General features: G+C 36.4%; 3 protein-coding genes across 4 annotated transcripts; 2 read left to right on the top strand and 1 right to left on the bottom strand.

The window, feature by feature from the left end:
* Positions 1-15708: 15708 nt before the first annotated feature.
* LOC149069476 (protein obstructor-E-like) lies at positions 15709-27800 on the bottom strand. Its single transcript, XM_089249908.1, has 5 exons — positions 27623-27800; positions 21603-21845; positions 19535-19720; positions 18118-18316; positions 15709-15883 (listed from the first exon to the last, which is right to left on the bottom strand). Exons 1-5 carry the CDS (start codon positions 27669-27671, stop codon positions 15868-15870), a joined length of 693 nt encoding a protein of 230 aa, XP_089106034.1. The 5' UTR covers positions 27672-27800; the 3' UTR covers positions 15709-15867.
* A 6044-nt stretch (positions 27801-33844) lies between these two features.
* LOC149069475 (heterogeneous nuclear ribonucleoprotein A1, A2/B1 homolog) lies at positions 33845-35095 on the top strand. The gene has a single exon (XM_089249389.1). The coding sequence runs from the start codon at positions 33988-33990 to the stop codon at positions 34873-34875; it is 888 nt and encodes a 295-aa protein (XP_089105515.1). The 5' UTR covers positions 33845-33987; the 3' UTR covers positions 34876-35095.
* Positions 35096-42026: 6931 nt separating this feature from the next.
* Positions 42027-64272, top strand: LOC149069474 (transmembrane protein 164-like). Of its 2 annotated transcripts, none has more exons than XM_089249336.1 (7): positions 42027-42358; positions 49245-49333; positions 49449-49793; positions 55016-55135; positions 56314-56398; positions 61969-62069; positions 63174-63767. In XM_089249336.1, exons 3-7 carry the CDS (start codon positions 49458-49460, stop codon positions 63462-63464), a joined length of 933 nt encoding a protein of 310 aa, XP_089105462.1. In that variant the 5' UTR covers positions 42027-42358; positions 49245-49333; positions 49449-49457; the 3' UTR covers positions 63465-63767. The 2 variants fall into 2 exon arrangements, with proteins under 2 accessions (XP_089105462.1, XP_089105461.1); XM_089249335.1 differs by having other exon boundaries at positions 42084-42641; positions 63174-64272.
* The last annotated feature ends 7817 nt before the right edge of the window (positions 64273-72089 follow it).

The raw sequence follows: 72089 nt of genomic DNA, 5'->3' as shown, positions 1-72089 counted from the left end.
TAAAAACAAGAGTCCATAAAACTTTTTCATGGTGATATTCGTGTTCAGCAGGTCAACACAATCCGGAATTGTATGTCGGTCATGTCGGACAGTTTCATTGTTGTCCATCGTAATTTCTTACGTTACTGAGAGAGAGCGATTCATTGACTTTCCTTCTGTTTCTCAAGCATTAACATACTTTCTAATGCATTTTCAGTCTCTCATCCCTTGAATTTGTTTTTTGCTCAGATATATAATTCGAAAATATGAGACTGAGAAGAAATTTTCGCAAAATCTGAACGCATCAAGGCGCTAAGAAGCAAAAATAAGCAAACAAAGGAAAATATTCATTAATTTTATTCTCACATTCTAAGGAATTCACACGCAAAAAAAGGAAGAAAAAAAAAAGAATCACAAAAACTTTCGATTCTGAATTAGTAGACGAAAAAGAAAATATGTGCCTCGGAGAAAACCAGAGAGTTTCATGTGTAGCCTTGTCATACTTGCCAGGACATGTTGCAAGTCTGATAATAATAATATTGGTATCCCGAGATAAGAGAGATTAGACGTACGATATGTTGGCAATATTTACACTGTTTCTGGTGACAAAATACTAATACGATAACAAAATATTTTCGATGTCCTTCTCTACCCTTGCAGTGAAGGTATTCGTAAATTTTTGAATAGAAAGGACCTGTCAACACAAGTGACCGGATAGTCCGCTCTTGAATGCGGCACTCAATATATTTTCTGAGGCTTAGTTAAATGTTGAATAAATATGATTATGGTAAATGCGATAAATCTGGTTAGTTGTGCATAATCCCCGATCATTTTAGTAAATTTGATCGCTAAGTTCATCACTTTTCCCGGTGATTATGCATAAAACATAAGTATCGTTGGTAAACATGATAAATCGTACTAAATTCATCTTTCTTTCTTGCAAACCGAGCACGAATCAGGTCTACCAACATCTATGGACGATTTACTACCTAATGAGTTGTGCCGGAAGTGTAACTGTGTGTGTGTACCTAACACAGTTTCTCAATGTGTATGTAGTGTTTGATTTTTCAGAGGTGTCATCTATATTTCAGAAGTGAAGTGAGTGATGTGTTATGATTCAATTACATTTGTAGGTCTGTTGCTCTCTGTGGTGAGACTTTTTTAAAAGGGAGATCGGTCAGCACCTCCTAGAGATAGAAGGCCTCCGCCCTCAGCTTGTGACGTCAGTAAGCAGTCCATTTTCCCTCAGAATATTCTGGGAAAAAAATTCCCTGCTCGAACCAGTATCATCGTTGTTAGGAAAAGAAATGATCGGGCTCAAAATTGGCGATTTCTATGCCTCACATCCAACCACTATGCGGTATTTGTGAGTCAATCAAGAAGGTTTTACGCCAAAATAAGAAGAAACGAAATAGGATGCTGTGTTTCAAAGTGTGGCAAACTTGCTGGGTAGTCTGAATGACGTTTATGGCAATCAGTGCAGAGGCCTTCTATGTCTAGGAGGTGCTGGATTGGCTCGCATTCGCGCCTTGAAGTTGGGAATCACAGAAAAGCAACTGCAGCCGACCACCACTGTGGCGGCGGTGGGGTTCGAACCCGGGACATCGCGACTCGAGTCCGTCACTACGACCACTCGACCACCCCAGCGGCACTAAATTCATCACGTTCATAATCCTCGTGCACATTCCTCTGCTGAATTTCGAACGAATCGGTACATGCCGGAATGTGCGTTCTCAATGTATGTGTGGCCCCTAACGTATTTATGTTGTCAGAGTTGTGCTTGCTTCGTGTTCTAGCCGTTGCTGCCATTTGACTTTCGTATTTTGAAGTAAAGATGCTAAATGCTTGAATTTTCATATTATACTAGTTCAGGTTTAGTACCTGATATACTGACATATATAACTTGATATGCTCCATACTTGTAGTACCATCATGTAGGTCTGCCTGTTCTATACGCAGAGATTTTTTCAAATTGGATGGGGCGCGGTAGCCCGGTCGATAAGATGCTCGCCTAAAGTACCAAAGGATGTTTAGAGGTATCGCGAGTTCGATACCCGGTTCGTCCTTGTCAGAAAACTTTCCTGACACAGGGGTACAACAAAAAAAAACGGCGACTTGACCGCAGCAAAAAATTGCTACCGCAGGGAGTCCCCCATCGAGGGGTTAGCGCACCAGCCTCTCGATGAGTATAAAAAAAAAACAAGCCTGCCGTTCGGAATCGGCAATAAATTGTAGGTCCCGGTCTAATTAGCCCTCGTGTGCAGAAAAATGACCGTGGTGCGACAAAAATGATCAAATGATAAAATTGGATGAGCATAACATAGTGCTACAGAAAATCTGTAGTAATTTAAAATGTGTTTCACAAAAAACCCAATTATCGTAATATAATTTATAAGATGAAAATAAAGGAATGTCCCGTATACAGGTAATGTTAATGGGCAATTCGGAGCATCTAACGAGTAAAAAGTTTTTGTTTTTTCTACGTTAAGTACCAGTAGAGCAACAGAAGCGTCTGAGTGACGCGGTGATAAGATGTTACCTCCACGATTTCCCTCAGGTGTACAGGTTCGAACTTGGAGAAGAACACAGATAACAAGTTATTTTCCCTAGCAAGCCTGGGGCAACTTCAGACAAATGGCGCCTTCATTTTCAACTTAACTCCGTAAGTTAAAAACTGCTGTATGACGATGTGACCGGAGTTGGTGTGTGATAAAGTAGTAGAACAACAGACAAACATTGCTTCGATGTGATGAGCTATTTCTAGGAATTTCTTGGGAAAACGTCATTGAAACAGAAGCAAAACCGATGATCAATATGCCGTCATAAGCGAAGTTGTTGCATTCTCTTCGACGTTATAAGCAATGTTTCTAACACAATTGTATGTAGTATGTCTCTATGGCAGGACATACATATCCTCTCTATCCAACAGCTAGCCCGTGAGGTGATTTTGCACGGCCACCAACTAGCTAAAACTACTGCGTATTAAATTGTCAGACTCTACCACGAAGCTGGGCTGGAAGAGATATCGGCAACCGGATAAGTCCGACGGCAGAGTCCTGGCGTTCATTCATTCATGTGTGTTAAATAGATTTTCTGATCATTATTTGAGCTATTGGTTTCAACAGTAAACTTCCTGATTAACAGATTAATCCCATTCGTTATTTCTAGTGACGATAGTATTGTGCTATGTTATCGACACAAACAACTTCGAACACACAAATTTCTCTTGTACATAACAAATTGTTATGTGCATATAATTTCTTCCCTCTCCCCCCCCCCCCCATTCCATTTCTGTTCCTCCATCTCGTTGGTCAAGTTGCCTGGTGGTGGCCTCTGCATTTATAGCTGAATGCATATTTGGTGCTCTGCTCAATGTGACGAACCTTCTTTTAAGTGGATACCAACTCACTATGGTACCTCGAAACTTCAGTCGACTAAGACGTGAAACCACAATATATGGGGCAAGCGGATTGTAGCACATGGTAGCGAATTTGAGGAAAGAGTAGTAAAAAAAATTAGACTAGAACTAGAAAAGAGAGGGCTGCAAAATTCGTGTAGTCCACAGGCGGCAAAACCGTAAATGCGCCTCTGCCCCCTCAAGGGAGTCGTGACCAACATTTTAAGAGCCACTACATCAAGATAATAGAGGTGAAGAAAGAAAACTTCTTTCAGATAGTCTTATATGTACAAAGTAATTGGTGATGCATTACATATGCACCTGGGGAAACAGTAGGTGTCTCCGAACGTTTGGGACAGAGCGGGGGCCATGGTTGGTCTGGAGGAGATATTCTTATATAGTCTTATATAGTCATATTAGGGCGGCAAAATATCATTCTTCTCAGGCGGCAGAATTTATTGTTCGGACCGGTTCTGTGTGTACCCACGAAAGGATTGGAACTTCTGCTGGGGGTGGTACGTTGCAAAAGACTGGTGCGCTGATGTATATGTTCCTTTATGCTGGTTCTCGAACCGTGAGAAGTTGCGGCCCCCACTGTTATATGGGAATCAGTCCGGACGAACAATAATTGTTGGTCCGGACTGATTCCGCCAATAATTATTATCGACGTTAAAGCCTAGGCGTTGTAACAACCGAGTTTTACTGTACTTTGTGTGTGGATGCATAATATTCCTTTAATATTCAAGACGCAAAGTGTATTAGTGAATTTTTTCTGCTAAAAAATCCGATATGTTTCGATTTGGATAATCTAACAACACTTGTTAGATTCGCTGAAATCACTCCAGACTACGAGACTTGTCAGACGTGCCAAGGAATAATAGATGTCGCATAACTTTGTCCTTTTTCCTGCAGTGAAATTAACGGTTGCATTTGAAAATTCTCGTTGAATTCACGTTCGTTGATTTCCAGACAGAGATATCGACTGGAAAAAAAAAATTCACAGAACTGTTTGAACGTGATGTAACTAGCTCATTCTCTGAAACATTATACCTTCAAAAAAGGGGGTCATTTACATTTTCTTTGAAAGCTTATTTTTTTTATTGGAAATCTGTTCGTCGAGAGACAACTTATATACATATTACCAGCACCGTTCTTTCGCTTTGTGCAATCTAGTATTTAGTTAACATTTCGCATAATAATGAATCCACCGTCGAGAGAGAGAGTTGGACTTAATAATCCTACGAAGAATGAAAAGAAAATTCGGGCAAAATATTTACTTTTGTGTCATACGTGATTGAATAAAGAGCAACCGGAAGCACGATTTCGCTGTCACGATGATGCGGAAGGGAAACATCATCGCATTTTTATGAACGATTGTGCCACGTTAGTACTTATGATGCACGAGACGTTATTTCGAGATGGATTAAATTGTAATGATGAGTTATTACTTGGATGTCAGTGATAGATTGTTTTTGCGTTCCCCATTCGAAATCACAATAAATTGCTCCTTGAAGTACGATTTATTGCTGATAAGCTTCAACAACCATTAATGTTAGTTGTAGAGGAAATTGAGAATGTAACGTATAGGATATTGCATCGAACCAAGTACCAGAAGCACAACGACATTTGTAAATTTTTGTGAAAATATGAAATAAAATCCATTTTACTTACTGGGTTTCTATTCGAATCACTCAATTTTTCACCATCTCAGGTAGAACGAGAAAAAAATGGTTAAATATTGATCATCCATCGAAAGAACAAACCCGATTTTTTTTATTCGTCCAAAGCCGCACACCATTGTTTATCGAACAAAATGCTATTGACCACATGTCCCGCTTTAATTGAAAATTGTCCTATTTTTAATGTAGCGTTATTTCACCGTTCTTAACAGATAACTTTTCCCACACTATGGCTCTTATTAATGAGCCATTATATTTTCTTTGGATTTATAAGGGTTGAATTTTTTCATTTATCTCAAATCTTTAACAAAGTAGAACCTTGTTAATGCCAAAATACCAATTCCAAAGTTCCCAGGGAACTCTGGAACTAGGAGTTCGAGGGGCGTCTAGTCTCTAAGCCCTGGACAAGTGGGATCCCGAATTCTTTATTTGTCTTTATTTGACTGCTGCCGAAAAAATTACAGGCCATCAAAAGCAACACTTGCCCCGAGTGATAAGTCCATTCTTGTTTCTAGTATTCCAAAATCGTAAAAATTTATGCATCGAAACAAAAACCTACGCTGCGCCTGGGTGCTCCGCACTCCTTGCACCCTCGCTCAAGCGCCCCCGAGTTCAAGAAGTCGATATAGGCAAAACGTATGCTAGGCGCTTTTCATAAGAACTTGGAGTAAAATCATGAAAATGCAGAAATATAGTTACAGCTAAAAAATAATTTATTCTTTTTCAAAATATCTACCCCTCGGATGTGCCCATCGTTCAATCCTCTTTTCAAAGTAAGCAGAGAAGGTTTTTTCTGGAAGTTGTCTAAATTGGTGACAAAACCTTTAATGGTTAAAATAATAATAATGCCCATTATAAAAAATGGAAAAAAAGGAGAAATTGTCACCTCCGCACATAAAATAATCCGTAATCTACCTTAAAATATCTGTCGTTGTTTACAAAAAACTAGGTTTCATTTCCGTCATTACATAGTATGTTTGCTATAAATAGCCCAGTTTAAGACGAGCCGAGGAAAAACTTCCTTATATTTTGGGTCACCCAACACATTTATGATCCTGAAATATTCGATTCGCAAGCATCATATTCTCATTAGTCACAGAAATTGATCTGAAGCTGCACCCAAAGGATTAGAGAAGCTGTTATCCTCCACGAAATGCCAAAAAAAAAAAATTATACGCACAAAAGTCTGGCCTTCATTTATTTATTGGAGGCAAAGTATTCCTGGATAAAGTTTTAAATGTATTATTATAGAAGAATCCACGCAGTTATTATGATGAATGAAAAAAATAGTTATGTATATATTAAAATAACGATAGGGGGATATACCTCTAAGAAACAAAACTTGTGGTCTGTTCCTTTTGTAATTTCTTCAATCTACCCCTACGATAAATCCCTCTCTAACGATATTTTTTATGGATGTTTCGAGACCACTACGACGATATTTTTTACACAGGGTGATTCAGAAAAGATTGGAAAAACTTTAAGAGGTGATGCATTATAATAGTGCACACCAATACAAACAATTGTCATGAACGAATGCATGGTGTAACATGAATCAAAAACGCTCTAGCGTGATTCGAAACGGACGACACTTATAAATGCATTTCATTGTGGTACTAACAACGCTAATTCAGAGTAGACGACAACAACAGCATAAATGCAGCCCTAGGCTGGGAAGAGACGTGCGCACATAATAAAAGAGGATAGAGAAAATGCTACTTCACCAAACCTGGCCATATCGCTATTTACTGCTATTAGTGAAATGGGTTGGAAGTGAAGGCGCTGTCTATCGGTGGTCGCCTGGAGTTCGTTAGGGAAAATATCTTATCTATATCCTCCCTTGGGTTCGAACCCGGGACCCTGACGACAACCTTCATGATGGTAGACGAGCATCTTACCACCATGCCACTCGGCCATGGTGAGAGAAAATGACCGGAGGGGTTCTAAAATGTAAGAATGTGATGATGATGATGATAATGTCCCACAGAAGAGGGAGAGGGGAAAATGGGGAGAAACGGACTAATCAGCAGATAGCAAAAATCGCCACATCGAGGTGAAAACAAACCGGAATGTTCGAATTTCCCCTCTCGCTGAGTGCCTCTTTCTCTTCCTTTCGAGTATGTGAGGTGCATAAAAAAACAATACAATTGTTTTTTCGTCGCTAGTCACTATTATGCCCTCCCGTACCTCGTGGTCGCCTCACTATGAGTTCGGCCTGAAGGTGGTGGAGCCTGATGATAATGCTACCTCTCGATATAACGATAACCGGAGCAGCAACTAAAGGAGGGGGGTAGGTGGGTCTGATGCTTCAGAGGTTGCCGAATTCATCCTTTAACTGCTCCTTCTGCATTACATAAGAGGCTAAGAAAGATAGAGAAGGTGAGGGAGGCTCAAAAAAATATGCGTACTTCCCATGGGTGGCAAAATATCTGGTTACAGCCCTGACAACACAACTACCCTACCCAGAACGATATTTTTTTCTTGGTCCGCAAAATAGCGTTTCATCGAGGTTTCACTGTAATAATAACGAGTAAAGTTTTAAGCTATTTTTTCTTGAATGAATGAATACACGAAAACAAAGTGTGCCAACAACAGAAGCATCACTCAGAATATATTTAAGATACTGCATATATGAAGAGCATGATGATCTCACAAAAACTCAGCCCGTCAAATAATTTCGTATAAGAAAATAATGCTTGTTTTAAATTTATCCCGTCAGAAGTTACTCCAGTTTACATTGAATTCTGATTTCCTACAAGCCGGATTCATCCCCCCCCCCCAACTGCGACTACCATTTGTTGGGACGGCTTGAAGAGGCATACATATTAGGAAGACAGCAATTCGACGATGTTGCAGGAGTTGAGGAGCACCTGCGCACCACCAGCTGCATACACATCGCTCTTCTTTCTTCCAGGAAGAGATAAAAATATAGAAATTCCATTGAGAGAAAAATGCATTAGAAAATATCTAGAGATTAAAAATTGTTTTATTCTTTGGAAAAATTGTTAGAAAAGGATTTATTTTTATATTATATTTATTTTAATTTGTTTACGTACTTCAAACTAAGTCTGCCTTTGCCAGTGTACATCAATTTATTTATTTTCATATTATTCATTAATTTATTAGATGTGAATCTAACATATGTTGTTCCTTATCATAAGAACACGCAAGGAATTACTTCGGTCATTGTTTGAGGACCGATAAACATTAAATGGAGGTTATATTAATATTTATCTCGAATTTCAACCCCTTCACTTTCAGGGGCGAAATATCTCGTCCAAACACAAATGGAAGAAATTGCTTCCAGCTGTCCTTGCTTCTTTTTTATCTTTTTTCCCATGATCGTGAAGCTTCATTGTAACCCTAAAAACGGAAGTTGTTCCCGCCCCCGTTCTATCTATACTCCTCTTTAGTGATTTTTCCTTCCACATTTAATGTATCTTTTTTTTCATAATATACATTACAAGAGAATTACTTTATCCTACTACTATTACAAGAGAGAGAGAGAGAGAGAGACAAAGAGGAATAATAGAGGAAGGTAAGGAAGATAGAGAAGGTGAGGGCGAAAGTTGAATCTACTCACTGTAATCTTTCTTTCCCTTCTATTTCTGACATACAAACAAGGAAACCAGTTTTATCGCCGATACTTCAAAAACAGATCATCCAAATTTGTTGTCAACAGCCTGAACATGAAGGTGTCAGGTCTTGGTTTACCAGATTCGAAAACTGAGTAAGGAGGACGTCTGCGTGCTATGTGCACTTAGTAACGTCACTTTTTCCAATTTTCACAACAGATAGCGCCACTATTCTGACACACATTACAGGCCACAACAATAATTTTTCCCAACTAAAACAAAACCACTTACAAAAGCAAAAACCGAAGAATTTGTAGGAATTTCGATGGCTAAATTGATCAATGGAGAAAAAACCCCACTAAAACACTCATATCAATGCAGAGATGCTTGCTATACAGTATGTTTCAATATGGAAAAAAAAATCCTAAGGAAAATAATGCCGGAGACCTGAAAAGGAGGACAAAAGGGCGAATTTTCTGAAACGTAGGAGGACGCTTGAAATGACATTAAAAGGAGTTCATCTGGTAATCCTAGTCAGGTCCCCTAATTGAAAATTCATTAATTTTACGCCCGCAGGAAAATGTAGTATAATGTTAACAGAGCAAATACTCTTAGAACTGGAATAGTAGTATAAAAGTTCAGCTATTGTTTTTGCGCCATCTATTGACGACAACTGCAGCTTAATTTGGCTAGATTTTCTAGACTTGATGACGTCGTTTTCCCAATTTTCGCAACAGATGGCGCCACTTTTATTCCAAGAAATCAAACCACTACCACAATACACAATTTTTTCCTAACTAAAACAGAACCGCTATATATGTTACGGGAATTCGATAAATCCGATAATTATGCATAATAACCGGCTATTACGCGTAGTTACCACAACCATTTTTGTAAGTTTAATAAATTTTGCTTTTCACATTTACCTGTGGTAATGTTGTATAATCCCCAGCTCATATTGGTAAAAATATGATAAATCGTCAATAAATTACTTAGATTGACTGGAAATTTCGCTCAAATTTCAGCCTAGGATGATGGAGTCGATCATTGATGTTGCTTATGTTTAAAAATGTGGTGTAAATACGCACTTATTCTGAAATTCTTCAATTTTACGCATTTATGTACATCAATACCATATGGCCTTCACAAGGATGGGGCTCCAGCTCTGGGGCCCGGGATGGTTCTCATCACTTTTTTTTTCACGCTATAAATTCACTGGAGACGGGCCCATGAAAGGCCCGAGCAAAAAAAAATAAAATAAAAAAAATAATAATCCGTCTTTCCTCGCTTTTACTGAATTGTTCCCACCGTCTGGTCAGTTTTATTACTTCACTTTTTTTCCCCATAGAAATCAGCATTGAGTGTTGGGTGCATCTTATTTTCTTTGTTCTTGATTGGAATAGACACCCCCCACCAGGGCCGTCTTAAGAGCGTCATGGGCCCCCGGACCAATAGATTTTTCTGAGGCCCTTACCTGGAAAAATCTCGAAAACTTCAACAAAATATCAATTTTGTGAGGCCCCTCTTCCCTTGAGGTGCCCGGGTGGGCCCGTGCGTGCAGACGGCCCTGACCCCCACTCCCACTTCAGTACACGGCATCTTCTGTTGGTGAGCAAACAATGGTATTCTCGAGAAGGTTTTTCTTCTTCCAGCTTCTTGAGCTGTTTTTCCGACTGTCGTTTTCATGTTATCCTGGGGCAAGCTAGGACATGGTAAGAATAACATCTGCACTGCTTGGAGGCAACTTGGATTCATCTGGGAATTTCGAGGGCGTTGGTCAAAGCGCGTAAAAATGTGTGAGGAAAAAACACGCAAACACTCATGCCAGTGAAGAGATATATGTTTCAGAGTGAAAATAAAAAAATTGCCCTGAAAAAAAAAAAAAATTCAGGAGGACAAAAGGGTGATTTTTAAAAAAAAACGTAACAGGACGCTTTAAATGTCACACACACACACCAATACCTTCTAAAGCATTGCTCTAGAAGGTGTTGCACACACATACACACAGAGAGAACGTCATTTTCCTTAATTTTCACAATAGATGGCACCACTATTCCCACCAATAAAACCGGCCACAACAATAATTTTTCCCAACTCTAAAAGAGAAATGCTAAAAAAATTCTGGGAATTTCCATAGCTATGTGAATGCGTGTGTGGAAAAAACCACAAAATCACTCATATCATTGAAGAATTATGTTTCAAAGTGGGAAAAAAAATTTTACCAGAAAAAAAAAATAATTTCGAAAACCTGAAAAGGAGCACAAAAGGATGAATTATCCGAATCATAGGAGGATGCTTGAAATGACATCAAAAAGGAGTACGGTTTGGGAACCCTACTTTTTCCTAACTCTAAAACAAAACTGCCAAAAAAAACAAAAAAAAACAGAAAGAGTAAAAACTCTGGGAATTTTTCGACGGCTATTGGTGAATGCGTTTGGGAAACAAAAAGCACAAAAACACTCCAATGAATGAAGAAATATATATTTCGTAGTGGGAAAAAAATTTCCCAGAAGAAAAAGACAAAAATTCTGGAAATCTGAAAAGGAGGGCAGAAGGGCGAATTTTTTCCGAAACGTAGGAGGACGCTTGAAATGACATCAAAAACTAAGACAGTTGTGTACCCTATTCATTTTTTTATGTTAGTCGGTGCTGCCATCTGTATATCAAGTTAACACCTCTTCAATCATGCATTTCGATTTTCTTAATTTAACATTTTTTTATAATGATAATGAAATTTAGAGATATTTATTTGCCTCATGCAGCCTACAAAGTGAAATTTCAGGAGAACAGATGTGCCCTGAACCTACTTCGATATTCTTTTTGTTATCGGTCCGATCTCAAAACATGATAAAAATAGTGTACATTGCCAGATGAGCGAAATGTAAGTGTTGCCATCTGCCGACAGTAACTGCAGGTAGTTGATCAGTAGTAGTTACGTTGCTTCTTGCGACAGAGCCTGGGTGTCTCGCGGTTTCTCCAGTTTCTCCAGTTGATACGTAGCTTCGGGGCAAAGCTGTATTAAAGAGTTTTGTATTTCTTAATCCAGATTTGGTCCGGATGGATGCCTCGGACACTGTACCAGGAGAAAGACGGCAAGTTTTTTATTCATTCAAAATTACTAGAAGGGGATACCAAAACAGGTACTCGCCGCGGGCAACAAAGTCGGTTTTTGTTTCTGGTTGCGGTCCTGCCCTTCTGGTAATGGTGACCAGGGCACAGGACGTGCCTGCACCCGAACTAGCAAATATCATAAACATCTTGTATTGTAAGATGATTATGTAAGAGAACATTACTGTGTGCACATTCCTTGCCATTATGAATAGAGCAGAGGGGAGGAGATAATCCTTCAACTCATTACAAGGGGCCGCCAAAATGCTTGATTGCCCCGGCTAACAAAGCATCTAGTTCCGGTGCCGAGGGAGAGTTGTCGGAAGATATGTACTATATAAAATTTCCAATGCTATTCTCAACTATGCCACGAACTCATCAAGTGCGGGAATGCCTGAAGGAATATACAATGTGCAAGTGCTCACATCTATCGTCATGGCCTCCACATCGTGGACAAGGGCCTCTAGGCTGGGATTTCTATCGGGCCCCAAGCTAGACATTTCGTGGGCTCTTCTATAGTGAATTTATTGTATAAAACAGCGAAAATATTCTATCTACCTTAACTCGAAAACGGTTCGAGAAACAACAGGGCAGGTAGGGTGCTTTATGTCGACTGACTGATTCATCATGGCCGAGCCAAAACCACTGAATCTCGAATAAATACGAAATTCGGTGATTAGTTTCATTTTATGATGTAAGGGTTCATCATAATCCTAAGAGGTTTTCGCAATTCAATCTCTGAGTGGGTCATAAGTGGGGAGGTGTTCAAAGGTTACATAGCAAAATCGTGCGGAGCCGAAACCGCTGAAACTGTAAATATGAAATTTGGTCAGTAATTTTATTTTTCCATGTGGTCTCACTAAAAAAAAGGAATTTTAAAATTCAACATCTAAGCATTGGCGGTTTCGTAGGGGAGGGGAGAGGGTAGTCAGGGTCAGTCAGTTACCCCCCCCCCCCCACCCATCTTCAGACGTGCGGTTAAATTGATTTTTTTTCTTTTTTTGCAATTCTGGGGAACAATAAATAAAAAGAGACAAGAGTGTATGCACACACACAAAATCAGTTTTGGTGAAGTATCAGATAGGTAAAACAGGCATAGTGAGATCATATCAAAAACTTGTTAAAAGCTTCCCCCCGGAATTACAAACTTCTGTCTGAAATGAAAACAAAATTACTCCCCTCGAGACAATCTCTGGAATTGCCCCTGCATCATAAGTGGGGTAGGGTCCAAAGGTTATGGAGCAATCATCGTGAATCCAAACCACTGATGCTATGAATACAAAATTTGTTAAGTATTATATTTCATAATATAGAGACTCACTAAGACTAACTTCTAAAAATTCAACTCCCAAGGTATCATGAGGGGTTCAAATATTGTATGGGGGAAATATATAAATGTGGAAGTATGTATGTATGTTTGTTCTTCATACCAATACACACCATTGTATCATTCAAAATTTTTTTTTTAGGATTCTTCGCGTGAAGAAATTTCACAATTACATCATTGAAGCTATGATTCTAACTGAATTTGTGCCAAAGAAGACGTTTTCACATTCCACGTATCCCAATTATCACTGACGAAATGCCATTCATTTTCAAGCGATTACAGTTCCCGATTCATTTAGCTTTTGTCATGGCAATCAACAAAGCGCGAGGCCAGTCGTTAGCAGTGGCAGGTATCAACCTACTTGAGCCCTGTTTTTCACACGGACACCTTTTCGTCGCCTTTTCGCGTGTTGGTAATCCCAAAAATTTGTTCATCTACACACCAGATGGAAAAACAAAAAATATTGTGTATCCACAAGCGATTGCCTGAAGTTTTTAATTAAAATTATTTTTTTTACTTCTTTTTTGCTTAAATTTTATTCTAACTTTTAACTTATTGAATTTTCTTTCAGATGAGCCAGGAAAGTACCGGCTAATTGAGCTGCATACATATATAAATTTTTTACGGTGCGGGCAACGTCGCCGGGTATCATCTAGTGCAAAATAAAAATTAAATGTACTTTTGAAACTTGTCATGGTCTAATGGATAACATGGAGATGCGTATTATCAGTTACTCAACATTTTTTGACTCTCGTGGAGCGTCGGGAAAAAAGATTTAAGCTATTAAATTCGCTATTAAGCTATTCGTTTAAATCTTCAAAGAAACAAAGCCCCACGTTAACCAATAATTTTTGCAACGACACTCGTAGACAAGTTTCTAGTGTTCGCGACTTCGGAACAGTTTGCGGTGCCTCTTGCAACGCTTTTTTTCATGCATACTGTTTTAGTGTCTTTACGACCATCTTAATTCCAGGTTGAAGAGCCCAGACTGCATTTTCCATTCGCATGCCTAGACACCCACTTTCGTTCCAATTCCTAGAAGCGCTGGACTTGCACTTCAGTACGCACTTATAGCACATCTTACAGTGGTTCGCTGCCGTGGCAAATTCCAGCAACTTAATGCGCTCTTTACTCCCATTTATTGACATTTCGCCCTTATAGTTCGCTTCGAAGTTCGTATCATCATCCATTTTAACTTCCCTTGGAACTTGTCGGCATGGTCAAATGTATATTATGGAGTGTGTTATCAGTTACTCAAAATATTTTTGATACGCATGGGATTCTCGAATAAAAAAAAATCGACATATTAATTGAAATTTTTGAAGAAACGAAGCCCCACGGTAACCTATTATTTGTACCAGCGAAACTTCCAGATTCAAGCAACGTTCAATTGCCTGTTGTTACTGAAAAAAATACCGATTTCTCCCTCTGTACGTTTCGTTCTAATTTAAAGAGCCTTACGTTTCAAGCCTGGGCGATCATTTTCGCTTGCTTGCGTTCCTGCAGACTTTCTTGCCAGGTTGAAGAGGCCACCAGTTTGTTCTGTTATCTAGTTCGCTGGCCTGAACGGCCACTTTCGCACTTATTCTTAAAAGTGCTGGGCTCGCACTTAAATAGGCATATTATTAGCCAGAGTCTAACAACGGCTACGGTTGTACGGCCGTAGTAGCCACAATTTCAAATCACTGAGCGCAACTTCATACGCTATCTTCATTGACATTCTGCCCCCATTACTAGTTTCGAAGTTCGCATTATCATCCATTTTAATTCTTTGTCTCTCCCCCACCATTTCTCCCCCTTCTCCTTAGTTGCCGAAAAACCAATTTTAGATCGATCTTTATTTTGATACGGATTCCGGTGCTTCACTTAATTTGATACCATTTTGTTTCCCATGCCCCGTTTGTGTTACAAGCATCCTTCGCTTTACTTGATCTCACTTTACGAAATTTCGCCTGACGCGAATATTTTTATCTTACAATTAGTTTTGAATTTACAACTAATTGATCGTGGCGTATTCATTACTTTTTATCAATATAAAAAAAGATTACATTTCTGTAAAATTCTTCAACACACACACAACACGGAAGAAATAAGACAGCAAAAGTATGTTGCGAGTACATATAATACATACTTTCATTTTTCGAAACCTCGACACAACTCGCGCCTAATTTATTACCGAGTGAATTGTGCTTGTATCTTGTATTGTGTTTGTGCAATTTTGTTTCAACGGAAATGAAAAACTTCTGAATGAGCAATTGTTCATTTGAATTTAGATATTTTAATTTTTATACAAAAATAATTTCGGTTTTTGATCGTCTTGGGGGAGGGGGGTAGTTCTCAAGCTCCCCCCCCCCCCGCTCCTCTCTGCGTACACCTCTGCACCTAGGGCAGAATTTCTGCCGGCTCTCAGGTCAGTAATTTAAGTGGGTCCTACGCATATTTTCTGCCAAATTTAAAGTGCGAAAAAATTAAGAAAATATAATGACGATTTGGAACCCCGTAGGCTAGAGCCTTGCTAGTCTTCCCTTGTATGGAACGTTCACACATTATAAAGTTACCGAAAAAACTACGTAAAATGAATATTTTTGCACAAACCATCCTGTTCGAAACTAGGCATCAACTTATTTATGAAACAAGAGTTTTAAGCAACCTTTTTTTTTATTAGAAAATAAACAAACATATACCATTTTACACATTTACACTCACAATATAACCCATTTTGACAATAAAGATTTTTTTTTGTTTCTTATATAAACAAGTTGTAAACTTTCACCATTTTGGTTGTAGAAAAATCTTCCTTTTTTAGTAGTACGGGTGGCTGTAGAGAGAAAAAACAAAAATTAACCATCACTGCGTAAGGATTTTTGTAGATTTGTTAATGAATAAAAAATTACAATGAATAATGAAGCAATTAGAATGATGTGAAGAGCGACGACTGATATTTCGAGGGAGGGAATCAAAGTTATAGAAGGTCATCTCACCTATAACCATTGGAAATACTACAAAAAAGGTTAAAGATGATGCATGCGTCGGTCTGCTACATCCAATGGCTGTAGATGCGATGACATTCTTCAGTGCCGTCACGAGCTTTCTGCTATAGATGGTGTTGGCACATTATGCACTTTCATTCTTTCTTTCAAACCAAGCATAACTCCTGTCTTTATCGCCATTTCTCTCCCATTAAAAAGTCTCGCCACAGAAAGCAATAGGTCTACAACGATACAAATATTCGAAAGGAACACTTCATTCATAGTTCGGAAAATAGATGGCAGATGACAGCACTATAAACAGGCGTTACGCAGAAACAAACTTTCCGTTACGTTCAAAACACGTGCATGCACTTTTCTAGCATGGCCCGTCTTTGACCACTATGGCGGGCCATGTTCTGGTAAGGAGGGGGAGGTCTATTGCCATGTACAACTAAAGTATCAGGTACACTGGTATTATACGAGTATTATAATCGTTTCATCCATTCAAGTTAATCTTCGCATATGTAGACGATTCTGATTTTTCCGGCACAGGAACAACAGGATGTCGAATTCACTCTTTGCTCTCTCTACTGCAAAACTACGGGGACAGGCATAAAAATAAATGTTTGCCCCGAGCGACAAAATACTGTTGAACTTTTTTCTAGTTGCGTCCCGCTCTAGTAATACAAAACTAATGTGACACATTATAAAAACGTGATCAAACCCTAAGTCACACCACAGAGAGCAGGTAGACTTCAAACACGATAATTGCATAACATGAAAAATTTAGGCATTTGCGATTTTCACTTCAAAATATGGAAAACAGGTGACATCACCAGTATAACATGAAACACGCATAACTCTGTCAACATAATATGTTAGGACCACTGATATACACTCTTAACACGTTCCGGCATATACCAATTTGTTAGAAATTGGAATGTACGGTTAAATAGTATGTGTAGTCAAATAAAGATCACACACATACAGTAGGAGCTTTTGTAGATATGTTTTTCTTCGTAATCAAATCTTCTGTCTTGAAAACTCGGAATGATGTTGAAAAAAATCGGTCAGATCGGTCATCAATCTTCGATGTCCACAGCAATGCAGTTAAATTAGAACAGAGTTTCTTAACTTTTTCCCCATCCAACACCCGCAGTGCATTTCGATTTACCATCCCGTACGCCCTTAGATAATTATTTGTCTATTTGTTAGAAAATTTACTTTGTAATTAATTACATTTATTATCCATTAACTAGTTATATAACTTAAAATTTAATTGTGCAAAATTCAAAAATCTTTTGAAGAAAAAATATCAATATCGAAGCAAAAAAAATTAAATTTCTATGACTTTTAGTGAGTAATTTGTTATTGATTTTTCATAATAATATTTTGAAATTGAGGTTTTTTCTTTGAAAAGATCTCTCCCGAATATCATCACTTACATTCAAGCGATCTCTGTTTTTTTTTCCATGAGTGAATGCAACTAAAACCCCATTTCGTAAAGGTGAGTGCTAGTGAATGGTAGAAGTGTTTTCCAAGCTGCCTTCGCTAGTTTTGGGAATGGTTCCAGCTGCACATACTAGAAATGTTCTAAATCAGAATTTTGAAATTTCTTTCTTATACGTGCTCTTACTAGCCTTCCAATAAAATCGTGTGTCTTTTATAAATCACCATCGTTCATAAAATTAAGATAAAAAATAAAATGATTCAGTATAATTAACAGAAGAAACTTTTGTAAAAACATCTGGAAACTGTATATAAGAGAGAGAGAGATGATCATTCTGTCCTCCAAATCCCTACAAACTGAAAATATTCGAACTTTACGAGACACATTTCTGCGAGTGAAAGCCAAAAAACAATTTGCCAAAATGTCAGTGTGATTCATATTTTTAAAGAATTGAAAAATGCGATTTTTCTCATCATTTCACAGCCTCCTGAATAATCAGTCAAGATGTTCCAATTTTGTTTGGATCTCGAACCCCCAAATATGTTTTCGATACCTCTGGTTAAGAACCACTGAATTAGAGAGACCAAAGTTTCGCATATAAGAGATAATATACTAAAAAACATGAATTATTACCAGTCGGGTACGTTGTCCAGGGAATCGCATGTGTAAGTATCCAAGTTGAATGCTGATCCGTGGCCACAGTTCAGAAGACGGGGCTTATCGTTAACGCATACGATAAGCTTGTTGCATTCCGGGTGAGGATATCTTGGATATGGGTAGAATCTCGACGACAAGCCAACTATTTTATCTGGGCATTTGAAACCCACGATTGCTATGGAATTAAATGTATTGTATTAGCTAATGAAAATTTATTTAGATGATACATATGCATGTGTAGCTACATACATAATAGCAGAAATTAAAGAATAAATAAGTAAATTTCTAAGAATCACACACACACTGGCTTAACCTCATTATCAAGAACATGTGAAAAATTCTGATACACTTTTTAGACATGCGCTATTTTTTTTTATTATTATTTGTTTATACTGCATCATTTTCTCATCGGTACTGTACGACGTTTATGTGTATCACCTCTTTCATAGTCGGTTTAGGAATTGATGTAAAAGTAATCATCTGTATAAGATGGTTATCATCTGTACAACATCTCTGTGCACAGAGACACAATATTTCTTCCCTTAGATTGCGTCTCTGTGGTATAACCGGTAAGTGTGCTTTCCCGATTTACAAAAGGTCCTGGTTTCGCTTCCCGGGGGAGACAGCAAACTTTTCTTTCCCAAGCTCACTTCGGCATAATATCCAGAAAATCTCTCGATTTGATGTTTCGTTGGCTATTGTTTGTTATACCATCTATTAGATATTGATTACGCTGAATACTATGGTATCTCACTATATTTGCTGTCCAAAATATTCTTTCGTCACTTTTTATGGTATGAGAAGAGAGCTAGAAAATCTACCATATCAGATTTTGCTTCAAAATGGGAAATTATGCATCTGAAATAATAACATAATAATCCTCATAAGTTGTGAAGGTAACCTAGGGAACTGCATAGGTTCGGAGAATTTTAAAACAATAATACAGAATTTTTAACAGCAGATTAAATGGGGGTATCTCAAGAAAAACCACAAAAGGAATACAAACTCAGTGGGAGAGGATACAAAAATGACCTAATTATTCCTATAGAATTTTACTGTGTTATGTGGAAAGAATTATGAATAATACATATAAGTAAGTTCTCTTATTATAAAAAGAACCAAAAGTTGTTTGACTAGTACTCGAAACCGATTTCTAGAAACATTTTGATCTGGAATAGTAGCGGAAAAAATAATTATTTATAGAACACCTCTACAACTAATAAAGTACAATCGAAAGCATAAAAAGCAACCTACATAATACATAAAGAATTTCATCAAGAAAAAAAAGAGGGTGACTTACACTCATAATTATACTCACAAAAATTTCTAATTCATTCAACTCGGAAATAAGAGATTGAAAAGTTTCTTTCATCCTGCATTTACGAATACGTACCTTCACTATCACATCCTGGAACTTCATCCGGCCAAACGCATGAGTGAGTGTCATCCAAGTAAGCGAGTCCCTCTTCACATGCTGTTAGATTAGCTTCACCCCAAGCACACTTGATGTAATGGGTACAGCTGTCAGATGGGAAAATTCCCCATTGGTATGGACATCCGGGAGAGCTGATCGGGGGTTCTACCAAGCAGAATAAGGGAATGAGAAAAGTTTAAAAAAAATAAGCTTTTACACCAGGGATGGACAAATTCTAGGCGCCAGGTCACCGTGGTGAGTAAAAAATTGGTATTGGTGCCTAAAATTTTCTTTGGGTAGTTACTAAATTGCAGGCCGAGAGCAGTACAAAATGTTTGCAGCAGTATATCTGCCAACATGAAAGAGGGTCACTGCGCCCTGAAAAAGTCAGACAAAGCATTATCTTCGACGTTTTTTTACGGGTAAAATTTTTTTGACACCAAAAAAATTGTTCTGACGCCTAGATTGTTTTGCGATCTGTCCAGCTCTGATTTACACATCTAAAACATAAAACTTTCAATATTGGTGAATAGTTGGTTTGTGATTAGTTTTCTGAATGGTGTATTAATATATTCAAATAGATAGCACTAAAATGATAAATTTTTACTGAAATTGATAACGTGATCGGCATCGGATCTCCATCTACAGGGGTTACTTCACTGAAAAAAGAGTTCAACGTTACCTAGCGGCTATTCCAATGGATATTTTCAAATACATAGTTGTGATTCTGCCCATCAGGAGACGTTATCGGTCAACTGATATATTTGAGTTACTGGTGCATCTGCTATTTTGGATATCGTTTGCTAAACATATTTGAATCCTTTTTAACTATAAGTACCCGAATTACTGTATGCCGAAATCCCCAATCTATCTGAAAGTGTCCGAAGCACATCATTTAGTGGGAGTGTATTCCCGTTTTTGCCATAACTGCACTCTAACTGTTGGGGACTACTACTACTTCACCAAACACCAACTATGGCCATATCACTCACTATATTGCAGTTTACTGCCATTAATGAGTTGGGTTGGAAACGAAGGCACCATCTATTGGTGTTCGCCTCAAGCTCGTTAGGAAAATATCTTATCTATATTCTGCCCTGGGACCGTGACGGCAATCTTCACAGTGGTAGACGAACATCTTACCACCACGCCACTCGGGCGTTAACTGTTGAGGACGCGGGACTGTTGAAAATGCGGATTGCAGATATGCAAAGGCGTATCAGACGCAATACTCAAATTTTCAAATCAAACTTTATAAGAATTTTGGTTTGATTCACCCACAATCACAGGTGATGGAAATTGGGAGTTTCACTCAAGATCAATACTACTATTGCCAGAGGCGGAATTAACGACGGGCTCACCGGGCGCGCCCGGTGCCCCGACTTCTAAAGGGCCCCGAAAATTCAAACTTTACATTATTTTCTAATTTAAGGGGGGGGCAGTATTCTCTTTTGCTTCGACCAACTTTTATCCGCCACTGACTATTACTGATGCTCGTGTAAGTGTAGTGAAACTGACGTAAAGTTTGTTTCTGTGTAATGCTTGTCATGTGTAGTGCTGCCATCTGACATCAATTTTTCTAACTACAAGTGAAGTGCAATGATTGAATGATTATCAAGATCAATACTTTCAGGCGTGATCATTGAGTGCTCTTGGGGGCTTCGTGGAGTACCGTGGTACTCGTGAGCAACAGGCCAATGCCTGGATTGATGAAACTTTTAGAACTGCCGTTGTTTTTACACGTATTACATTTCTCGCTTCAACCATGATGCGATTTCAGTTGAGCTACCCAAAAAGCAAATGACATTTTTTTTCTTTAAAAAATTACTCACGTAAAAGAGTTCGGTAGTATAAAATAATTTTCCTCACGAAATTTTTGCAAAGTCAATTTTTGATATTTTGTAGCGTTTTTGTAAAAATTAAATATACGTAATAAGAACTTTCCAGAAAATAAACGTAGTAGATGGGAGATAATCCAGGATATTTTAATTAAGGTTTTTTCCCCCTGTTTTCTCGCAACGAGGTAGTATATCTACATGTCACTCACCTACTTCTTTTCTGTCTCCGCAATCAACCTTCCAATAGTAGTTGCAGAATTCATATATCGGGTGCTTATCGTCGAACACAAGACCGTTCGGACATTTCTCGTGGCTGAAAGTACCGTTCGTGCACTTATAGAATTGGTCGCAAGCGGTCTCATGAGGGTAACCGAACACTCCGTACTCCGGGCAATCACTTGAAGGTAGCGCTAAAACCCGGTTGTCATCATCGTAATATGATTGTGGAGCACCTGCGTTAAAAATTGATGTATTTAGTCAGTAAATCTTAATAATGAGGCTGAAATGCAAAGAGATTATTTTGATGATGACGACGACGATGATGATGATACAACAACGTAACACATACAACAACGAGACTGGTTAAATTCAACATTGGCGAAATACAGTATATTTTTAGTCTTAAAAAGAATTTTTCTTTGTTAGGGTGTACATATAGGTTGATATAATCACTGAGAATTTTCTCTTTTTTTTGGTAAGAGATTGTTAATTTTCACAGACCCCTCTCTCCGCAGGGAGCAGGCAGACCTACAACGTCATACTGCACTTACATAAAAACAACTTGCAAGGGCTTAATAAGTCATGAATAAGCAGAAAATCACCGAATAGTGATCGCGTCTGAATTAGGTGCACTAATTTTTTCAATGTCTTCATATACATTATTCATAACCAAGTATGTTTGTAATTAACTAAATGCCCTTCTACGACCTGGTTCTTGAAATTCTTTGTGTCTATCTTGCTTAGATTTCAAGAAAACGCAAAACTTCCTGAATTTTCCACCAGGTGCCGTTCTAACCTTTCATATCATAGCGAGTACTCGTATTACTATACCACGCTACTTTCATGATTCTATCTACCATATTTCAGGAGTTGTTGAAGATTATGTGAAATTTCACAAATATTTGTCCTTTTTTTTCTCTCGGACATCCGAAAATGATTCTTAGAGGTAGAAAATGATTGAAAGAGGCTGCGCATGTCATTATATGCGAGATCTTCAAGTGGCCATAACTTTTGAATGGATGAAGATAGAGTGATGGAAAAAGCGTCTAGGTATACTGAATTTGACAAGCGCTACACGATAATAACAACCAAAATGCCACCTAGTGGAAAATTCTTGAGATTTTTTACCTTGTCTTGACAAATAAATGGGCTTTGAACAAAAAAATTACGGCTTAAATGTGCGAAATTCATTTTGATGAGATGATAATACATGAAACTCACTCATAATGTGTACACTGACGGTCAAAACTTTTAACATGTTGTATCATGTACTACTACTTTTAACCATCAATGCCTCGGAAAATTTTCTTCAAATGCTACGGAGTGATTTTATTTAGGTTCAAAATTACGAGTTATAGATTTAACCAATTTGCATTTTTTGACAGAGAATTGCATAAAATCTTTGATTTTCTCACAATTCTTTAAATAGTAATTTTAAAGGGGTGTGAGAGAGAGAGAGAGAGGGAGAGGGAGACTATATTGCAACTGAATTGAGCTGATAACTTTCATTATGTAACTTTAACTCTGAAATGCCCGTAGAATTTTATTACATGTGGACACACTCTCTAAACCTCTTCTCATACAAGAGCGAGATATCTCAGCCTAGAGTGGATGATAGAAATGCATTCGAGCTCTCTCTCTCTCTCTGTGCTTTGCCTCATCGAGACGCTTTATGTGAACAGAAATTGATTTATTTTTTATTTACCTCAGCACCTTTCCCCTTCCCCTTCGCTATGGTTGACATTCTATCCACTACGGTTAAAATATAGTATCACATATATAGGACGAGGGTGGCTGTGGGGAGGCAATGGAAGATCTGCTCTTCTCATCTTTTTTCTTGATTTCCTAAATGTTAAATAAAGATACGGGTGTTTCGGAATTTATCGCCGGTACTCCATCAATGTATATCGTTCTAATTTGTTGCGAAAAACCTGTATGTAAAGGGGGTGATATATTTACTAATTCAAGTGACTAATGCTATACAAGATATGCATAATGTTATCTATCCTTAATTCAATGGCACTGTAGTGTATCAAAATCGTTCAAGTTTTCAAATTAATGCTCAGCCGTGATGAAATTTTCTCCTAAAAAAAGTGCTCCGTGACTTAGAAAGTTTGGTAACAACTGTTTTAGGTAACACATAGAAAATAGAAAGAATAAATGTTAGTGACCTTGAGAACGAACTATTATTAAAAGTATGTTTTAGAAAATCGTTTATTTCTTTAGAAAACAGGTGTAAATACTAATGTATAACCATGAGCGCAAATACATTACTGAAGTAAGTAAAGGGGCATAATCAATTAAAATAAAATGAAGCCTGCGATGTTACTAGGAAATAAGATATTCCAAAAACATGAGGGGGAGGACCAGATTTCATTAGTCCATCATTGAACTTCAAACGCACCAAGGACATAGGTCTCTTTAGTTTTTTTTCCTTCCTCCTCTCACTATAATTTGTCTTCAATAAAAAAAAAAAAAAAATTTATCTCTCTCTCTCCTAGTTCAATTTTTTTTCATTTGCATGCACCTGTCACAAGACGCCCTCAATGGTCAAACAATGGAAACGGGAATAGATAGAAACACAAATAAATTGTTGGTGTAAATCAATTCAACTTCGTGGGGACTCCACCACGAAGTTTTCAGACACGACCTAAATCACCATGATGACCCACTTTTGAGACAAAAACTGCCGTATGAACTGAAAAAAAAAGTGTATAAATAAATAAATAAAAAACTACAGCATCAGGTTGTGTGACCGCGAGGCATTTCGTTGTTACTTCCATTACTCACGCAAACGTTACATCAATTAGTAGTAGTAAAGGAAGTGAGCGTCGAAAAGCAAAACTGTTTAAAATTTCGACCACGATTGGGATGATACTCGTTTGACGAGATTTCATTGCTTCCATTCAATTTTTTTCCTAATTGCTGAGAATCTGAAAAATACGCAGTATCTCAACCTTCTGCGAATTTAACCGCTCATAAGTTATAACCATCACTAATGCGACAATATCAATAATACTATACTTGTTTTCAATCTTGGCACCACTTGTAACATTGAGTGGCCACTTTATTATGACCACCTCGTCAATATTTCGTTGGGCCACCTTTTGCATTTAATGCAGTGCGGATTCTTCTTGGTATGGACTCTTCGAGATGTTGATAGGTCGTTTGTGAAATCTGAGACCCATACTTGATGAATAGCAATAGTGTGAAATTGAATGATTGTGGATTTGTAGGCCTAATTGGCTCTTTCAACTTTACCCCACAAATTCTGAATAGGGATCTGGGATTGTAAGGGGGCACCTAAAGGAAACAAAATCTCCTTCATGTTCCTCAAATCAATCCTGCACAATGCTAACACTATGACAGGACGCATTATCTTGAAAATAGCCATCGCCATTGGGATAATCCATCAGCATAACAGGATATACTTGGTTAGTAACGATGTTTCGATGCGTTGTATTATTCAGACGTTCAGACGTCATGAACACGAATTAAATGACCCAAAGCATGCTAGGAAAACATTCCTCAACCAGGACATTGGCCTCCACCAGCTTGAAGGGTTGTAGCAATGCACTTGGCATCCAAGCTTTCGTGGTGTTTCTGCCACTAATTCTCACTCATCCATCTGCATGGTATAACTGAAAGCGTGATTCATCGGACAACTCGTTTTCAATTATCCAATGTCCAATCCTTTCGCTCCTGATCGAATTCGATCGAATTCCTGAGGCGTTTTTTCTTGGTCTTCGTACTGGCTTTCGGCTTCCATATCTCCCGTGTACGGCGAACAGCGTGTTCAGAAATCCTTTGAGACGATCCCCGATTAAGATCTGCTGCAATATGTTGCATTATTTTTGTTTTCTTTGTCTTTCGTAAGTCTGGAAGTTCCGCCGAACATTCACCAGTCGGTGACGACCATGAGTCGCCCGTTGAGACTCAGTTATTTGTCTGACAGTCCAGTCTTTGGACACTTTAACCGCAGATGCTCTTGAACATTTCACAAATGCGGCGGTTTTGCTAATACTCGCTCCATGGTTCATACAATCATCCCTCGATCAAAGTACGTCAAATTTCCATATCACAAAAAATTCAGTTATACTGTACCACGGTCTCAAGAACTAAGCTTTCCTTTTTTTTCCTAGCTCTCCAGCGGCAACAGTGTGACGCTATAGATCATTTTCTTAAAACTGTCAGGTGGTAATAATAAAGTGGCCACTCAGTATACAAAGTATAAGAAAAATATAGTTTACACAACTAAAACATTTTTTTAAATGCAAATAGAACTCATTAGGGGTCATTCAAGTATTACGTTAGCATCGAGGGGGGGGGGGGAGAGGGTTTCGGATTTGCTGACTTTTGATGACAAGGGGGGGGGGGTTTGAAGGTTGCTTACGTCATCAACCACCCTTTTTGAAGATATGAAATATTCTAAGCTGCTGACGAAATTTTGCTGACAAGGGGGGGGGGGGGAGGTCAAAAATGGCTAAAAATCTGCTTACGTAATACTTGAATGGCCCCTTATCAAAACTTAAAATTTTCCACGCAACGAAACTGCAGTTTCAGTTCTTACTCATAAAGATTGTATGTTCAGAAAATGTGCTATACAATCTCGAAAATTGCCGAATTTCAGCTTATGGCACTTGACAGAAGTTCCGATGAAAATTTCATTTGTACAGCACACACTATGTATAGGTATTTAACATGATGTATCAGTATCGATGCCTGTGGTTGGGAATAATATCCCATGTTTTTCACATCAATAATTCTTATAAAAATGATAATGATGGTCAGGTTTTCGTTTTTCTCAATTGTAGGAGAATTATACCATCAGGAGATGTTGATGCCACACATTAGTGTTAGGAGAATAGTAGTCAATTTCATTTACCGATGACGGTCCTTTAACGATGGCTCGAGTAAAAACCAATCTTCAACCTTTATTTCACCTCTGTTCAGACCATTACCCATTACAGGAAAAAAGTTACTGAAGGTGTGTGACAAAAATAAATAAATAAATAATGCAAAGAAAATAATCTCACATAACGAAAGGTATAATATAAAATCCCAAAAAATAAAATGAATATGCAAACATAGAGAGATATAAAATTAATCAAACCAAATCTTGAAAATTTGCTCAAAGTAGATCATTGTACGCAGTTTGGGAAACTAGAACATTTATATGGAAATAAGCAAAAATCTCTCAAGTCCAAACTTTTTTTATCGCACTCGATTAGGATGGTTTTCACAAAATGTTGTCTGTTAGAAAGGGTTGAAAATAGTTATTCAAATAAATGTATTCAAATGACTCCCATGATAATACATTATCTCTGCCGATATATATATAGATATACTCGCATGAGAGATAATTTATATCCGATTCCCCCCTCTCAATTTATTATTTTATTTGTCTCTAAACACGTAAAATTTCAGCAGCTATAAAAAATGACACCAGAAAGAGAGAGAGAAATCAACTCTTTCTAGATAAAAAATTAGTTTGTGTATGTATATCCGTATTTTGTACTGAAATGGCACTTTCTAAAATACCAAAAAAAATTCAAAAAGGAAATTGGTATAATGAGTTTATTTACCATGTATATTCAAATATACATGCGACCACTGAGGGTTAAATTAAAGAGTAATAAATGATATTAATAATGTACGCTGATATATTCGGGAATTGCGTCATAATCCGCTGGAAATATACGCTATCTTAAGTCTGAGCGGAAATTTCGGAAGGAAAACTATATTTTTCCAATTACATATCACGATCAAGAAAAATATCTAAAAAATTAATACTTTTTATAATTTCTCTTAATTTCGATTCAAGTGTTTTTCACTTTGAAAACTGCAATTTAGCTAAACATACACGTGCCGGAAGAAAAAATTGAATACTAGAAATGGTAGTATTCAATTATTCGATCATATTAATTACTTCGATAGTGTTCGAGTTTGTCTCAGTGATTTCGAGATTTTTTATATGTATATAGCAGAGGCAGCAAAAAAATCTACTTACAAAAAGAGGCTGGCACCAAAGCTAACAGAAATCCACAAATAGCCAACATCGTATAGAGTTAGTTACAAATAAATAAGAAGATTCGGTAACTTTCCAAACGGTTTCGGTTTTTAGACTGCGATAGTTCGGTACTCAACACCGCAAGATGGCGCTGCTGTCGCTGCCGTAAATTGAAAGTAAAAAATGGCTAAAAAGGATTTACCTTTCCTTGCGGAACAACCTTGAACGCATGAGACCCACATTAAACCTGACTTTCTTCTTTTTTTCCTCATTATTTTATAAAATTGCTTTCGCTTTTTATTCAACTCTGGAGGGATTATGTGATCTCGTGCCATGCATAACCAATATATACCAGACTAGGAAGAATACTTTTCATTTTAATTTGAAATGTCATTACAAAGCTAAGAAAACATTGATGCACAACTAATATTTAATATAACGCATGATAAGTGAAGTGCCAAATAGCATTTGATGTTTTCATTATCATTCTCAAAATCTTAGTTTCTTTGAATATATTAATCACCTTTTTTTCTGTGTAAGACTGTGTGTGTGAAAGACAAATATGTGTTTTTTTTTAAATAAAACAAGCCATGATTTTTCTTGGTTTTCGTTGCTGTTTATTTAGATTGTTGAAGTACAGATTTTTTTTTTAAAAACGAATTGTTCCGATTACTATTCCCTGTAGTAAGTTGCATTCAAGAAGTGACATTGTACAGAGTATTATCTGAGTTGTCATATGGGAGCTCGTCGTCTAATCTTAGGCGTATTTACAGGAGGACTAAGTGGGCTATAGCCCTGAGTGTAAAGTTTGGACGGCGGCGAATTTGAGAAATAAGTGATCAAAAAAATTAGAGTGGAATGGGAAAATAGTGGTAAAATCATAGATCCACCTCTGTCTACAGAGTGATAGACTGGGTCAGGGAACACCCAACAATGATCTAAGCATGCATCTAGTGTGTAAGCATGCAGCAAAAACAGTGTGCAATCACGCAGCAAAAACAGTGTGCAAGCATGCAGCAAAAACAGTGTGCAAGCACGTGAGTCACCAGAGCAGTTGCATGTACTCAAGAATGTGAGAGACCAAAAGAGGGACCAGGTCGATGAACAAATAAAAGAGTGACCTAGAGAGTGTGCAAGCGCGTGAGAGACCAAAACAATGTGTACGCGAGTGAGTGACCAAAACATTGTACCTGCGAGTGAGTGACCAAAACAGTGTGCAAGGACGGGAGTGACCAATCAGTGAGCACACATGTGAGTGACCAAAAGATGGGTCAGGTAGTAGTGAATAATCAAAAAAGTGACCTAGAGAGAGAGAGAGACCAGTTCAGTGTTCGACAAAAAGCTACCTAGCATGTGCAAGAATGAGAATAACCAAAAGTATGTGAATGACCAAATGCGTCACTTTGAAACAGAGGTGTATCTACAGAAGGGGGGGGGGGTTATGAGCAGTTTATAGCCCAGGGTGGTAAGTTTGAAGGGGCGGAAAATTTGAAATGGTCAAGAAAAATTTGAAAAACGAGTGGTCAAGAAAATTTCTCTAAAATGGAAGAAAGCGACAAAACTTGTATTGCCCACAGGCAGCTGAACCCTAGATCCGCCTCTGCTTATAATTAGGAGAATAGAAAATGTTTTCAGATTGATGTCCTGAGTTGTAGATCGCAGTCTATTTGGCCTATATGAGAGTAAAATACGAACATGGTTGAAAAAAATAATTCTTTTTAAACAATTTTTACCCATGAAAAGCCAAAGAATAATATCACAAAACCACGCTAATTCACGCCATATAATTGTGTGATATTCAACGTAACTTAAGATGTGTAGTTACCATATCAGATTGTTAAGCGTGATAATGACAATTATTCAGACGCATTCGGGTATGAAAACTTAAATATCTCCCTCCATATTATATTGCTTCTATTCAACCTGCCATGAATATAAACCGTTTTTTACCCCCACCTGCCTGGTATAGAACAAAAACAAATATTAGTAAATTTGACAGTTTTTCCCCTTTTTCAGTATATTCAATGTGAATGACATTAACGATCGATCAATCTTCATAAACTTCGCCTAAAATGAAGTAAATTCGGGCCCCTCGAAAAATGATTTTTACTGGAAATGACAAATTTTAGTTTTCCAATGTATTGAAAACAAAAACAAAACAAAAATTACAGCATAGGTTTTTCTTATGAGTACCTTGCTCCCAGAATGGGACAACGCCCTCAGACTGCTTGAGGTCGATTTTTTTTCTTACTAATGCATTTTCATTTCCTTCTTTTTCTGTTGGCTCGTACCATTTGTGTGACCGCTCCACAAAGAGGTCATACCGAACAGTTCCAACCTTTCCTTTCTCTATCTTTCATTGCTTTTGTAATGTTACCTCCTCCTCTTGTTCTGTAGACTCAACACGTGCCCTAAATCGTCTGGCAAAGTCTGTCTTGACCCAGTAAATCACCTCCACCACCACCATGCATATCAAAATAACTGATGATTTAAAAATCAAGAACTGGGTTGATTGGGTCCCTCGGTTCCGATTTCGGAATGAGTCGCGTGTCTTTCCATGCGTTTTTTTTGAGTCGAATAACTCTAATTAGTAGGTAATCTCATCTAAACAGTGAAATTCGAGCGATTGATATAATGAGTGTTTACAAAATTTTCTACCTTGAATCTCAATCGTACTTCAACGAATAATTTTCACATCCACATCCTTAGTCTTTTTTGTTTGTGTTACACACAACTTTTATGAATGAGTAGTTTTTAAGATAATTTCCAGACCTCATCGGATATCTATACGCAGGTGCGTATCCAGGATGATATGTCGGAGGGGAACGATTTATTGTTTATTCCTAGCTTTGCTGTCCCGTAAAGAACGGGACAGATTCATCGTTTTATATTATCAGGTTCTTTGGAGGGGGTGACCCCCCCCCCCCCCCCCCCGCGGATTCGCACCTGCCTACACATTCTAGTTTTAAGGACTTGTTGCTCTCGAGATCAAATGAGTAACCAGTACAACCCAATAAACAGGGGTAAAGTAATTCAATCAAATTATTTATTCAACATTGACTTAGAAGCACGCTGTGCAAAAGGTACCTTTAGGAGAAAGTGCGGGGCCACTTCGTTGATTTGAAAACGGATCGCGGGCTACTTAATTAACGAGGATAATTTAAGTGATCTGTAAATGTGCCGCGGGCCGCTTGAGATATCTGAAACTGTAACGCAAGATCACTTTTAAAATCTGAATCTTTGCCGCAGTGATCTGCCTCATTGATCTGTAAATGCGCCGTGGGTCACCGAGGTTATCTAGTGAGGCAAGCCACTTAAGTGGCGTGAAACTTCACTGCGGGTCATAATTAGAGCTTATAATTATTGAAGACTTTCATTAATTTTGTAATTATTTGTTTCAATTAATTCTGAAAATTTCAATTAAATCTGGTTTTCAGTTATTCTAAAAATTTCTATTAAACCTGAATTTACATTTATTCTTGAAAATTTTAGTAAAATCTGAATTTTCATGTACTGTGAAATATTCTATTGAACCTAAATTTTAATTAACTCTGAAAATTTAAATTAAATTTGAATTTTTATTTATTCTACAAATTTCAAATAAATATAAATTTTCATTTGTTCTGAAATTGATTCTTGCAAATGTTTTCAAATTTTTCAATAAAATTCATTTTATTGCTAAAATGAGTTTTTTCATCACTGCTGAAATGAGTCCTTACTACCTCACTGAATTCTTACTGAAATGAGTTTTTGATTATTTATTTTTATTTTCATCTGAAATTATATTTCACAAATTCTCGAATTGATCATTATTGATTTTTATCATGTCCAGAACGCCACACCCTAGGCTGCCCATATTTCTTCGAGAAAAATACGGGACATGGTCAACTGTCATCAAATTACGGCAAAATTACTAATTATGACACAAAAACTTTCTAAAATACCACAAATAGCTGTTTTTGATCCCCAAGTTTGAAAAGATTTTCAGAATAAGCCCGTTTGTGGCAATTCGAGAATTTCGAATATTTTGTTTTTCATTAATTTGATTCAAAATTTTTCTAATCTTCCCCCAAATTTTTCCCCTCAAGAGAAGAAAAAAATTGCTACCAGACATTATAACTTATGACGACAATTATTCCCGTGATTGTGAGCTGTCGTTATGACGGACCTCTACTGTGTTTCCAAATAAATAGGCTGTGTTGAAAAAATATAAATCTGTCTAGTGCGTTAGTACTTAGTACTGTAGTAAGACACTCAAGGTGTTGCCAATACATGATATACAAAAAAAAACACAATCACAGTCGACGCTCGATATGACGACCCCCTTCGTCCCGTCGAGAACTGACGTTATATTGGGAAGGTCGTTACATCGAAAGTAAAACATATATGATATCGTTCTATGTAGGGTGACCATACGGCCCGTATTTCCCGGGACAGTCCCAGTATTTTCTGTATTTTTGGCCGTCCCGACTTTTTGGCAAAAGTGTCCTGGTTATTCTTGTATTTTACACGAAGTCTATTTAAATTTTTTTTTTTTATTGACGTCAAAGATTGAAATTATTTTTCAACTCATAAATTATATTGTGATAATTACAACTATAAATGAGAACATTAATCTCCCACATTTGTCTTGGAGAACGTTTTGTTTTTCGTGGAATTCATTTTCATCCATTGCAATTTGCAGTAATGCTTCATTTCCCGCCATTGTGATTTTTTGGTAATTTCAACAATATTTGGCAACTTTCCACCGATTTGGTGCCATTTTTGGCAATAATTGGCGATGTCCCGTATTTGGAATACCAATTTCCCGTTTTTCTTACGAGGAAATATGGTCACCCTAGTTCTATGAAAACATTTGGGACTCATTCTGTCGGTTGTTGTAATGGAATGGCCGCTATAACGGGAGGTCTCGTTCTAACGAGCGTCGACTGTTTATGCTTCTAAAAATAATGTCAACTCATTTGAAATGACGTTGGACAACTCCAACTAAACTCTTAGAAGAGAAATAGAGTATATACTGATAGAAAAGAATTTTTATTTTAGGTGAGACAAAACTGGGAAAAGGAAACACTTCCTTTTGCAATTTTGGGTCAACACAGTTTGGCCTCTCCCCAGTATTATTATATACTTAAATATTTCTCCTTAATGTAAAAATTGGGACATTTTGCACAAAGGTCCGGACGGCCAGAAAAACAGAAATAGCCGGACTGTCCCGGGAATAAAGGACGCATGGTCACCCCTTACCGCACTCTCTGAAACATTACACATGTGTGCGGACTATATTTTCTCAAGAAAAATACTTGAATATAGACTCCCAAATCAGGGGGAAAAATGGGAAATCGCCTTATTCTTCACTATAATGGGACGCAAAGTTGAAGGAAATGAAGTTCTAATGCAAATTGCAGCGGATGAAAATGTACTGATTCATGGAAAAAATACGAAAAAAAAAATAAGAAGAAAAATATTTTAAGGTAAAATTTAATCCCCTTGATTGGTTTTTAAACAGCTTTCTAAAAAAGACAGGGGAAAGTTTTCAATGTTTTTTTCAAATATCATGCAAAAAATGGGAAATGGGGAAAGGTAAAAAATTATCAAAAAAAGATTTTAACATATACAGTATATTATTCAATATCATCTTGGGATTTGTGTGGCCATCTGTAGGTTAAATAGTGACAAGTCTGTCTACTGTAGTAAGAGTTATTTATTATTTCTCTTAGATGTCACTACCTAACCACGTTTTTTTTTTCTTTCCATCATGACGTGACGCATGACTGATATGACCATACGTCCCATATTTTCTTCGATAGCATTATTTATTTCATAGTATTATTGTAGCTCTCAATTATAATGACAATACTCATTTTATCAAACATGCGAAAGCTGTTCCCTTTGTAACTATTTAATAATGAATTCTTTATTTTACAGGTGCATCAATGAAATGTCCCGTTTTTTGAATTATGGTCATTGTGCCTGTGATCTGCACTACACGGGACATTACCGTAGTTTTGACTGTCAATAAATAATTATAGATCACAAACAAGTATTCATCGCATATATTTTTCATATTCATAACTGCGGTCAGATGAAGCGATACTGAGGAAAAAATGCTACTTCCTTGAGAAAACGGGATGCATGGTCTACCTCATCTCCACGGTTGAACTCATGTGGCGCCATTTTTTGTATTTTATAGTTAGTTTAGTTTTTTCTCTTCGGCAACGACGCGATATCCAGTTGAATAGTTATTATTCACGAGCTGGCAACACTTTCTTTAACCGGGAACGCCGAACAAAGCGTGTGCAAGATTTTAGCCTAACGACCATTTTGTTAAATTGTGTTTCACTCCCTCAAAGTATCAACTAAATAAGATGTCGGACGACGGTAAAGTTGAACCCGAGCAGTTTCGCAAGCTTTTCATCGGCGGGCTGAACTATAAGACCACCGAGGAGTCGTTGAAGTCGCATTTCGAGCAATGGGGAGAGATAGTGGACTGCGTCGTGATGCGAGATCCACATACGAGAAGATCCAGAGGTTTCGGATTTGTCACTTTCAAGAGAGCCCACATGGTTGACGATGCCCAGGCTGCGAGACCACACAAAGTCGATGGACGCGAGGTCGAACCCAAGCGCGCCGTACCAAGGGAGGATTCCGGCAAACCCGAATCTCAGGTAACTGTCAAGAAATTGTTCGTCGGCCGCATCAAGGACGACTTCGAAGAAGACGACCTCCGTTCTTACTTCGAGACTTACGGTAATATCACTAATATCAATATCGTTGTCGATAAAGCCACCGGCAAACGGCGAGGCTTCGCCTTCGTCGAGTTCGACGACTACGATCCCGTCGACAAAGCCGTCCTTCGCAAACACATGATCAAAGGACAGAAGGTCGAGGTGAAGAAAGCCCTGTCCCGCGACGAGATGGATAAGTTCAAGATGAAGTCCGGCGGTGGACGCGGAGGCAGTGGCCGAGGCGGTGCCGACGCATGGCGTAATGGAAGTGGCTACGACAGTGGTTATGGCGGCGGCTACGGAGGAGGCTATGGTGGAAGCAGTGATGGATATGGCGGAGGCTATGGTGGCAGTGCCTGGGGTGACGGAGGCTATGGAGGAAGCGGTGGCTGGGGAGGTGACTATGGTTCTGGAGGATATGGTGGCGGTGGTGGCCCCATGAGGGCAAGTGGAGGCTATTCCCAAAGAAGTCAGCCATATGGTGGTGGTGGACGTTCAGGTGGCTATGGAGGAGGATATGGCCGTTGAGGAAAAAAAATGACTGGACAGGCATTTTTCATTTGTGACTGTAATTTCAACTCTTAAAACATTTTTTTTTTTATCAAACCAATCACCATTCTGTGTGTTTTACGTCATGATTATATTCTGCTTTCTTTTGTGGTGTTAATGTCATGCATTCCAGTCTGTGTAGAATGTATTATTAATGCCCCCATAACTTCATATTAATAAAATTATCAGTGGAACGATGTTTCTTTGCTAGCAGTTAGTCGTTGACCCCCTTCAATTTCAGAGCATTTTTCCCTATGTCCGATACTCAATTTTACAGGGTTAGTATTAAGTATGTGTAGCTAGCCAAAAAAACAGGATTCTGGGGTTAAATTTTGTGTAGAATATACAGCTGGGAATATACTGGTTGCGAGACGGCTTTGTTTAGGTTGATTTGTATGGTGCAACATTTCAATTTTTATGACTAACCAGTGCACATTGTGCCACACAAATCAATGTAAAGAGCAATGAGTAAGCTTGTCCAACTGGTATGCCGGTAGTTCTTAAGACATGCGTTGTAGGTGGTTTGGGGTGATCTTTTACTGGGAAGGGGAACTACGGGTATAAGAAGTTTGAGAGCAACTGTTGTATGTTGATGAAACGTAATTAAAATCATTATGGTGGGATATTCGTTGTAATCGTGATCAAAATGTTAGAATAGTGTAAAAAGTTTTTTTTTTAAAATTACATTTTCATTGTTGCGTTCATTTCTGAATGTTGGTAGATCCTTTGTCATCATTCGGCCCTTGAAGTCGAAAGAGCCACATATACATATTTGGCTGTTTTTCTTTATGAAAGTCATTTTCATATAACTCCTTCAAAATCTTTTAAATTGATTGCAGTGGATCCCATTTATAAAGTGAGTTAGTTTCTTGTTAATTTGTAATATATAGTGTAGCTTATTTGTCGCCATGGTTTTTAATTACAAGCGTTGCCAATGATAGTGTTCTGCACATTTTTAAATAGCGCAGCGCTCCAGCCCCATGTTTTTTTACTTTTCCGAGACTAGACTCGTGAAATCAAAATTTTGTCTCTTCACAGATTAATTTAAGTCACAGAAAAGTTTGGGTGCTAATCGGGGTTAAGCTATGGTTGTATTTTTCATAAAGTGTGAAAGAAAATCTTTGAATGAGAAAGAAGTAGCCACTTTGTAAAAATGTGTACAGGAGGTATGAAACGAGAAGACATCCAACCATTTAAATCATCAGCATTGCTGCATTTTGCTAAAGCTTTTCTCCCATTTTCGTTTTTTTGTTAACTGAATTTATCTAGCTTAAACTCTGGTTCTAATACCGATTTTATAGTTGTGGTGACCTAGAATTTTTTGCTTGTATTAACAAATGTTCCTATCGGTTTATTGAATAATCGTTATGATAGTTTTGAACTATATAAATTTTATTACTCGTCTCCCAAAACTACAATCTGAAGATTTGGTTTTCTAGGGTTAACACCATTGTAAGACCTCGGGTAAATCCATTTCTCAGAAATCTTTTAACCTGATTGAAAATGCCTATTCATATGCGCTATCTTGAAAATCTTAACCTGATTTCATTGTCACAAGGCCCGCATGGGGGGGGGGGTTGTGTGTGTTAAGATAACACTGTGGCTAGTATTTTTTGTACCATCCTTGAGGTATCACAATGCGGCTGTCGCATTGCATGCCCTCTTTATCCGGCTTTTGCGCCATCTACTGCCGCTATCTTTTTTTTTCTGACTTTATTCTTAATTTTATGGGGGTTTTTTTCCCAATTGGCAAATAAATTTTAGCACCAGCTCTTTTTGTTAATAGTTAAAATTTGCAGTTTTGAATGTGCTTAAGCTCCTGATCTAACAAATGAAGCTTCCTATTCATTAAATCTGGGTTTCAATAATATAGTGGACTTGAAATATGGTTCATATAAGGGCTTGACAAATTGTCAAAAGATCTTGGGGCTAGGCGCGAACATTTTTTTCCGTGGACAATGAATTTAGATGAATCCATCCCCCCATAGATATGCTAATTCCATAAATTTTATGTTGTCTTAAATTTCAATGTAACTACACATAGAGAATTATACATATATAGGTGCTGATACTAATTTATTTATTGGCATGGTGACCTGCAGCATGAGATTTGACATGCCTTGTCTCACAGCAAGAAAAGATAATTGTTGCTTAAAACATAATTTCTATTTGATTTTTGCATTTTAAAAAAAGTATTACAAAAGTGAAAAAGGATTTTGATCTGTATTTACCCGCATATAAGGACAAGGTTTTTTATTTAATTTTCACTAATTCAAAAACCTAGGTTGTCCTATATGCGCTAGCGAACGTATAAACAAAAAATCTGAGGAATTAAAAATGAACTAATAATTTTGACATATCATCCTGTGCATTTATGTTGTGCCCAAAAAAATCTTATTAAATCATATCTATGAATAAACAAAATATAAGTTAATTAAATCTGGTTTATTTTATTTTGATCATTAAAATCCCTCATCTTAATAAGCAAAGTAATTACATTTTATTTTTCTATAAAATTGTGTCTCCTAAGAAGTTTGGCTCAATGACTGCGATTCATCACATCTGTAAAATTTAGGTGTTATAATGAATAACATTTGAACCCGATTTTCCGTAAATTTCTAACTCTATTTTGGTGTTCGATTACAGTAGGGTTCTAAATAGCCTAAGGTGTTCAGATTATTTTAAATTTACAGGGAAACTTAAGCTCTGTTTTCTTTCAATGGTGAAATTTCTTTCATTTTGTCTCATTTTCATTACAAAGTATGAGTAATTTCAGTCTTGAAGGAGTCAGTAAGGACTGATAGGTTCTTGATCTTAATACTGGATTCTTTGATAGCCTTTCACATCAGGGTTTAAGCTACAGTCGTTTTTTTACAAAATGTGAAAGTAGCAGCAGCTACTTTTGCACAAATGCATACAAGAGGTACAAAACGAGAAGACATCCAACCATAAATCATTAGCATTGCAGCATTTTGCTAAAGCTTTTCGCGTTTTTGCTAAAAGAATTTTTTTTATCTAGCTTAAACCCTGTTTGACATGAGAATTTTTCACAGGTCTCTCTCTAGTAAATTTATAGTTTACGAGGGGGGGGGGGTCATATTTTAGGCTTTCAGACCTGTTTCGTTTATTAAGGTGTCTAGGCTTCGTAGGTCTTGACTGTTGTGTAATAAATTAAGGACAAAACTGGTGAAAGCAGGTATAGTCAAAGCTTGACAAGTCAAATGTGTAGTGATCAACAAAAATGAGTTATTGTTAGTTCAGTGTATCGGAAACTGATTTTAGAGAAGGGTAAAGTAAGATTTTGAAATCTTGACACTGCTATTTATGAATATGATACTAGTAAAACATGTCAAACTACTACTGGAGATGAAGGAATTCGAGAAGATTTGTTACTTAATTTAAAATCCTTATTAAATTGAATGAGAGCAGTTAAATAATTTGAATTGAACGTCAATAAACTGACATTCACTCAATGTATTATTGAAACAGACATACATGATACTTGTATAAATGAAACGAGTATTAACTAAAGTATATATAAGATCATTTTCTGTCAAAAGTAAATGATTTTTGATTTTTTTTTTTTTCTGTCCTTTCGTGAGACAAGTCGTTCACTTTTCGCAAGCAGACGAATCTGCTGAATGAATGAACGGCAGAACTTTGCCCTGGACTTATCCCATTGCCAAGGTCTTTTCCAGTCTAGCTTCGTGACAGAGTCCGGAATGTTATTTTCTGTCAAAAAGAAAAAAAACAAAATTTTTATATATTTTCTCCAGACAATTAGGCACTGTCCCGATTAACAAATTTTGCAAGGATTACAGACAAGAGGGAGTTAGAAAAAAGCTCAGGTTTCGTTTTTAAAACGGATGCATTTACATATATTGATATGGAAGCATATTTTAAAAGCAATTGGAGGGGGCCCCATACCATCTCATCTGCTATCTTACACTTTTCGTGTTATATACACAGGATACAAAAAAAAAATGAAATGATAATCTCATTGTGAAGTATAAAATATCCATCAGAGCGAGTCATCTCGCTTAAAACCTTATTGGTGAGCAAATAGGTTTGATACCTTGCGGACTAGAAGCCAGCATCAGTTTTATTAAATCATGTTGTTGAATTCTAATACTAAGTATTAAATTCCGTTGTCAAATGCCAAATTACATTGCTAATGTTACTTTTTGAATTTCTGTCATTCCCGAAAACTTTGAATTGAGGGAAATTTTAACACTAAAATATGGAAAAAGGGCTCAGCGAAAATTTCAACTTAAACTGATGTTTGAGGTATCAGAGTTCGACTTATTGCAAATTGACTGTACTTTTACTTGAAAAGATCTGTAACTTTTTGAATGATCTGATTTTTTTTTTTAATTATTAATCAGAGGCCATTTTGGTCCTGTGTACCTTGGATTGAAGTCTGTTAATCAACATTGTTTTTATAGGGTTTACTCACTAGGGTGATTCTTTGCATATTTTTTACTGAATTCTAAATAATGGTAAGGTGGCTCGGCAATCCTAGGCACCAGCTCATTAAGCGACTAAAAAATTATATTGGCATCTATATATATATATAACATTTTTGATGTGGTATTACTAAATTGGAGTCTGAGGATAACAGAAGGTTTGGAAAGTCCTGCATGAAAAAAACTGGGCAGTGGTTATTGAAAATACATATGCTTAGCTCGTAAGAAATCAGGCTGTAAGACCAAACATGTGTGGCATAGAGTCTAAAGAAAATTATTTCTTCTGTTCGTCAAGCCCAACAGTAAGGGGGGAAAAAGCAAAATGAAAAATGTTTTTTTCATAGCTTATATGAACGTTTGTGAGTTATGAATAATAAATAATTATAAATTTTGAAAAAAATTTAACATGCATGCCATTATTACCCTCAGTAATATTGATGAAAATGAGGTTTGCAAATGGAATGAGATGCCCTAAAGGAAGTTTCCATGTGAAAGATTCTGGTAAAGTTTTCATAAGGTATGGCTAATTGGGACTTCATTTTGCCACTACCCTGTACTTAGATGTCCAAAAGAGGCATTATCATCTGTACTCTCATTTTATGTGGAAAGTACACTAAATCTCATGTTTTACCAGTGCAAAATTGATAAATTACGTCAAACATTCAACGTATGGATTGTCAAAGCTTATATTGTATACAGTGGAGCACCCATAGTAAGAATTTTCTACATGAAGCTCAAGCTGAGCAGGTGGAAAATGGACCCATGATTATATAGGGCTCTGTTATTTACTGAGGGCAGTCTGAAACATAGGGTCACACTCATGTCCAATGCGGTCCAATCATCATTCACAAATATTTGCTTCCAATGTCTGTCTCCAATTTGCTACAATAAAGCACCAATGGCATAGGCTGGCAGCACACTAGTCTAGTCTGGACCAATGTTCCTTGGCAGATATTTGCTTCCAGAACACTCCAAGGATACTAATAAAGGACATCACACATATCCAACCTGACACAATACGTTCTAAGGTTGGTCAAAGTGTGTGGCCACTGCACCATTGGCAATGATTGTCAAAAAGAGTAACCACAGGACCTTCTAGCCCCAGCCAGAGGAGATACCTTCCTATCCAATCTCTGTGGCCACAGTGTTAAAAAAAAAAAAGTTACATGCTCCAGCATATAAGTAGCCTTGGAATTCTGGAAGCAAATAATCACCGAGGAACATTGACTAGTAACAGTGTCGTCTTAATGCATGGGCCCACGGGCACCTCAGGGAAATGAAAAGTTGAATTGTTCGAGGACTTTGCTAGGGTAGGGGGGGGGGCCCAGAAAAATTTATTTTCCTGAGGGTCCATGAGGCTCTTAAGATGGCCAGTAAATAACCAGTCTATGCTCTTGGTGTTTTATAGTAGCGGAGGAGGGGCAAACATTAGAAGCAAAAAATTGCAAATGTGACTATTATACCACACTAGATGTGTGTGCACCCCGCCCCCAAAAGCAGAACGTTTTGCATTGTACTGCAAGAAGCCCTCAGCTGACTGAAAATGTTCTGTGGTAAAAATTCCTTTGTAGTGTTTTCTATTGCAGAAGAGATTCCTTAAAATTATTCCTGAGATCGTTCTGAGGTATATATTGCAGTTTTCCGCATATTATGCTTTGGGGAGTGTGGCCCATCTGGCCATCGCAATGAGAAGAGGGACCTCAGAAAAATCACTGCCCAGGGGCCCATGATGCTCTGAAGATGACCCTGGTGTGGCCAAACAGATTGGAAGATCAAAAGGATAGTTGCTCCTTTGCATTGCCCCCACAAGGGGTGGGCTGAGAAGGCTCCAGTCCTGGGGCCCGGGACAATTTTCACAAATTTTTTTGCTTTTTCACGCTATAAATTCATCATAAAGGGGCCCCGTGAATGTCTGGTCGGGGGCCCACAAAAGATCCAAGCATAGGGGTCCTACTCCTTTGACTTGTGCTGGGAAGCTGTGATCATTCTTTTCAACCAGTCTTTTATAGTTTCCAACATTTGACTATCATTGTCAGTGGTGGAGCGGCCTCACTATTTGCCCATGACTAGCCTTGGAATAGGCTGGACAAGTGGATCAGTTAAACCTCGCCATAAATACTGGGAGGGGTGCGTATGATCATACCCCCCCCCCTTCCTTCCCAAGCTGGGCTGTGGAAAAAACAAAATTGTCAAAATTGTTCCGGGTTGCAGCCCCCCACCGCATCACCTTTCTCTGAAGGTCTTGAAGCAGGAACAGTTTAGAGCCGAAGGAGGGCAGAATCATCCGAAGAGTAACATGGGCCCACAGGCCAAGCAAACGTTTTCTGAAACCCCATCTGACTATAAATGCTTTCCTACAAATTTACTACTTATTCTCAAAAATTTCAGATCTCAGCACAAAAACTATTCTTTTTAATCTACTTCTCAAAATGCATACTACCGTGTTTTCTAACCTATACTCATTTAGTGCATTAAGAACACTTTAAAGTTTGAGCATTTAAAAGTACAGTATACATGCATAGGCCTATCATGTATATCACGTTAGTGTTTTTCGGACTTTCTGGCCGGCCAGTTCGCAAAGTGCCTGGAGATTCCTGGCCAAAGTTTGGTGATTTGTGGTTTTTTTTATTTTCAGTCCGGTAGGCGGCACACCTATCCCTTCTCAACTGTGAACGTGGTGAGATATGGGTACGCGTACAGCTCTCACACGAGTGATTATCTTTATATTGATTCGCGCATGAAACAAATGATATCGTGGGCAGTGTTTGTCTTTTGTGAATTAATATAGTGAGAGCCTGTGCCGCTCCTACGGGACATATAGCGCAGCACATCGGACTTTAGCCAGGCATCTCCAGCCACTTCTTGAACTGGCCGGCCAATGTACGAAAACACTAATTGTCAGACTTGCTAGGAATTGGCCGGCCTTCGGCTGTTACACTTTTCGGGAATTACTGGTAAACAAAGCTGTGTAAAGATAATCTCGAGCCGCTTTGCTGGTAAAGATGAGATTTTTTTACTGCTGTTACATGAAAAAAATTTTTGGTAAGTGGTAAGCAGTCCAAAATCACTCCTAACTTACGATTTTTGTCGTAAGTTACGACTGCCTCATTATCCGAACCCAGATAAAATGTACATATTGCCGATATAGAGGTACGCTTTTTGTACGAGTGATTGTAATTTCATTTTATGTGTTGAAAAAATTCTCGACTCGGTGTGAAGTCGGGGATTCAGTTGCTAAATGTTTTCATTGCTAAAGTGCACCGGGAAGAATTACTCGAGGTAGGCAGCATCATTAATTTCTACAGTACAATCAAATCCATCGACCACTGAATTGAGTGTTTTGTTTACAAACTCTCGGCTCGAAAATTTCCCCTTGTTTTGCATTGACATGACACACATTGAATCTTTGATGAGGAAATTGTTGCGTTTCTAAATTTTTTGACAGTTTAAAGTTGAACTGTTTGCACGAACATTTCAACGTGTCCAGGCCCCGTCATTTTAACTTTTTTTTAACATTTTAACTTTAACGCCGACATGAAAACATTCGGGGGGGCGGGGGCCGAACCTAGCCAGTTGTCCCGTATACACGGGACTTAAGCCATTATGGAGGAGGGCACATTGCATATTCCATAGTTTCCCTAACTTTGATTCATATCACCCGCATCAGAAATTTTTTTTTGTCCATCTTGAAAGCACCATAGGGTTCCACGGAAAACCCATAGCTTCTATTGCCCCTCTGGGCCATTCCATTTCCCCTTTGGGAAACACTGATATATTCATTAATTACTGTTGGGGGTATCAGCCTTCAGGTTCTGGTGCCTGTGTCATTCATGTTGTTAAAAGGTGCTCATTCAGTGTGTTTAAAGTTGTGATAAATTGGAATTGTTTCTTGTAATGTTTTATGTATGAATCACTGAATTTGAGTCCAAGGATAACACTAATACTGAATTGATGTTAACACATTGTAGACCAGTTTTTTAAGGAAAAATACCACACCCGCACTGGCTACCTCTATTAGTATAAAAACACAAGTTAACTCGCAACCGGTGAACAATGTGTTAAAGAAGGATCAGATAATTTTCCCCAGAAATTTTAACCCTAAAATACTAACTAAAATAAAAACTGTTATGAACTGCACGTCTTAGACACATGCCATTATAACCAATTAAGCTTCTTGAAATGTGTGTATTCATTATTAGGTTGGGGGAGGGGTTACTGAATATCTCTAGCACATTCATAAAAAACGTAACTTTTGATAACTCGCTCTTTTACAAGGCACTTTTAATCGTTTCGACTAGTTTTTCAGTGAAGTACAGCAAGGCTAGACATCCCCAGCACCAGGACACCATGGTGCCTAAAACTTCCTTTGTGTAGTTATTAAATTGCAGGCTGAGCGGCGCAAAATATTTTGAATTTTTTGCAGCATATCTGCCAACATGAAAGAGGGTCACTACACCCTGAAAAATCAAACGAAGCATTTTCTTCAAGTAAAAATTTTTTTGCGATTCGTCCAGCCCTGATGTACCATACAGGCAGAATGCATCTGGTCTTATTGGTGAAGTACACTGCTGCTGGTTGGTGAGCCGGTGCCTTTCCCTAGATTTGGGATTGCATTGATCATGCAATTAGTCCCATAGATCAATATAGATCATCACTATTTTTATATCATATTTTTAAGGATGAAAGTTTTAAAATCTACCTGTCCTCTGAAAGGGGTCAAGTTGTTCGGTAGTGGTTATACATGCACTTTATTCAAACAGAGCTTCGTCTTTGTCAATGAGCTGGTCCCATATATCTGGACGAAACATCGTCAAATCCCGATGTTTTGTGAAAAAATTTCCATTCCGGGAGTAAAAACAGCATGTCCGCCGAATTACGATTGCCAATTTAGAAACTTTGCAGAATAACGAGTAAGATAACCAATCCCGCAAAATAATGATTGTCAGATCGCCAATCTCGCCAAATAATGAGTGCTGAATCACCAACCATCGTGTTGATTCTTCCGACATTCTCTCCCATTTTGCAACAATTTCTTTCTGAGTATAAAAAAATTGAAAACGATATAGAAAATTGTTAGCCCATTTGAAGGGCTGCTGTTCCAGACAGCAAATAGTGCCCTCAGTAAGCAAAAATCATCTTAAATAGACTGGTGTGAAACATTTTATGACAGCTGCTCTTTCAAACAAGGTGTCAAAAGCCTGGAACACCAGAAACAAGAAACAAGCTGATGAAAAGATGTTTGATAACAAAAGACAGTGCAGTTGTTTTATTTTGAAAATGGGTGGGGGTTAACGAAAATATTCTTGTTAATTTCACTGCTCCAATTTATAAATATCTGCTCGGAATCCTATATTTTGCTGCTCCAAAACTGCTCCAAATCCTGAATTTTGCTGCTCCGAAATGGACTTTGTCACTTCCCACCCCTGTAGATGGTTGGTCACCCGGAGCAAGTGTGCATTTTGGCAAACCCTTGTAATGTTGAAGGAAAGGTTTGAGAATAAGATTTACGCCCCCTTGTAATGTTGAGTGAGAGGTTTGAGAATAAGATTTACGCCCCCCTTGTAATGTTGAGTGAGAGGTTTGAGAATAAGATTTACGCCCCCTTGTAATGTTGAGTGAGAGGTTTGAGAATAAGATTTGCACCCCCTCTGGTCCAGTGCCCCGAAGCAGAATGTTCCGAACAATTACTGTGTTACTGCAGAACAATTTGGAACAATTTTAAGAAAAAGTGCAAAAAACACTATTATCTGCATGGGGATTTTTACCGCACAACATCTCTAGTCAGTCGAGGGCTCGTCGCAGAACAGTGCTAAGCATTCTGCTTTGGGGGTCCAGTGCCTGGGGCATGAGACCCGCTTACTCTCCCAGTTACGGCCCCAGATGGAACAAGTTGTGATTGTCAAGAATTAATATCAAATTAAATGCTTAAGTGCAGGCACAATGCCCCATTGGATTTGCCATCTCTCAACATGGTTACATTTAAATGAATGTTCTTCACCATGAATTTTTAACAAACTTCTTTGCTGACTATTTCATTTATTAGCAGGTAAAGAAGTGTCCAAGAATTTTTTTGAATTTTTTGGTTGATATATTTTTTTTACAACTTTTTTCATTTTCATGCAAATGACCCGAGTACCACCTCAAAAGTTTAATGTGACATCCAGGGGCGGTCTTAGGGCAGTACGACTGCTGCAGTTGCACCAGGTGCGAAATGAGAAGGGGCGCCGAAACGTGTTAAATATACATTGCTAGAAAAATATCTTTAAGGTACTTATTTAAAAAAATAATAAAATATACATCAAAAATGACAGAGATGAGAAAAAAATTGGAGGTTTGTGTGTGTATATAATATTATGGTTATTTTTCGAAAAGAAAAGAATTGATTGGCAGTGCACCTATATATGTACAGTACATAGCAATTTTGGTCAGATAAAAATGTACGCTCTTTCTCTCTCTCTCGAGCTCTTTTCGTTTACCTCTGCAGGAGATTTTGGGGGAAGACACAATTTCTTTCCTCTTTTGTTGTGCAGTAAAAAATAAAAATAATGGAGGAATCACCCCCTTGATCACCCAATTTTTCTACTAATGAGAGCCAAAGTGTGTTCCTGTGTTGTGAGGAGTATTACAATTGGGTGTGCTCTAGAAGGGCGTCTAATCCGAAGTGAAAGGGCAAAAAAAATTAGGAAAAATAATTTGTGCCCACTGTAAGAGGGGCGTCAAGTCTGAGGCAGACAGCGAAAAAAAGTTAGGAGAAATGATTTCTGCCCCTTCTAGTAGGAGCACCAAATCTGGCGTAAAAGGGTAAAAGAAATTACAGAAAATGATTTCTGTTTGCTTTAGGAGGGGCGTCATATCCAAAGTAGAAATGCAAAATAATTAATAGGAAAACTTATTTGTGCCCTCTCTAGGAGGAGCGTTAAGTCCGAAGTAAAAGCACGAAAAAATTGGAAAATGATTTCTGCCCGCTCTAGAAGGAGCGCCAAGGTAAAAGGGCAAAAAAAACATTCGACATGATGTGTTATGACATAAAATATCGCTATTTTTTTGAACGCATCAAAACGAAGCGATTGAAACAAAAGTTTTTTTTCTAATTGGGGAGGTCAGGGGGGCCCAAAAATAGTTCCTGCTCAGGTAGAGATTTTGTCTCGACCCGTCCCTGAGTGCAATGTATGTGTGTGTGTCGAAAGTTGTAACAAACCGTACATACACAACTGAACATGTTGTTTTGAACAAGTTTCATGAATCTTGTTCCAGATATCCGGTGAGTAACAGTAAAGCCTCCTATGAGGCTCGGCTACTAGACAGTATCTCTGTCTAGGAGGCTTTGGTAAGGTGTGGCCACAACAGGACTTTAAAAAGACATCTTTTCCCTTTGAAGAAACTAAGGAACATATGTTGGAAATTCAATTAGATTTTTCTAAACAGCTTTGCAAAACCATATTCCACAATCATGACGCCCCTCCCCCAAAATTCTGTTTTTGAAACTAAGAAAAAAGTTAGAGGTGCAAAATATGTATTGCTTTATTCCATTGGTATCGTTTTCCCTAAGATATGCTTCACACCATTGTTTTACTCCTTGGTAAGGTACTAGGTGTAAGAGCGATGACATGTCTCACCAAATAGATCTATTAATTAAATAGTGTGCCAGTTTATTAAAACATGAAAATTTTCCACTATGTTAATAATGCATTATTTGGGAATATGAATCATAGTGTGAACTTGATCAAGCTGCCTGTAACTGTAAGGTAAGCTTATATATTAGGTGATACGATTTGAGGCATAGTTGAAAACATTTGGGAAACATATTTGAAAACATTTGGATTGGCGCCGTGAAACAAGAACAAAAAAGTTCTGGAACTAAAAGTTCTTAGGAAATGGAAAGATAACATCTGAAAGAGAGAAATGCGAGATTTTCCTGGAGTAGATTGTGTGTGTGTGTGTTTGTGAGTGGTCTTTTGTTGCCATTAAAAGATGTAGGAAGAATGGAAGTTAGATTAACTGAGCAAATTCGAAATAATAGAACCATCGATTGAACTCCTTTTTGAGAATAGTTCGCTCTGTACAAGTCTAATAAACACCAATCATCACTGCAAGTTTGATAAATTTCGCAGCATTTATCACTTTTACCGGTGATTATGCATAATCCTTTTAGACCCTGTATGCACAAACGTGCGGGCTGCTTCTTTTCACTTTAGATATTCTTTTTTAACATCAGGGATGTTCAGCTCAAACTTCAAGAATTTGCGTTATCGTTGAAATTAAAGCCAAAGTCCCTGAGGTTAAAAAAAATCTACAGAGTGAAAAAAACAACCCCTTCCCAGTACCATCTTAATGCATGGTGCCCACTCGGGAGCAACCCGGAAGCCTCAAGAATAGAGGGGCCTCACGAAAACGAGATCTAGTTAAAATTTTCTAGACTTTACTTGGTAGGGCCTCAGAAAAACCAGTTGGCCCGTGAGGGGGGGGGGGTGCATGATACGGTTAAGTCGGCCCTGCTCTTTCCCAGGGCCGTAGCGTGCTTTCTCGGGAGCAGTCTTTTCTTGGTGTCTCCTTGAAATAGTTATGCTCAGAAAAAGGAGGAGTTACAAGCACGTCTCCCTCCCATTCCGCTCGGGGCACCACCCAAGTTGCCTCAGAATAGTTACGGCCTGTCCAAGTTGCAAGGCCTGGTGCTTTAGCTGGTGTTTGTCTGCCCCTTCTGTTTCTTAGTACTGGGTCTGAAAGGGATAATTTCAAATGAAGTTCATGAGTCATAAATATGAAAGAAATCATATGTACATAATTTCACTTTAATTTAACTACTTTTATTATCAGCTTTGCCCGTACGTGATGCTTGCACTACATGAATTTTACCATAAAATTCAATTACAATAAGCATGATGAAGATAGATCCTTTGTGACGAGTATCCTGCATGAATGTGTGACGTTTTGCTTTTTTAATCCGTTTTAATCTTTAATTAAGTCAAACAAGTTGGGGTTTTATGCTTGTTTACTAGTTAAATAGCAGTAATCCCATTCTAGAAGATGTTTTTCCCGACTTCTTTGTCCCTTAATATCCAACCAAGAGGGGGGGGGGTTGCGTCAGATGGGGACGATCACCACGCCTAGAGTCTGATAATATGGTAGGATGAATCTGTCCCGTAAAATACGGGACAGTAACGACTAGCAAAAATTGCTTCCTTTGACACATCACTCTGGATTTGAGCCTGGGGGGGGGGGCGCTGATTGCTGTTTTTGCACCGGGCGCCACTAGGTCTAAGACCGGCCCTGGTAACATCACAGTAACCTCTTATACTTTCTGTTTATCATTTCATGGGTTTCAGTTGCTTTTTCTACTGAACTTAAAACAGAATTTTATTTAAATTCTTTGTCCATTAATCAGTTGCTGACAATGATTTGCCTAAAATTGAACTTATCAATTTTAGGCCTAGTTTTGAGTAGTATTAATGTCCAATGCAGAGTCAGATTAAGGTCAGTTGAGGCCCCGGGCTCAGAAGAAAATATTGTTCCCCCCCCCCCCCCTAAATTATAAGAAAGTGTTAAGTTGGGGTTTTCTATTGCTCAGGGCTTGTGCCTGGTGCGCCTACCATTAAATCTGCCTCTGCTCCAACATCATAAGAAAAACTTCTCTATGGAAATTTTATCATTTGCTTGATAATCTTAAAATGTTCTTATCTTAACTTGAGTTTTGATATATCTTTTATTTTATTCAAAAACAAATGCAAGAATTCTTGGTAGGCCTGCTTCAGTCAGCATTGCAGTGAGAGTGTAGTAATCTGGTCTTATCGATGGAAAGTGAGCCATGTGCTATGAGATAAGTTTCGTGGATGTGAAACTTGAATTTGTAAAATATATTTATTCATTATTTTTCTTTTGATTTAGTGTTTAAACATGATTCTGTTTGGAAAATAGTTGACACGAGAAGGAAAACCTACATTAGCTATAGAAGACGTCTCTAAATTACTCACCAGGTGACTATGCATTTGAGAATACTGGATTCGGATTAATTCAAATATTTTTCAGAAAAAAAAACAAACTTTTCTTTTCATATGAATGTTGAAATTTCATACTTGTTATTGATTTCAGACATCTGAAATGTGGAAACTGGCAAATGTTGCTGATTGGTCTTTCCATGGAGTCAATCACAGCATCCAAGGCAACGGTGGTCCAGAATGTATTAATTTTCAGTCTTTTGAGAGGCGTGTTCTGGAAACTACAGTTGCATTAACTATTTCATTCACATCGATGTTTTGGGGATTCCGACGTGTAAATGTTCCACCAGTACCAAAAGTAGCTCGAGAAGACAGGGGTGGAAAGAGGCTCCTTCTGGTATTGATGTGTCTAATTTTTGGCATAGAGATTGGTTTCAAGTTTTCTTCAAGAACTGTGATATACATCCTCAACCCATGTCATGTTGTCACAGCTATTCAAGTAAGTAATGCTTATCTAGAGCATATATTCATGATATATGCTTGTTGATCAAAGTCCATTAATATTTTTCTTGACACAATTGATCTTTATGCATTTGCAATTGGTCCTATTTATAACTTTTTCAAAAACCATCATGAAGGAAAACACATTAAACAGGAAAATTTTGAACATTAGTTGAAGTTGAGACCACGAAAATAAGTTGTAGTGAGTGGGAAAATGTTCTAGGTGGGAACATTATAAGTGAGATCAACTGTATATGAAGTTAAGAATAAAGTTGAGATGCTTGAGAAAATTGCTTGATAGAAGTTTGTTTGGTATGTCCAATATTTTTTTTTTCACTTACCAAAAAATGGTTTCTCTTCAGATGATTAGTCTTTCTTTGATAGTCAAAGCAGAGCACAAACTTGAAGTAACTATTTTTTTACTAAAATCTAAACATGCGAACAGTTTAATGTTTTACAGTATTGGTGTACACTTATTGACCACATAAACCTTTTCACACGCACTCTGAATGGGTTTTATTGTCTCCTTTACTCAAAAAGTTACTCATTTACTTTTCCTGTTTCTTTTTGTTTGTTTGCCTCCAAAGAGCTGAAGGTGAAATCCTCAGCAGCCCTGGAAGGTCAAACCTTTGGAATGTGGTTTTGGGTGACAAGAAATAATTAAAAAAAATTAAGGATAGTTTGGAGGGAAAAAAATTTATATCGAGTGATTTCATTCATTTTTTTTAAATAGGGTTTGACCTTTATTTTCTTCAGAATTTCAGAAAAAAATTGTTAAATTATAGAAATTTGTTGAATTTTAAAGTTCGTTATAGTGGAGTCTTACCATATTTATGTTTATTATAAATTTTTCATTGCATCAATTTATTTTATAGTCTATTTTATTATTTTGTATAAATATTATTTATTTCTGGGGTACAGTTATCACACATTTTTTTTATTTTTTGTTACAAACTCAAATTCCCAACACATGCTTGCTTTTTGAACATAAAAATATGTGCAGAAAATTCAAATATTTTTCTAATGTTCATGATGAAAAAGGAAAACATCTTTGCGTCAGTTTATCACATTGGTAGCATTTATACATAGTATTTTTTGGCAAACTGCATACTGTCCTTGGCCTCGCAGACACAATGTAATAACCATCAGATGACCTGGTATCTTTTTTCAGTTGACAATGTGGACCTGAATGAATGGTAACTCCTCCTTTGTCTGTAGAAGGTCCATTGTCACTTCTCTTCGGGATTCCAAATGAAAAATATGATTGGCTTCTCAAAATTCTGAGAGAATTATCCAAGATGCTATAATGGTCATATGGAAAATCTTTTTTCCAGTAGAACCCACAGCTGTAGTTTTGATCAGGTTCTTGAAATAATTTTTTTTTATCCCATGCAATAATTTTTCTTTCGGATTGCTCAAAAATCTCTTTTTCTTAAAATCTTCACATGAGTGTTACGCTTGCGTTCCTCTCCCATTTTCTGCCCTACATATTTAGAAGAACACGCTTTGGGAGTTTCTAACACCTCATCCTCGTTGCAAAATATTTCTACCATTCCACATACATCAGCTGAAACTTGTCACCAGATCATTTTCTACAATATCTTCATTCTTGATGTTCCCACGTTCATTAGCAGGTAATTGGCATATGTCTGTCCTCTAATTCGGAATCAGAAAGTGTTTCTAAGTATCTTGCAGCTTCTTGTAATGCCGCTGTGGTGGTCGAGTGGTCATAGTGATGGACTCGCATGACGAAGATCCGTGTTCAAACCCCACTGTCTCTACAGTGGTGGTTGGCTGAAGTTGGTTTTCTGTGGTTCCCAACTTCGAGGTGTAAATGCAAGCCGATCTTCAAGTTTAAGTCTCGCCACAGAGAGCAACAGGTCTACAACATTACAATTATACATTCATTACACTTTACTCACTATGAGTTGAGAAAAAACTCAGTTTAAAAAATTGATTGCAGATGACAGCACTACACATAACAAGCAATAAATAGAAACAAACTTCACATAAGGCTCACTATACATACAAACACATTCCAACTTGTACCAATTAGAAGTTCCACAGAAGAAAAAGAATGAGGTGCATGTCTGGTTTAGTAGTAGTAGCTTCTTTTAATGTGAGATATCCTTCTAACATGGTTACACACAGCTGAACATAAGACTATCTATGATTGCCGATCTCGGTTTGATTCGTCTGTGGTTCACACAAACATGCATTTCTAAGAATGTAAGTATAAAAAGTACTCACCCAAAATATATAAATAATCCACCCTGGAACGCGTATTCTTCGGTGCCAAATTACACAGAATTTACCCTTGTATATATGTAGAATGAGGACAACATCCTGTGTTTCAAATGGGAAAAATCGAAACAGTGCACTGCACATTAGATATCCCTAAAACCCCACTCATGAAAGACCAATGTGTTTTTGAATGCACATAGCTTGTTCACATGTAACAGTACAAAGAAATAAATTTAGTTTGGTTGATATATTAAGTGGCAGAAATGCACAAAATAATTTTCAGTTTACTTCAAAATTGAAATTTTGACAAATTTTTTAATCAAAATGAATGAAAAATGTCCAAAAGTGTCAAATTTCTGTCGAAAAAGTTTATATTAAACCTGAAGTTTCCAAATTTATTTAAAAAAAAAAATTTTGAATCATTATACACTCATGTCCATAAATTAAGGATAATTCCGAATCACACGGAAATCGAAATCTAAAGTAAAAATTTCACCTGTAGAATTATCACACACATCTGCAAGAATGATATGCAAATTTCAGGAAGCCACCAGATGATGCCGATAGTACGTCACAATGACGAGAGTGTAAGAGGGGGGTATATAAGGAATGGTGGCAAAGAAGTAAAATTGTTCACAAGAGTTCTGTAAGGCGCTCAGTGCCATAAGCGAATAGTTATAACACAGAGGACGCATGTGGATGATTTTTTACGTGGTAGAATTATCGGCCACCTGGAATGTGGGTGTACTCAGATGGAAGTATCCGAGGAACTTGGAATTGCCCAAAGTGTCATCTCTAGGCTTTGGCAACGATTCCAAGATAACGGAAATGTCAGTAGACATTACAGTGCAGGTCGCCCCCGAGTTACAACGCCGAATGAAGACCGGTATTTGGCAGTAACTGCCAAAAGAAGCAGACGGAGCACAGCATCCGACCTGTCTCGTCAGCTATCTGCAGCCACGGGTACCACAGTTTCAAGGCAAACCGTGTACAGACGTTTGGGAGATATTGGTCTATATGCTCGGAGGCCTGTCAGATGTGTTCTGCTCACGGCAACTCACTGTCCAGCAGCGATTAGCCTGGAGTAGAGAACATGCAATGTGGACATCATCACAGTGGGCTTGTGTGATGTTTTCCGACGAGTCTAGGTTTAGCTTGCAGTCTGATTCACGTCAGACTTTCATATGGAGAACGCCAGGTACCCGTTACCACCAAGACAACATCATTGAATGACACCGTTACGGTGGTGCAGCATTGCTCATTTGGGGTGGAATTATATTGGTTTCCAGAACAGATCTGCATGTTCAAACCGGAACCATGAACGCCCAAATTTATCGGGACATCATTCTGGAACAACATGTACATTTGTTTAGGGGTGCCATGGGTGCAGAATTTGTGTTTATGGATGACAACGCCCGTCCTCACCGAGCAAACATCGTAAACGAATGCCTTGAATCTGAGGATATAACCCGTATGGAATGGCCAGCATTCTCACCTGACTTGAATCCGATAGAGCATGTGTGGGACATGCTTGGCCAACGAGTTGCAGCCCGTCAACCACCTCCTACATGTGTACCGCAACTTCGGAGAGCATTCTTTGCTCAGTGGAGTAATCTTCCCCAAGATCAGATCGATAATTTGATACTCAGCATGCGTAGGTGTTGTACGGACTTTATTTCATCTCTTGGGAGGGAGACATACAATGTATTAACCATCATACCAACCATGTAATAAAGTTTTTGTAAAGGAGATATTTTTTACAATTGCTCCAGGGAGCAAAAATCGTAGTTTTTATGAATGGTATCATACATACACCATCGTTTTTGTTCTTCATCTTTTGTTTAATAAATGGGCTTTATGAATAAGTAATGTTTGTTTTGTTTCTGAACCTTTATTTGCCGGAGCTGGCATTATCCTTAATTTATGGACATGAGTGTATGTGATAAAAAACCGAGAATATTTGAATTAATTTTTTTCGGATATTTTTGCAAATAAAAACTATTGCATTTAATGGAACATTGGCCTTTAAACAGTTAATGTTTGAGAAATCACATCAGTGTAATAAACAGCGTGGGAGCATAAGAATGAATAATAAAAAAAATCATTAATATGAAATTTACTGCATAAAATTGTGTGATTATCAAAGACAGCGGTTGAGATGAGAAAATTTTACTTCTCTCCCCCCTTCCTGTGTGGAAGAAACACCTGTACAGTTCTGTAATCATTGATAGTGTGATGCAGAAAATAGCTTTGCTGAGCTGGAGTAATTCTAATTTCATAACCTTTTCATCCAGAAAACATTCTTTCTATGAAAATGTAATTTGCATTAAAGTTTAAATTTGATAGCACTTGTTAATTTGTTGCCCCAAACAAATCCCACAAAAAATATTGTGGGAAACAAAAAATATTTGTTTGGGGCTATAAAGCTGCATGAGGAATTTCACAAAAAATTATTACTCCGAGAGAGAAATTATGACTATAATTACTTTTTTTAAAAAATATATATATATATATCATTTGACTTAGTGTGAATTTTCAAAAACTGATAATTTCTTTGAAAAACTGATTTCAAACTGATAATCTTCAGCAAATATGATTACAGATGCCAAGTTCAGTCAGTTTTTTTTTTTTAAAGTTCAGTTTATATTATACTTTAAATCTCTGCACATGATCTGTGTATAATGATTTAATAGAAACGGTGCAATTAGAAAATTTTATCTCAACGGATGACAATATTCTTTCCAATTTTTCTATCTGCAAAGATCTGTTCATTGTGTTTCCTGTAAGACAATATACACCAGTGATGTATTGAGTGCTTTCATGTGCATGAAAGCATTTTTACAATGCACTGAAGTACACACACAGCTTAAAGAGAACATTGATGAATAAGTCCTTTTTAAAACTGGTTTATACATGTAGTATTAATATATGTATTTTTATCAGCATTATTAATCATTTTCACAATTTTACTTGTAGATATTTCTTCTGGCTGCACCACCTACATCAAAATGGGTAACTGTATTGTTTAGAGTACAAATGCACTGTCTCTATGGAGCTGTTCTTGCTATATTATTTCCTGTATTGAATACCAGAAAGGTAAATTCATTCTTAATTCATATAACCAAAATTAATGTCATTATAAGCTTCACAAATCGTTTAGACGTTTGGTTGTCTTCCATATCTGCATTTTTTTTTTGACTAAAATATAAAATTGTGATGAGATTCTGTGACATTTCTTTCAAAAATCTGTCTTTCAATTTATACAGCAATACCAAACTTATGCTACCCAAACTGCATGATTTTCTGTGACATATGCACATTTCTAAAGTTCAAGCAGAACCATCGGATTATTGATGAGATGGGGTGAAGATCAGTCATTTGGCTATGACGGAATAGGTCCTTGTGCCAATTTTTGGTCTAATTATTTCAATTTTTGAAAAATAATTATTCCAGTTATTATATTTTTTGTTGATTTAAACACACAGGCAAGAACATGATGTGAAATCAGTTTCAATGTATTCATAAAACATTTTAATCAGGAAAATATATTTTATTAACTTCAAACTTTAAAAAAAGGGGGGGGGGAAGAGAAATTAATTGGCCAGATGACTGGTTAAGTGATAAGCTATTAAGAAGTTTTCAATAGATCAGAACATCATAAACATAATAAAACTCCTGTTTTTGAGAGGCTATTACTAAACCAAACATGCACCTTGTCCATATTCCTCTGCGGAACTTCTAACAAATTGGTACATGTTGAAATGTATGTGTGTGTGCATGTAGTGAACCTTCTGTGAAATGTTTCTATGTAATGAAACAAAAAAGGCTTTCATGGCCATCGTGTAAATTAGAATTAAATGTAAAAGTTTTCAGGTTTTTTGGCCAATGTGAAGAACAGTTTTTGTGCACCATATAATCTGCACAGGAACATTTTCCTACTTTGAGATGAAACAATTCCAAATTAATTTCTGGCAGATTGTATTCATGCCAAGGCAGCATGAACCCGGAAGGATTTTTTTTCCCTTACTGGTCCATATATCAAAGAATGAATTCTCCCTTTATGTGAGGATATCGTGTGCCATATCTCTATAGTCTGACTGTTATACTCAGACATTTTAATACTGCATTTATGATTTTTATTTTCATTATTACAAAGGGTTTTAAAACTTTTGATTAAACCAAAAAGTTATAGCCATTCACAAGCATTCAAATAAGTAAGTTATGATACAGTTAAGCTAGAGTTGAAATTTATTGAGACATTTCTCTATTTTCAGAAACCATTAGAAATTGAAATATATTGGTTGCAACATATTTTGATACTTATAACTCCATTTTATTTACTCCGAACAGGTGTTGGAGGTAAGTGTTTAAGATATCAGTCATTGCATGGAATTTTATAGTTTTTTAGATTGATTTTCAAAACAATATATGAATTTAATAATTGCAACACTTCAAATTGGAATTTTATTAATAGCAACACTTCAAATTGGAATTTTATTAATAGCAACACTTCAAATTGAAATTTTATTAATAGCAACACTTCAAATTGAAATTTTATTAATAGCAACATTATCAAAATGTGCTTCAGAATATATTGATTACATTCAGGAAAAAAAAGACGTCTCTCTTAACATAGACCAGTATGTGAACTATTATTTTACTCCTGATTGGATGCATTGCAACTAAAGGAGGTAATCAGTCTTAAATTTTTTTTTTTCAATCCTGGAAATTTGCACCTGTGCAAACTGAAAATACAAATTTTCTAGGAAGGGAAAAGAACAGGCGAACACACACAAAAGTAAACCTGCTTGTAATCTATATATATAAAATTGATTTTCTGTCTGTGTGTGTGTGTATGTTCTCTATACAAATCTACAATTTTAGATCGATCGTCGCCAAATTTTGCATATATACCAAATGGGGCCCGACTTGAACGATAGGCTACTTTAAAATTTCGTCAGAGCAGGGCAAATGCCCCAAATGGGCAAAAAACTGTCGGGCAACAATGGTTTTTGGGCCTCAACAATCACTTTCCGAACGCTTACTTTGGTTACCGTGGTTCCCTAGCAATGCGTTTCAGACATGTATATGCCTTTACAATGGTTTGTCACTTCTCTAATCCTGTTATCATATGTATAATAGTTTATGCCTTTATAAAGGCTTGCCACTTTTTCAATCCTTCCAGTAATGAGACTTTTTGAATAGATGCTATAATCATTATCAGCAACGATTTGAGGGTCAGGCAAATTATGATTCCCATAGAAATCAGTGTTAAAATTTCTGATTTTACTGTAGAAATGCGGAAATTTGGTGGGGTTTTCCACCACATCAATAATTTTAAAAATTTTATTGAATTCTAGATTTTTGAAATATTGAGTTCACTTAGAGATATACGAAGCCCAGAAGATTAAATAGGAAGTAATTAGCCCGGACCTACTTTTGTGTTGGACATTCATGCAATAACATTGATTTCAACTTTTTATTTACATCTTCTCAAGCATGAAAATTAATGTCTCTGTATTGTCTTTTGATATTCAACTGCATAAATTCATGTGGGTTAGGATATTTTAAAATTAGTTATGGGCCCCTATAAAGTACATCGAAAAAATTCCACAGCTTTAATTAAGCATTTTTGGAAGCTGAAATAGGCAGATTTAATAACTTGAAGTTCAGGGGGAGGGAATCGAAATACCTAGCACCCATAAAAAAAAAGGGGGGGACTATTCATTTCCATGTTTCTTTAAATTTAGATTTGTTTATTTCATTAGTCACGCAGGAAGTTGCCATATTGGTTATCTTTAGACACGGTTTGCATGTCCTTCAAAGAAAGAGGAAGATATCACGTGATCCATAAAGCCTCTTTGAAGAAAACCCGGGCAACGCCGGGTATTATGGCTAGTAGTTATATATAGGCAGTGTGTGTGTGTGTGTGTGTGCAGAAATAGAATTCTAGGAGCTATTTCTTTATACACTGCTGAATACAGACTATAATTATGAAACACATATTTTTCTTCTTGTCCTGACAAAATGGTCAAAAACTTTTTCTTGCATATGTGAACTTCAATCACAGTTGACCCTTGGTTCACCAACAATTTGACTTATGAAGAATTTTGTCATTTCCCCCTTCACATACTGGCTTTTGGCAACAAATTTGGACAATCTGTATTTGAAGTACCAGCGATAAATTTTGAAAAATGTTTTTGTTCGCCTGTTAGAAATAAAATGGGGGAATAAAAAGAGTTCAGTAGGTTTTTCTCTTTTGCCCTCCCTTATATGTTCTGTTTCTCCTTCTCTATGTGTTGTATTTTTCTCTCTTTCTAATGTAGAAAGATGCATTATATGTGAATGAGGAAGAAATCACTAAAAAGGAGTATAGAAAAAACAGGGAGGAAAGAAAAACAACTTCCATTCATAGGGTTACAATAAAGATCTGCGATAATAAAGAAGTGAAAACAGTCAGGGAGAGCTGGAATTAATTTCTTCCATTTGTGTTAAGGGGATCTCTGATGATCGTTAAGGAGTCAAATCAACATTAAGGGGTTTACAAACATGTACAGAAAAATATAAGGAAATTCCAAGGGAAGCATCTCTTATCTGGCTCGTGGAACATTGTCGTTTCAAACTTTAAGAAGTTCTATAATTTTTTATAGACATTTTATAATCTCTTATATATCAGAATTAACACTCAGTGACTTCATCAATATCTTAAATTTCATAGTTCTCATTGACAAACTTGTCAGCTAGTGGCTAACAGAAACACGAATTTGGCTTTAAAGAAATTGTGGCCAGATTGTGTTGCAGACCGAGATTTTGAGGACTTTGACACAGATTATAGATAATATTGTTTCTCTAGGAAGAAAACATGAGCTTCAAAGAGTTTAGAATGAAGATATGGAGGAGTTGATACTGCATCACTATAGAAATGAGTTCAGCAAAGAACTGGAACAATCTTAGTTGCAGCAATGGAAGGTGGTGTTTAAAGGAAAGAAGGAAGGAATTTGCTAGTTCATCTTCAATCCGCAAAATATGAGTGAAATGAAGTGATGTGTGAAGCTTCATGGAATAATGCAACCTGATTAAAACAGTTGCTAGTCACAACATAAACATTTTTAATGACAATGCCATGCCATATTCCAGAAACATTTTTAAATTCCAGGAGAAACAAATAATATTGTACAGATATTTAGTGAGCTAGAGATGCATTAAGACACGAGCTGAGTCATTCAGTGGTTAAAAAAAAAAAAGAACAGACAACTAAGTGAGTTATCAACTGATGTGTTTGTTCATGGAAAGGAATGTTTCCTTAACATCTCTTTTGTTGCTCACCACTCAGACATTGATAACAGTATATGTACAGGTATGATATTAATATACGTACAGTTAAATCAAGTTTTCATCTACACTTTCACCTTTTTAATGTTTGATATGCATGATTTCTATTGGTTTTATGCTATGCAATTGAGCTTAAATGGCTGTTGTAAGTGTTTGCGCTAGAATCTTCAGGGTCTGAGGAATTTATTAGTACATTTTATATTGATTGCTATAGGAAAAGTTGAAGATTATGTTAAAAGTGTTGCCATTAAATCCCAAATCCGATTCAATTCGAGCGTGAAACATTTCATGATATATTGATTTTTTGTTAACCGCATCCATGCTTTATACTGCTTGATTTCTTGCTGAATCACATTTTGTGGTTTCCCTCTACTCCAGGCCATTCTAACTATTGCATTGGAATTATGAGATTATTAACTACCATATTATATAGTTATCCGAGTTATTATATGGTATGCATGGACTAAATTCTTCTTGGACCCAATTGAGGCTTAAATGCTTTTATCTGCCTCACCCAGTTTGTTGCTAAAAGGGTTTGCAGCATTCATATATTGATAATACTGATAGCCCTATGGCTCCCACATCTTGTAGCTGGGATCTTTGAAAGACCCCTCTAAAGTGAATTTATGAAGAAACAATCTCGGATCCCGGGACAAGATCCCTGCCCTTTGTGGGGCATGGGCTGGATCTGCAGTTTGTTAGTACTACTGCAGAATTTCAGTCAAATAAATTCATTCTTGAAAAATACAGAAGTAACAATAATTTTGTACAATGTGAATATTTGCTAGTCTGTCAATGAACTTTTTATCAGGGGTGGTTATATGCCTGAATAGCTCCAGCAAAAAAAAAAAAAAATTTCAAAGAATCACCCATATATATAATACGAGTCTATTTTCAATATGGAATGAATTGTTTTAGTATCATTTATTCTATTTAAACAATAATTTTTGATTTTCAGATCATGTATCTAAAGCAGGGGGTTCTTAAACTTTTTTTTTCCTTACTGAGCACAACTTAGGTTTGAATGCACCATGGGCAATTTACTACCTAGTGAGTTGTACTGGAAGTGTAGGTGTGTGTGTGTGTATCTAACAGTCTTATCTAGTGTTGTCTGATTTTTCAGTGCCTCCATCTATATTTTAGAAGTGAAGTGTAATTATTGAATATTTGTAATGTTCGTAGAGCTGTTGCTCTTTATGGTGAGACTTTTTAATGGCGAGATTGGCTTGCATTTGCGCCTCAAAGTTGGAAACCACAGAAAACCAACTTGGACCAACAGGATTCTTAACCTATGGGTTGTGGCCCAAACTTGAGTCATAAAGGCTTCCAAGGTGGGTTGTTCAAATCCACTGATGGTCCAAACTTGATTTGCAGGGGCTTTCAAGATGGGTCATACAAATTCTCACTCACAGACGGATTCTTGAGCTATGGGTCAAGACCTAAACCTGATTCTCACAGACTTCCTGGATGGGTCGCACAATTCCATTAACACCCAAAGATTCTTGAGTTATGGTTCATGACCCAAATGTAATTCGCTGGAGTTTCCTAGATGAGTTGTACAAATTCACTTACACACACACGAGTCCTGTTATAAATGCACTTATATTGTATGACTGGTTTCACACTAATTAAAAGAAACAGTCCCATGGGTTGTAAAACTGATGTTGATTTTGGATCGCAGCTTTAAAATGTAAGAATCCCTGATTTATTTTATTTATTTACAATAATCCCAGAAGGCATGAAATGCACTTATACTGGAAAAAAAAAAAAATAAAACAAAACAAATAAAAATAATAGAACGGGAAGCACTTCGCATACGGAGTCAGGTCGAAATCCTCAATAGCGGAAGCAAATCTTACGTAGGAGGCGCATACAAGTTCTGATGGAAGACTTCCATATTCTCGCCACACAGCATCGATATATCTGTGGAAAAAGCAATCTCTTCTGGCAGTTGGTATTCTTATTTGGATGTGATGCCTACGTAGGTTAACTCGCATGTCTATGATCTCGAAGAAAGGTTCTCTAGATGGTAGATAAACAATTTGGTGGACTAGTTTGTAGCACATCTTCAGATCTGCAGCGATTCTACGCCATTCCAGCGAATGTAAACCCAGAAATTGAAGTCTCTGGCAATAAGATAGACCGCTCATTCCAGGTATTCATTTAGTAAATGACCTGTGTGGCTTTTCGAGGAGCTTTATGTCCTTGATTTTGTGAAGGCTCCATACTTGCGAACAGAACTCCAGAGTCGGGCGAACTTACACACAGAAAGCATATGACAACGTATGTGCATCGCACATTTAGAGTTTTTCTATCTTCTATTTAGACTGATTATTAGAATGACCATTTAAATAGACTGGTTGTAATTTTGTAATTCAATTTTCAGTTGCTTTTAAGTCTCCTTGAGATGTGAAAAGCGAGATGTGTCCAGTTCTTCAATGTTCAGTAACTTTTAAGCATGTGTGTATGAACATTCAATGAATTTCTCATATCATATACATTTTCATTGTGTATAGAGTTTCTCTCCCCCTAGTGAAAATTTCAGGTATAATCATATTGATTTTTTTTGTAATATTGTGTTTTGATTTCCTATATAGGTGTTTACACTGTTGAGCCATTCGAAGATTATAGCTGGACTGTGCTGACTTTGGGAGTGATATACTTGTATCATTTTGTTGTATTACAGTTTCTTGGAATGGTAAATTATGTTTTATCTCAATCTTTTTGTTTAAAGAACTTTCATTGGGTATAGCCTTAAGTGACCCCCCCCCCCCTTAATAATTTCCTGTAATGTATAGTAAACTCCCTTAAATTTCCTTTGTAGTTGTATAGAGCCTATGGTAGTGTGAAAATCACTTTTTATTACTACCTTCTTGCTGCAGATGCAGATAAAACAAATTGAAGTAATTTAGCAAATCATTGGAAGAAGTTTTAGCTTTAAAGCCATGGTCAAAGCAGATTTGAACCAGACATTTTGTCTATACCTACTCTATAAACATCTTTAGTGGTGATAAAATGTTGTTCTTGGTACCAGATACGATTGAAGCTAGAGTTGTACTGGTATTTATAACAACTGCGTCTTCAGGGATTCATAGGACTTGTGTAGAGCTGCGAACAGATTGTGAAAGGGTTGGATGGACCAATCACAGAACAGATAGGCTTAAGTCAACATTTCGGAAGAGCTGGAAATCGCAGGCAGCGATTTCCAGCTCCTCTGAGGAATTCTATCTCTTCTGAATCAGTTGGTACAAATGGTCTCTTTTCTTCTAAAATTATAATTGTGTTTGCAGATTTCAAGGGCTTCCAATAAAAAAAATTAAGTTTCAATCAATGTCTGTTATTTCGAAAAGAATGGTATGATTTTGAGATAATGCATGTTCAGCCATGGTTTCCTGCTCCATGGAAAACTTGATCGAAGCCTGTACATTTTGAAATTTAGACTATTCGTCTAGCAAATGAAGGAAATCACTTTGCCACCACTGAAAATGCCTACTGTAGGTGTAGATGAAACATCTGCTTTAGTTATACCTGGACCACAGCTTTGTATTCTGAAAATTTCTTCCAGTGAAAACAGATGTGAAATTGTACATTCTTTTCATAGTAAATCATTGTTGATTTTAATCTGTATTCTATAATATTTCTTAGAAAAATCGGATCAAAAAATCGGTGATTATTTTCAAAAATGACATCAATTCATACTATAAAATAATGTCAGTTTAAATGTCCTACCCCCCCACCCACCCCACCAAAAAAAAGTATGGAATATATTGCATGTGAAGAAATTTGTATTTTCTTTCCATAGGCCACAGAAGTAAACCTGAATAACATGGTTTGTCCGGCTGTGTCTGATCCATTTTATGGACCAAATTATCGTGTTTGGGCAATATTCCACCAAGCAGCCCTGATCCTGATAATTGGCAAGCTTTACACTAAATTGAGTCTCCTGATATTGCAAGCACTTGGTACAATTGTATGGACTGGTGAAAAATATGTCGCATTAGCTGCATTGAGGGTGCAGCAACTGTGCAGCATGTGCCGGGCACAAATGCTCAATATTCCACTGACAAAGAATGAGGACACTCATCAAGATTAAATGAGGGATATGCGTATGATACTTTTTTTTGTTTCCAAACATAAGCGAACACTTGCAAATGATTAAAATGCATGCTGCATTTAGATTTAAAAATTTAAAAAAAAATGTGTTGGTTTCATGAAAAGCAAAAAAAAAAAGAAGTATTTAGAACTGTCTCAGTCATTAACTAATAATAAATTAAATAAGGTTAAATAATATTTAGCACATGATAGCTTTGAAGTTTTAAAATAGTAGTTTACTGTAATATGGTAAAGGCTTTCAAATATGATATATCTACTCTCATCTTTTGTTTTTTTTCCAACTAAAAAATAAATTTTAAATAAAAAAAATGTATACAATATTATTTTGCTCAAAAGGTTACCCCAGCTCTTCTCTGCCCAGAAGAACTAGATTCTAATATTCATGGTTTATTTCCTTCTATATAATGGTGCTTAACTGACAACAGAAGGTGTCTTTCCTTGTTAATGGAAAAGTGATACACAGATTACAGTTGCATCCAGATTTTATGAATCAGATGAGACCAACATTTTCATTTTCTTTAAATAAAAAAGTTAAAACCTGGCGGCATGCATGGGGCCTATCAGATCCCAAACTTTTTAAGCTCAACTTGTCCTCTCAACCCTTTCAGTAGCTGAAGTCAAGGTCTGTTTAAAATTCTTCTAGTCCTGTTAAAATGTGTCAATATGCTCAGTTATTGTACTATAATACACATAAAATTACTATAAATTAGTTTTTTTGATAAAGAAAACAAATTGGGGTCCAATAAGTCCCATGTACTTATTTCATAAAAAGACAATGTGACACACACACACACACCAGGGTCATTTTGGCTGCCACAAATGGCTCATACAAAGATATTCTCAAAGACACTGATGAAGTAACTTTCAACAACCACAACACACTGACTTGGTCACAAGAGGGACAGAGCAAGTGAAGTGACCTAAAGAAATTTTTGAACAATGAAATTCTAGATTAAGTTCAAACAGGTACCTTTCTATTTAAAAAAAATTCTATCTCAATAGTATCACTAAAGGGAGCATTAAGATCATATAGACCCCCTTCCCCAATGCAAATCAGAATTTTAATACTGGTTCTGCTTGGCTAAATTGAAGTAAAAATAAACATATATATATATATATTAAATTATGATTCAAATGTGAAGAGTCTCGTAATCATTTTATATTTTTAACTGTTTTACATCACATGTGAGCAGATAGATAAACAATTCTCTCAATATACTAACAGCCTTCACACACAAAATGGCTCACCGCATGCAGTCATTAAAAAAAGATACATGCAAAGGGTGAGTTTCATGTTATAAATAACGTTGTTATAGATGTTTAAAATTTAAAGAATTATATTTTGTCTATGTAATTGTCCACATGTATGTGTAAAATTTATGCAATATTATTCAGTGATTCTGTATGCGAGTAAAATATATAATTCTTGCATAATTTCCCCCCCCCCCCCATTTTATATGTTAAATAACAAAGTGTTATACAGGAAAGTTATAATTGTCTATAGTTTTATCGCAAGCCTTTTTTTTCCTTAAAGAAAAAAGAGAACCTTGTACCCCTCTTTTCTTTTAGGTACAAGATATGGTTCAGTAAAATTTCTACAATATAACACATCTTTTTTCAGATTTAATAACTTACTACATACATACTTAATACAAAATATTGATAACATGTATTTTTGTTATTTCAGATTACTCTTGTTATTCGTATAATAAGCACTGTCTGTATATCTGTAGCTGAGTAGTTTCATCAGCACTATATATTCATATACATATGAGATAATCATAAACTAGATACAAGTGTCGGATTTCTTTTGATATTTTTATTTTCAAACTTATGGTGCATTGCTATGTGTGCTATTGTTCTAGTATTTTGTGGTGCATATTTTAATTGCTCTTTATTATTATAAATGCATATTCTGAAGCGCTTAATTTTGCTTTCTCTGTAGTAATCAGCCTTATGAAAATAGTTGTATGAATTAGATATATTTTTTAAGTATCATTTTTTATAGCTTACATGTTGCTGAGGTTTAGGTGACGCTTGTCTGACCCTTCCTCCCCCTTTCATGTGCATTTATACGTTTGCCACTATGCAGTTGTTCCTTCACCTTTGCATTCCATTTTGTGTCTTTTACCTTCACATTCCATATCATGCCATTTTTTATATATGTTATTGCACAGAAATTAAGTTATTAGTTATTGAATTTGATACACTAAGAATATTTGTATGAAGTTTTAGTTATTATATGATTGCAGTGAATCCTGTACGAAACAGAACTTCAAGACTGGAATAATATCCTGTTTTAGACATTTGTTTTATAAAGGAGCACAAATCAAAGCACTGATTCATTGAACAGACTATATTTTGATTCCCTTTAATACAGGTTTCCGTCTCATACAGTGTCCGAGTCTTAGACAGGTATCACTGTACTAGCAATGTTCTGCAATCACATTCTGGTCTAGTATTAGTAATTTTCATTTGTTTGAGGTTTTTCGTATTAGTTTGAGAAAAAAAAATTGTCATTTGCTTCATGCTAGAACATTGGTGATGAAAATTCGGTTTTCCAACCTTGCCCATGGATATTGTCATCTGTTGAATACTTGTTTCACAATTTCCACTAATTGGCTTGGTGTAAGTGGTGATTGAGGAAGAGTAAATAGGAATTGGCATTCACAGTTAATCCGTCCAGTAGGGCATGGCTATAATAATTCTTCATAAACTTGGTTGCTGGTTATAGATCCATGGCAGTGGTAATTCTTTTTCAATGTAAAAATTTTGTAGATTTATTTCATTTGGATAAACAATTCAAAAAAATTTCATTCCCCCCCCCCCTTTTCTTTTAGTCTCATCATTTTATTGAAATCATATGTTAAAAACTATGACATGCTTATTTTCTGCTAATGTGATCTCTAATGATTTTTCCAAATTACTTTTTTCTAATATGATCTCCCAGAATTTTGCAGTTTTACAAGTTCTGCTCTCCTTTAGAGTCAAGTTGGATCTATAAGACTGATTATGATACTTTTATCATGTATGAGATAACTCTAAAAAATGTTTAAGCACAAAACAATTGCATTGCTTCAAAAATTGTAGCTATACAGCTGTGGCAATCTTTGGATTTAAATGGCAGCACTTCTCAGACATGCAACACACCTCAAAACAATCATGTTTACGTTAAGTACACAACATACACTTTCTGGCACTTACCAATTTGTTAAAAAATTCCTCAGAGGAATTTACACAAGTTTGCATGTGCTGTTAAGATATCTATGTTCATTTTACGAGTGGAATTAGTCAAGCATTATGATGATGATAATTATCTGATTTCATCAGCAAAATAAGTACGAGAACTTTTTGTATGATATGCTGTGCAATCATTTGCTTTTACAATTACTGCTCATAGCTTTTATGGCACATGCTTGTGACTATGCTCCATTTTGTCTATTCAAATCTTGGCTATGAAGTTCTTCAAATTTTCAGGAGGGTTAGTTCAAATATAGACAGATTCTAGAAATGTTTATTGCAAAATAGTTTTGTATTTTTAAGTTTATCATTGTTATTATATTTCTAGCTTGCAGTATTATTGAAATAATATAGACTATTAACATATTAAAATTACTCTCCATATAAAAATGTCTTCTAGCTATCTCATTTTTCAAATTGCATGTAACTTATATTCCTTATCAAGTATAAATTTTAGTCCCCCTCCCACCCCTTTGCAAAACATTTTTTTAAAATTAAATATAAATTGTGTTTGAATATTTTGGTGTGTCAGAGAAGTTTCAATCCAGTTTTAAAAGTTCAAGTATTTGTGTTTGTGGTGATCCATAGGTCGGATAAAAAAATCTACTGGAAGGTTCAAGGTGTTCTCACAAAAGTACTTCAAAAATGCTCAATCTCTCCAGTAAAGAACTCTTCAATATACGACATGTGTCCAAAAGTTTCTGCTGTTTTTGAAGTTTAGACATTTTCTCAAATTTCTAGAAAAATACAGAGTGAATCATTCTGAAATTTTGGTCATATATACTCGTCATGTTATAAGCAAAAATCATACTTATATCGGTACTCACTATTTCCAGTGAAAATTTAGTCAAGTGCATTTAGGGGAACAGGCAAAATTTTAAATAAACATTTTTGATCAGCTGTGTTTCAAAAAAAGCTGAAAATGACTTGCACCTTTAAAACAATATTATGCATTACTTCTGTGTATTTTTGTGAGAATAGTGCGCATATTCATGGAAGTAAAAATCTTTCCATAAAAATTCCAATTTTTATCACATGATTTTTGCTTATAACATGCCGAGTTTTCAACAAATTTTTTTTGGCACTATACATGAGACATACTGTGTAGAAATTTAAAATGTGACAAATCATCATTCAATGAGATTAGAGTATTTTTATTAAATGATTATTAATTGTGCATTTATGCAGAAAAATATAAATTTCATTTTTCATAAATTTATTGCCATACATATAGTGCAACTTATGAAAATTCTAGTTGAATGTCATGAATTCAGAAAGATACGCTTGATATTGTGAGCTGTAATTTCGAAACTTGCTGAAAGTAACTGAATAATAAAGGATTTTCTACAAATTATTATAAGTAATAAGGTATAAGATTATTTGATTAAAAAAATTTCATTTTTGACTTCGGATTGTTCATTTTAACATCATAATATGTCTGCTAAGTGTTATGCTAAAACACTTCTCTTACCTAGCATCAGACACACGTCTTCGCTCATTCACATAATGTTGTGGACTTATTCTCAAAATATTATCAAATAACAGAAAATAATTGTATACCAATTTGTGGAAAATCCCTTATTATTTAGTTACTTTCAGCAAGTTGCGAAATTACAGCTCACAATATCGCTTACATCTTTCTGAATTTTCTCAACATTCACTTGGAATTTTTATATAAGTTGAACTTTATGTCTGGCAATCAAGTTATGAAAAAAATAAAATTTATATTTTTTTGCACCTGTACAATTGATAATCTTTTAATAAAAATACTCATGTCTCATTCAATAATGATTTGTCACATTCTAAATTTCTATACAATGTGTCTCATGTATAGCATCATCTTTTCTGTAAACTTCGTGAAAATTTGTTGAAAATTCAGCATATTAATAAGCAAAAGCATGCAATGAAAATTTGAATTTCCATAGAATACATATATATTTTTGTGAATATAAATGTTTCCATAAAATTTGCTCTATTTTAACGAAAATACACAGAAGTATTGCATAAAGTTAGTACAACATTGTTCTAAAGTTGCAAGTCATTTGCTGTTTTTTCCAATACAGGGTTGATCAAAAACCTTTTCTTATTTTTTTGTCGTTCCCCAAATGTACTCATGACTGAATTTTCACTGGAAATGAGTATCAATATAGGGTATGTATGACCAAAATTTTAGAACAATTCTCCCAGTATTTTTCTAGAAATTGGAACAGAAATGTCTAAACTTCAAAAAGGACACTTTTGGAAACTTAGTGTATCTTTGACCATTTTCTCTTCCTTTTCTATACAAACAGCAGGATATTAGATTTTGCTTTGTGTTGTTTTGGTTTAACATTTCGGTACTCAAATTTTTGTATGTGCAGTTTTATGTTTGGAAGATGAAACTGTATTTACACTGGCGAAACTGGCTGTAGGTTAAATAGTGCATAGTGTTACCTTACATTCAATTCCATAAGATAACATTTAAGAAATTTTTGTTATGGAACTGTACCTAAATTAGAAAAATTGTTCTTTTTATGGGCAGTGGCAAATGAAATAATTTGAAATTTGTATTTTCATCTCTTGGTGTTCAATTTATTCCATCTTAATTTTTTTTTGTAAAATTTTTTTTTTTAATGACTATTGATTCTTTAGCAGTAATTGACTCATTCCATAACAAAGCGACTAAAAGAAATAGGTTAGTTGCATGGGTGACTCAAATTTTCTTTTTTCAAATTTGGGACAAGTACAGATAGTTGCGAGGTATGAGAATACTCACGTTTTCAATGACCTGTTCTGTTTATTTGTGGAGCTACATGAATTTATATTTTGTGGAACCATTGGAAAAACTGTAAAAAGAATTTTGCTTTTTCTTTTTTTTACAGCAGCTGTACTGAAGCAATATAGGAGTGATAGGTATCTATGAAAACAGTATTTTTTGTATATTCAGAATAAAAATATTGTACTATATCGCACCTTGAACTTGAGCTTCTAATTTTTGAAAGTTCTGATTCTATTGAAAGTCTGCCATTTATTTTCAACACAAATTTTTCTGTTGTAGCAATGGTATTTGGTGAAATTTTCTGTTCAATCAATTTCTTTATGTCGCCTTACTTTTTTTTGGAAATATTTTAGTATAAAAGTCATTCTCTTTGAGCAGAAAATTGCATTTTGGCCATTTTTCTCAGAAAGGGCATGCAGGCCCCAATCAATAGCAATCGTAGCAAAAGGCGTGTATTTCATTGGATACAAACAACAGATTTGTCTGCTACTCATAAAAAAACTTACTTTTGTAAAATAAATACATAACTAAATATTTTGATTAAAGCTTCAGAACATATTCAAAAGATACGATTTTGGCCATATTGGCAGCCATATAATTTTTTTTTTTTTTTATTACTACTAAATCACACATGCACCTCATCCACTTTCCTCTGTGGAACTTCTAACGAGTTGGTATATTTTGGAATGTGCATGTCCATGTTATGAACCTGATGTAAAAAGTTTGTTTCTGTGTAATGCTAAAAGAAATTTCTTCAATTTGTCTTGAAGTAAATCTTGGAGCAAAATATTTATTCTTGTCAGCCACAGCTGGCATATCAAGAGTCACCACTGTTACGAGTTTGTTCATAGGAAGTTTATATTTTTTCTAAATGCATAATTTCATACAATTTACCACAAAAACAAATACCTTCTCTTGTTGTGGTTTTGTTGATAAGAAGCATTCTTTTAATAAGAATTTCTGAAGTATTCTAGAATAAGAAGCATTTCTAAAAATTCTTCTGTAGAAAGTCATTTTTGCCAAATCCATGAAAACTGAATTTTCATCAAGCAATTTTGAAAAGCAATGTACATTTGGAGTATTATTTCCAACTGATCCCGCAAATTATCAGTTATTGCTGTTATTCTTTGACCCTAACGTCTCGATAGAAAAATATCATGAAATGCTTGCACATATTTTAAGACTGACATTTTCTGCCACATTTATCCTCCATTCCTGAATCAAGGAACCGTCTCTAAAAGGCTTGGATTGTTTCGCGAATATGTAGCTGATTTCGTATATGTAGAGCCCTCATTGTTTTTTTTAGATAAATTCTTCATACTTTTTAATAAAAAATTATTTTAGTTTTTTAACTACGAAAAAAAACATTATTTTTTTAATCTTGTTGGGAGGTAGCGAGTTTGACACCCCTACTCTAGACCCATAATCAAACTATCTATTTATATATTTATTGCCCAAAAGTAAATTATTTTTTTAAACAGTAACAAACATATCTGTTTGTCTAGTGAAATGGAAAGCTTTATCTGCATGCCCCTCAATTTTCTGCTCAAGGAGTGACTTTTAAGCTAAAATATTTCCAAAAGAAAAGTAAGGCGACACTAAGAAATTGATTTAACGAAAAGTAGTTTTTCATCAAACCATTGTTACAACAGGAAAATTTGAGAACCCTGGTTCTTCAATCTTTTGTGTTGAAAATAAATGGCTGACTTTTGATAAAATCAGAAATTTCAAAAATTAGAAGCTCAAAGTTCAAGATGTAATTTGATTCTCCAACTTTCTACTCAGAGGTACAATATTTTTATTCTGAATATACAGAAAATACTGTTTTCATACATACCTATTACTCCTATATTGTTTCAGTACAGCTGCTGTAAAAAAAAGAGCAAAACCCTTTTTTTCGGTTTTTTCCAATGGTTCCACAAAATTAAAATTCATGTAGCTCCACAAATACGTGGAGCAGGTTGTTGAAAATTTGGGTATTCTCATACTACCTGTACATGCGCCAAATTTGAAAAAATCTGAACCCTATTAGGTTGAGTTGCTGTAGAATAAGCCAATTGAAATGCAATTTATATATTCCCTGCTCAATCAAATATCTATAATGTGCTAAAATTATTAATATTTGTTTAACCGTGACTGACTTTGCCTCTGTATGTACAAAAGAAATTTTTCCCTCTGTATGTACAAGAGAAATTTTTCCCTCCATGGCAAATCATCAGTAAGTGATTCAGAAACCTTCTAAGCTCATCTATTCACGGGAGCAGTTTAAGGGTTAAAGAACTATGTTGGTGGGAATAGAACATGGGGAGACGCATATAGATTTTTGAGGCTTAGGGAATTCACTGCAGCAAAAAGTTTTAAAACCCCTGATGTATTACTATCTTTGTGTGAGAATGTGTATTCAGTATTTAATGAATGTTTTTGAGGCATGAGTGCACAAACTCTTTCCCAATTGAGAATTTTATCTGCCCTAGGAACCATTTTGGAAAACCATATTATTTCAAAATTAATTTTATCATTGTTTTTCATTGATATTTGAACGACAAAGGAATAATACAACTCACAATAATACAAGAACTAATATGGCATGCCAGCCAAAAAGTTCTT

Source organism: Pholcus phalangioides, unplaced genomic scaffold, assembly GCF_987345545.1.
Source record: "Pholcus phalangioides strain wild (caught in Gottingen) unplaced genomic scaffold, Ppha-v1.0 ptg000022l_1, whole genome shotgun sequence".
In the NCBI taxonomy this organism is placed as follows: Eukaryota; Metazoa; Arthropoda; class Arachnida; order Araneae; family Pholcidae; genus Pholcus; species Pholcus phalangioides.
This window is presented reverse-complemented; position numbering and strand designations above follow the sequence as displayed.

Coding starts and splice junctions, on each gene's coding strand:
- LOC149069474 (XM_089249335.1), top strand. CDS start 49,458: ATGTGGAAACTGGCAAATGTTGCTGATTGGTCTTTCCATGGAGTCAAT. Junction 55,136..56,313: donor CTGTATTGAATACCAGAAAG/GTAAATTCATTC, acceptor CTCTATTTTCAG/AAACCATTAGAAATTGAAAT. Junction 62,070..63,173: donor TATTACAGTTTCTTGGAATG/GTAAATTATGTT, acceptor TTCTTTCCATAG/GCCACAGAAGTAAACCTGAA.
- LOC149069475 (XM_089249389.1), top strand. CDS start 33,988: ATGTCGGACGACGGTAAAGTTGAACCCGAGCAGTTTCGCAAGCTTTTC.
- LOC149069476 (XM_089249908.1), bottom strand. CDS start 27,671: ATGTTGGCTATTTGTGGATTTCTGTTAGCTTTGGTGCCAGCCTCTTTT. Junction 21,846..27,622: donor TTTGGTGCCAGCCTCTTTTT/GTAAGTAGATTT, acceptor TTTTTAACGCAG/GTGCTCCACAATCATATTAC. Junction 18,317..19,534: donor TCCAGGATGTGATAGTGAAG/GTACGTATTCGT, acceptor TTAATTCCATAG/CAATCGTGGGTTTCAAATGC.